The sequence below is a fragment of the Lepidochelys olivacea genome, assembly GCF_965140295.1.
Source record: "Lepidochelys olivacea isolate rLepOli2 genome assembly, chromosome: 1".
NCBI classification, from domain to species: domain Eukaryota; kingdom Metazoa; phylum Chordata; order Testudines; family Cheloniidae; genus Lepidochelys; species Lepidochelys olivacea.
The window spans coordinates 68,134,266-68,206,354 of NC_140411.1; the positions used below are offsets into that span (position 1 = coordinate 68,134,266).

At 41.8% G+C, this 72,089-nt stretch overlaps 1 long non-coding RNA gene across 1 annotated transcript; it reads right to left on the minus strand.

Annotated features, from left to right (window-relative positions):
* Nucleotides 1–20,969: 20,969 nt before the first annotated feature.
* On the minus strand, nucleotides 20,970–51,179 carry LOC311528770. Its single transcript, XR_014713691.1, has 4 exons — nucleotides 50,978–51,179; nucleotides 46,958–47,223; nucleotides 22,548–22,616; nucleotides 20,970–21,401 (listed from the first exon to the last, which is right to left on the minus strand). It is a non-coding gene; the product is annotated as an uncharacterized lncRNA (long non-coding RNA).
* Between the last annotated feature and the right edge of the window lie 20,910 nt (nucleotides 51,180–72,089).

Genomic DNA, 72,089 nt, shown 5'->3' on the forward strand with positions numbered 1-72,089 from the left:
AATTATTTCTTATATTGCTTCTAATTATAAGATCAGGGAAATACAACAATGTTGATAAGCTCTGAAACTTGAGCACTTTCAGAACGTTATATAATAAATTCTCTTCAAAGCTTCTATTATTTCTATGGCTATTGATCCTACTGTATTGACATCATTTACCAGGATGCTTAATGATCATCCTCTAGATGACAAGTGAACCAGTATGCATAGTAATTGAAAGGAAGGACTCTATCTTCATCTTTGAGTAGACACAAAAATAATCAGTTGAGGAAGATGCAATACTTACAAATATGAAGAGACAGAACTTCAGCTGCTGACAGACAATACAGTTCCAATGACTCTTGTCAAAATAGGCCAATTTACACCAGCTGAGGATCTGGCCTTAAGTATTCAGACTTCTGAGAATATAGTAGGATTTGGGAGGATTGTTTTGTTTGTTTGTTTTTACTAATGCACACAGCAGGTAAAACTGTTTTCCATCATTAACAGATGTCCTGCCGCCTAAGTAGTATTTCTGAAAATACCATGACTGTGCTCCAGCCTGTTGATTCAGTGATTCCTTTAGCTTAGTGCCCAAGTATTATCCTTCTGGAGGATACTGAACCACAGAAATGGTATTAAAAAAGTGTTTTATGAGATCCTATGCATTTTTTGCAGCCATAAAAGCAATATTAAAAATGTTCTAGATGCAGAGCCAGGATACAAGGCTCTTTGATGGTTTGGCTGGAAAAAAAAGCAGAGCCCCACAATTTTTAAACTGAATTTAAGAAAATAAAATAATTCCTAACATAAAAAAACCACAATTTTATTCAAACACCCACCTACTCTCCTAATTTGTAGTTTTAATTTCTTTCTAACCAGTTTCAGCATAGCTCCTTCCCTTTGTTATCCATGCAGGTGACAGCCATGCCCCATTGCCATTTTGGCAACCTCTAGTACCTCCCGGCAGAATTTCTTCATCCCATCAGTTGAGATCTTCTTTAGCTTCCAAGGAAATAGTTTGCCTGTAGACTTATCTAACCCACTAGGACAATTTATCCTTTTCTGTCCAGTTCGAAGGCTACTTCCTACTTTGGCTCTGGGTAGAGTGACCAGGAAACAGAGCAGCCCCACACTCCCTGGGAGAACCCAGGGTGGAGCGAGGTCAGGTGAAGAGGGTGCTAAGCCCCTGCCCAGGAGCCTGCAGGGTCGGGGGCCAAATAGATGAAAATGAATACCAGCTTCTCGAAGAAGCTGGAATAAGTCCTAGAATGTATGTCTTAATGAAATTCTAAAGTAACTTCTATGTAACTTGTCATAATCAAGGTGTGTGCAACAGGAAGTTCACTGTAAATGCAGGTTGCTTTAAAAGCAACTGATAGAATAAGAATCCAAGTATGTCCCATGGATGTTGTGCAGCATCAAATTGATGTTTCAGGGATAATACTGACTGTATTTGAGGACAAATGTGGGCTTTAAAAAATGAGGGCTTTAAAAAAAATCTAATCAAGAAAGGATTGGAACCAGCTAGCCTTCACTTATACCCCTGAGGATATCAGTGACATAGACCCAGAAATTGAGAGTTTTCATTGCCAGTTCTTCACTATTTTGGCCTTCACTAGTTCTAACGTGCGGGAGGGGATTTTCTTTGTTGAGATTCCTTTATCTATACTCTTGGTTGGGAAAAAAATCTAGATTCTATAGCACATCAGATATGTGAAAACTGCTCCGCTTTCTTGTGTGCAAAAGAGATTATACTAGCTAATATTCCTAGTTTGGCTGGTAAAGGAAGCTCCACTCAGAAGCCAAGGTGACAGGCAGGATTTCCTCCAGATACATCTAGTGGGTGAAATACAAACATCTGGGACATTCTGAAGCCATCAGAAATACTTTCCTTCTTAATTCTTATCTATTAGCTCACATTCGTTCAAAACCACTCCTTTTCAATGAACCTCACTTGTATTCCTTTCAACTATATCAACTCTCTCTTTTTTTCATCTGTTGCTACCAGGATAAAACCCATTTGTATAACAAAAAAAAACAGTTAGCAATGTTAGACCACTTAGGACTGTACACCTTCCCAAAACCCCTGGCTTTCCTAAAAATGTCATTCAGGAGAAAGAGAGATTTATTAAATGTTTTTATTGGGATGCTCATCTAACCTATATTACTGGGGACAAAGAGATGATGGCAGCAGCAATTAACATGCTGAAAGAACTGTAAAATGAATGTGAAACACCTTCTGCTTCTCTGTATTTATTTTCCATGGGACCAAAATAAATTAGAAGCTAATAGGCAATTTGATGAGTAAAATTCCTATGACAAGGAAGCAGCGATGGCCGAGATTTTAGGAATTAGTGGTAGCGGATTCAGATTACCTGATTTGTAGTTATGTTTTTCTTAGAAAGCATTTGCCTCCAAGAAACTCAGTTTTGAAAGACAATGAAATTTTTTCAGAAGCCATAATGTGTGAATGCAGGATTTTCACTCTATTGAAGGACAACAAATTTTTGTTTATTTTTGCTGCCAAAGAGAACCAAACTTTTTCCACCAATGTGGCAAAAACCAGCCAGATGAGAGCCAGAATCTTTAATGCAGAGGAGCACCTTGTGAAGATAAGCATATTCTATTGTTTATCTGAGTGGAAGGCTGCTTAGATCAAATGGGGCACTGCATATTAAGACCTGTGTTCTCCACAGTTTCTCAGATTGTAACCTCTCAAAACTCCCACAATCCCTCTTGTCCCTTAAAGGAAAAAAGTTTTTAATTAAATTCTTGCATAAATCTCCAGAAAAAAAACATATCATGCAGACTTCAGGCACCAGGCAAATTGCCAATGCAGCAGCCTTCAGCTAGGTAAAGTATGGATGCCCCGAGCTAGGTGAAGTATGGATGACCTGATTTAGGACTTGAATAATGCTATCAGCTAGCATCTGTTGAAAGAGGGTTGTTTATCTGGGATTTGGTTTTTGTTTTTGTTTTTGCTTGGGTTGGATTTTTTTTCCCTTTTTTGGAGAGGGTATATGTGCATGTGTGCACAAATTAGTTTACTAATGAAAGTACTATACATTTTTAGCTCCTCTATATGTAGGCCTTCATAAACTGGAACAACTTGAAAAACTTGTAAAAGGTAGATCTTCTTGTATCTGAGGATATTACAGATTTGTTAGAGACAGTTGTGATTATTCATAGGACTGGAAGAAAAATGAGGGTGACAGATTTGTTTGCAAAATGTTTTAACAGGCACTTTTGGAAGTAAGAGTACAGCATTTCTTTAATTCTGCTGCACTGAATAAAGCATGAAGTAATTCCATTCTAGACAGGTTTGAAAAATTGATTGACTTTTGATTATTCTTATCCAGTTCCCATAAAGTATGCTTGTATTAGATCAACAGTGTATCTAATTACTTTTTGCTATGTGTAGGGGTATTTTGCATCCCCCTTGAGTGTATATACAATCTGGATTAAGCAAGAAATGTGGCCTTGTATGTGCTCAGAAATCCATTGACTTCAATAGGAGTTTTGTGTACATGTGATTGCAAAATACTTCCACAACTCAGGAGTTACTTCAAATTGAGACCATTTCAGGCTCCCACAATATGCAATGTGCAAAGCTCTGTCCTTGCCTCCGTGGGTCCCGCATTTCCTGGCAGATATCGCTAGCCTCAGGGGCTCACTGTGACCCTCCACGTAACCCTTCTTTCTCTAGAGACAAGAGTCACAGTCTACTGAGCCATTTTCATCATAAGCCAGCAAGGGAGGTGAGGAGAAGTTATCCTTCCTTGCACAGTCTCTGTTGTCTCCCAGTCTTAGTGATTAATCAGGGGGCAAAGATGGGGGGGAGGAGGATCCCAGGCTCACCCTCTACTCCAGGCTCCAGCCCAGGGACCCTAATAGTATCAGCTATGGTAGCTGACCTTTGTACAATTCCTTGGGCTACTTCCCCTACAGCAGCCCTCACTTCCTCAAGCTCCACTTCACCCTTACCTCAGGGCCTCCTTCCTTGTGCCTGATATGGTGTGTACTACTCAGCCTCTCCAACAGCACAACTTCCCCCCACAGCTCCTGACATGCACAACCACCTGATTGGCTGGGAGGCTTTTAACAAGTTTCAGCCAGCCCCTGATTGGCTTCAGGTGTCCCAATCAACCTAGCATTCTCCCTGCCTTCTGGAAAGTTCTTATTTGGCCCCAGGTGTCTTAATTAAGCTGGAGCAGCTTCCATTTCACTTAACCTGGTACCAGGGATTTGTTAAGCCTGGAGCTAATATGTCTATCTCCCACTACTTTTCTATAGATTTAGGGGAAGCACGAGAGACCCCAGCCCCAGCCATTGCCGCTGTGGATACCATCATCACTGTCACCTAGGAGGGGTCCTATCACACGTGGGTGTACGTCCCCCCCACCCCTAAACCGCCACCCCGCAGCCGTGCCCATCTTGTCGGGCACTCTCAGGAGAGAAATAATCGGTGACACTGGGCGTGGCACTAGGTAACTCGAGGGGGTGGAAGACCATGAATGTTGAGGAAGCCCCCCCCCCGCTCTAAGCCACCAGGTAACTCAGGAGGGTGGAAGACCACGAGTGTCAAGGAAGCCCCCCGGCTCTGGGCCCAGGCTAGCCTGAACATTTCTCCCTCCTGAAGGCTGCTGTGTTATACCTTGCATTTGCTTTTGTTTTGTTGAATAGTTTTGCTTTATCCTTTTTGGTGATTCTTTGCAAGTGTTACACAAATAAAATTCTTTTCTGCTTCAAAAAAAAAAACAACTACTTTTCTATAGCCATCTGGCCTTGCCTCCTCACAGCAAGTTTATTAGCAAGTGTTTGACTTTACTGGCTTTATGAAGATGTGTATTTCTCTTCAATGTGATTGTCTTTCTAGAGGTTTAAAAGTGGCTGACTCATCTAGATTGGACGTGTCCAAAGAATCCATGCTCAGAGTAAATCTGAAATCCCAGCAATTTGCCATGATTCTGAGTTATGTGAATTGTTGAAGGCATAGTATCAAAGAGTTTAAGATTGTAAGGAACAGGGTATTGCATATCTCCTCTCTCTCTCTCTCTCTCTCTCTCTCTCTCTCTCTCTTTCTTTCTCTCTCTCTCTCTCTCTCTCTCTCTGTCTCTCTGTTAGGGTCTCTGTTTTGGCTGAGATATCCTTTAAGAAGTGTCATGAACCAGTAAACAGTTCACAGGACTGGAAGTCAATAGCTGTGGATAATATTCCTGTCTCTACCACTGATAGACTATGTGACCTTGGGCACATAACTTAAATTCTCTGCTCTGTTTTCTCATCTGTAAAATAGAGATGAATGATGCTTACTCATCTTTGAAAAGTACTTTGAAATCTATGGATATTTCTGCTAATATAAGCAATTAAGAAGTTAATGTTCAGATTTAAAGCGTCTTTAGGTTTCAGAAATATCCCACTGAAATGAATGGGGTAGTATACACCTCTCAGAGCTATTGTTTCATGGAATCTGCAGACTCAGGAAAACACCACTGCATCAATTTATACTCAGCTCATGTTTTCAAAGGTATTTTTTGAACCATAAGGACTAAATTCTGGAACACAGTTGTGCACAGGGGATGAATTCCAAAGTATGCCCCACAGCCAGAGAATCCTGGAATACAGAGGGCCCTAAAATTATTAATTTTCAGCTTAAAGTGGGGATCCTGGGTCACTTGCTAGGGTCCCACTATCCTCTTGTTATGACCACACTTTGGTCACAAGCACATCTGGAAGCATCACCCATCCACCATTCCAACATACGATCACTTAGCCTACTTAGCATCTCAGGTGCTAGTTTAGGAATTGTCATGGGCTGGGTTTAGGAGACACAATCTTTTGATATATAGAGCCCAGGGTAAAGAAACAATGAAGTAAAAGTAATGAAAGGATGAATACGGGAATTCCAGTGATAAAGAGATGCTACTGGCATGTTCCTTTTTTAAAGAAATATCTTTTTGAAACAGATTGCTTTTGGGGTGGGGGGGAGGGGCATGGAAAAGTCCTGCAATGATCACCTACCCAGAGCACTTTATTTAAAAGAAATACAGGATTGTTGTTTCTGAAGATACCTTATTACCCAGTTCTCACACTGGGACTATGTCAAATGTCAACCACTGTGTCAGCTTCTCACAGTAGCTGAAGATACTCTGCAACAACCTACATTGGTGAGGCCTCATCTGGAGTACTGTGTCCAATTTTGGGCCCCACACTTCAAGAAGGATGTGGATAAATTGGAGAGAGTCCAGCGAAGGGCAACAAAAATGATTAGGGGACTGGAACACATGAGTTATGAGGAGAGGCTGAGGGAGCTGGGATTGTTTAGCCTGCAGAAGAGAAGAATGAGGGGGGATTTAATAGCTGTTTTCAACTACCTGAAAGGGGGTTCCAAAGAGGATGGCTCTAGACTGTTCTCAATGGTAGCAGATGACAGAACGAGGAGTAATGGTCTCAAGTTGCAGTGGGGGAGGTTTAGATTGGATATTAGGAAAAACTTTTTCACTAAGAGAGTGGTGAAACACTGGAATGCGTTACCTAGGGAGGTGGTAGAATCTCCTTCCTTAGAGGTTTTTAAGGTCAGGCTTGACAAAGCCCTGGCTGGGATGATTTAACTGGGAATTGGTCCTGCTTTGAGCAGGGGGTTGGACTAGATGACCTTCTGGGGTCCCTTCCAACCCTGATATTCTATGATTCTATGATTCTATGTGCCTTCAGATTCTAGTAGAACTGCTATCAGAGGAGACTCAAATTAGGTAACCATGCAAAGCGTAAATCACTAAACTTTCAGAACCAAGCTAAGTCCCCCTCAAATAAACCAGTCTGCCCTTTGGTAAGTGATGTGTTGCTGACTGCCAAATCTGAAACAGGTAATCATTGTAAGGAAAGATTTCAAAGACCCTTTAACTCGATTCATTTCTAGGCAAATGTAATTATATGCACCTTCGGGTGGACTCAGAGTTCAGCAAGCCTGGGATCAAAAGCAACAGCACATTACTTTATTTAAAATAGAGGAACGACACAAGATTTTTATTGAATAAAGAGAAACCGTAAGAGCTGGGATGTCCTTTTTAGACCAGAGGTAATCTAAAATGCATGTCATTTGCCATTACTGTCATATTATGATACAATCAGTAATTCAATTGGGTGACATTTTATTGTGAGGAACTATTCAGTGACACCTGATGTTTGTACAGTAAATTGTAAATTAAACAGCTGAACATGAGTGCAAATATGGTTTAATATATGTTATAAAAGAAATACTCTTCAGAATGTATTGTGAAGGGGAGGAGGATAGCTCAGTGCTTTGAACATTGGCCTGCTAAACCCAGAGTTATGAGTTCAATCCTTGAGGGCACCATTTAGGGATCTGGGGCAAAAATTTAGGATTGGCCCTGCTTTGAGCAGGGAGTTGAACTAGATGACCTCCTGAGATTCTATGAACATTTCTTAATGGCTTTACATTTTACCCACACCTGTGTTCTCATTTCCATTGTAATACAATATTTTTTTTTTAATTTGGCATGATTATACCTCTGTTATAAAGAAAATCTTTATTAGAAAATCATGACTTTGGAAAAATCAGCAATCATTGGTTTTCCTTTCTATTATCCAGTGATCATAAATATATTTTAAATTACAATCTCTTAAATATTAAAAGGTTTAAAATATATTTTCAGATGTGTTTGCTCCCCAGAAAAAAATCTCATTGTTTTATGTAGTCAAAAAGCTGCAATAAAGGACTGTGTTGGATAATGTAACAGAATGACACTTTGAAAAAGTTACATCCTGAAATATTCTAAATGCACTAACAATTACAGACAGAGTCAACCTGACCCTCAATTTTTCTGACTTAATTGAAATACTGACATGATGTTTAGGATGACAACATGAATTTCCTTTCTTACTCTTGATTCTCACAAGTTGGCCATGACAACTTGGCCTTATTGCATGAAAAGGTAGCAGGAATCTCCAACCTAGAGTTGCCATTTTATAAAGAGAGAAAGCAAACAAAGAATAATATTGGAGCGGCATTTGAATTACACACTGATTATATTTGATCACAGTGCCTGTACTTCTCCAGCATTACTGAATATCAATGCAATGCCACATTAATCACTGATGAAATAAACACTAGGGCTGTCAATTAATCGCAGTTAACTCATGCGATTAACTAAAAAAATTAATTGTGATTAAAAAAATGAATCGTGATTAATCACAGTTTTAATCGCTCTGTTAAACAATAGAATACCAATTGAAATTTATTAAATATTTTGGATGTTTTTCTACATTTTCAAATATATTGATTTACAACAATTACAACACAGAATACAAACTGTACACTACTCACTTTATATTATTATTTTCTTACAAATATTTGCACTGTAAAAATGATAAAAGAAATAGTATTTTTCAATTCACCTCATACAAGAACTGTACTGCAATCTCTTTATCGTGAAAGTGCAGCTTACAAATGTAGAATTTTTTGTTACATAACTTCACTCAAAAATAGAAAACAATGTAAAACTTTAGAGCCTAGAAGTCCACTCAGTCCTACTTCTCATTCAGCCAATTGCTAAGACAAACAAGTTTGTTAACAGGTATAGGAGATAATGCTGCCCGCTTCTTATTTACAAATGTCACCTGAAAGTTAGAACAGGCATTCGCATGGCACTTTTATAGCTGGCATTGCAAGGTATTTATGTGCCAAATATGTTAAACATTCGTATGCCTGTTCATGCTTTGGACTCCATTCTAGAGGACATGCTTCCATGCTGATGACACTCATTAAAACAATAATGCATTAATTAAATTTTGAACTCCTTGGGGGAGAGTTGTATGACTTCTGCTCTGTTTTTTCCCACATTCTGCCATATATTTCATGTTATAGCAGTCTCAGATGATGACCCATCACAGGTTGTTCGTTTTAAGAACACTTTCATTGCAGATTTGACAAAACGCAAAGAAGGTATCAATGTGAGATCTCTAAAGATAGTTACAGCACTGTACCCAAGATTTAAGAAGGCACTCTTTCTATATACAAAGAAATCAGGGGCCATTTCATTTATATTCTACTGCCTATCCTGCAGGGTGCTGGGTGTCTCCTATGAGGCACTGAGAGTTTATGCTCCCAGGCACTCAGGCACTTACAGTATCAGGCCCATATGGCCAAATTCTCAATAGTGGGAATAGCTGGGCTGTATTCTGGGAACACTATATGAGATAAAGTGTGTGAGGCTGTGGAGGTGCTCTGTGGAATGCACCTAACTTCTCTGCTGCAGGAAGCTAGGATGAGAAGAGAGGATACATTCACTGGCAGAGATTTTTGGCCTCCCACAGCTTACTAATGCTGTGTGCCTATCTGCCTCCAGCACACTGCTTCACATGCAGCACCTATGGAACGGTGGTGTGGAATGGACAGGGATTGCAAACCCTCTGCCCCTCCCCTTAAAAACTCAGGCCTGTCTCCTGTGCAATGGAATTGCTTTAGGTTGGTTCAGCCTGCTTACCCATTCAGGCTGGTGAACTCTGTGAGATGGTACAAAACTATGCCCCCAGCTCCTTCCTATCACTCCCTGCCCCCTTTGCCTCAGTGCCAGCCCAAGCTCAGGAACTACAATAGACAGGAACTTACAGAGGCTATGCAAGGAGGAAGGAGTCATGCAATGCTCCCTATGCATCCATATCAGGGCCAGCTCCAGGCCCCAGCGAACCAAGGAGGTGCCTGCGGCAGCAAACATAAAGGGGCGGCAGGATGTCGGGCTCTGGGGTGGCCATCCACCCTCGGTGGTGGCGAGAATTCGGCAGCCGCTCCGTCACTCCTCCTCCGTGTTCGGCGACAAGGTTTTTTGCTTGGGGCGGCAAAAACGCTGGAGCCGGCCCTGACCCATATAAGCACCTGTCATATGTATTCCTTTGCTTTGTATGCTTCTTTTGTTCTTCAGCTGCTGTATGATTGCCAGACTTTATGATCTCTTGAGTTATCCTCTCAACACAGTTGAGATAGTTTAAATCAAAAGTTACCAGCTGTAATGGGGTATACAAACCTCACAGTGTGCTGGAAGGGATTAAAGGACAGAACTGGCCCTTCCAGCCCTGCAGTGATTGCTCCAACTGGAGGAAGATTGAAAAGGGGGCAACACAAATCAGAAAGGAGGAGGAAGATAGACCTACCATGAAGGATCCCCACAAGGGTGCTATTGAAGCCTCCCTGAAGGACTAAGACTGTATGCTGAGCCTGTTTGGGGCTGATGGTTTGATTGTCTTTTCTTTTGCTTTTCACCTGATTTGGATTGGAAGCTGGAGGAGAATAGCAGATGGTAGGAAGGGACTCAGGGAGAGTAACTCAGAGGGCTCCTTTGGGGACTGTAGCCCCTGAATTTGATATTCTTGTGTGTACCTCAGAATTTGACAGTACAGCAGTCAGATATTTTGTGTGTTTAATTACTGCCAGCTGAAACCCAAACATCATGTAGGTAGGGATAATCTTAGGTCCTGAGAGACAAGGATGTGCAGCCACATGTTTGTAGCTCTGCTAGTAGAATGGGAAGATGGAATAAGAAGTGAGAGTATTGTAAGAACAGAAGGAATGTTTGGACAGCTGACCTTGGTCTTGAGCACATTTAATATGTAAATTTTATTGTAGTTATAACTAAAAATGTTTTAATAATAAAACCTAATGAGTAGTTTTGCTAAAATTAGGGGTTACTATGGCGACCCATTAGAAGTCACTATAGGTCATGTGCTTTGTTTAAAGTTAGCTATAAAAAAATTTGTAGGTGAAAAAATTTGCTTTGGAGCAGTCCAAGGAAGTTTTCTTTGGGCAAGGATCTGGTATCACAAGCAGTCAGATGGAAGGAGGGGCTCCTGATACCTCAAAACCATTTCTTAACTTTAGATAAACGTAAATTTTAAAATGCTCTAAACCTACTGCGACTGTGTGTGTGTGTGTGTGTGTGCTGAAAATCTAATAAAAAAGTAGTTTTAAGTGAAAGCACTCTTGCTTGTATCAATCATTTATCAGACATATGAGCTGAGCCCCATTGATTTATTCCTGACATCGCATGGAGAGATACAATAAAGTTACCACTGCTTTGGGTTCTGAAACCTGTTAACCCTCTGGGGGTCTTGGGTTGGAGCCTGGTGCAGTGGATGGGCAGGGGCTCCTCTACCACTGCTCACCTCACCTCAACATGAGTAAAAGTGGATTTAAACTGCAAGACCTGCCCAAAAGGAGGTGGTGCTAGGTGTGCTAACCACTGGGCTACCTAACCTCACCGAGGACTCTCTCACACCAACCTACTGAAATTTGTGTGATACATTAGCTACCTAAAGATTTTACATTTGATACACAGTTTTGGCTTCTATTTCTGGAAGGTCATTTCAACACCTAAGAGTTGCTGAATTGTTTATTGATTTCTTAATTATTCAGTGCTTTGACTTACTTCTCGTGTCTGTGTTTCTGTCTAAAATTTAATAAATCAAAATATCAGAAAAACAAAACAAAACAAAAAACCCCAACACTTTGTCATACCAAGGGCCTGATCTTGATCTCATTTTAGTAAGTTTGCCATAGACTTCAATATGAGCAGTAGGACTGTTCGCCTCAGTTCAGGAAACCATCCCTATTTAGGAAAAGTGCTTTCAGCAACTGTAAGGTCTATAATGATAACTGGGGCCTAGTAGGCCCACCCCAGTTGTGATCTTAACTGTGGGAAAGAGGGAAAAAAATCATAACATGTCACAATAACCTATAACAATGAATGCTGATGGGAAAAGGTGTACAAGGGAGACAGACTGAATTAGTCTAAACAAAAAAGTCTACTGATATAACTTAATAACTGTGTTAAGATGATGACTGGTAAATGAGAGATTTATGGTACCGGAAATAAATGGACCAAAAATGTTGTGTTGGAAATGAGGTCTATTTGGTGGACAAAATAATGAGGGGATAGGTTATTCCACCCACCTCTCCATTTCGATTTCCTTAAAAAAGACTCTGGTGGGAACTACAAGCAGACACAAATGCTGTCTGACTGAAAGATGGGAGAACGGGAAGGAGCTAGTGAGCTTCAGTGTAATGGCTGTCACCTCCACTATCTTCTGGGATCCACTGTGACACTGCTGGACCTGCACTGTCCTTATCCTGAGTCATGTCCTGACCAGACCAGGCCAGGCCAAAGAAAGGGACCCAGGTGACATCATCATCTCCACTGGTTCTGGCTAAATCTTGAACCTATCTGGGATGTGCGACTCTGTCACACACACCCTTGGGTGATCTTTCCCCTCCCCACCTTCTCGCTCTCTCCTTTTTCTTTCTGTTTAAATAAGAGTCTAGTTTAGCTAGCCAAGACTGCATATTTTGCAACATCTGTGACCGGAAAGGCAACTAAAAGCAAGCCATAAATAGCTCGACACCGACGCAAGTTTGCCAGGTCTCAGAGTTGCTGGTAAAACAGCGTGTTATGCCTGTGTTTTTTTCCAGCAGTGAGACTGCGAGACGAAATCAGCCCCAGAGACAGAAGCTGCATTTTCTATCTTTGCTGTTGTCTTCTGACCTCTTTTGCATGTGTTTGCCTTGCGTTGTCTTTTAGTAAATGAATTGGACTTTAACAATAGCAGCTACAACTGCTGAGCCCATTTCAATGGTCTTATCTTTTCCCCACAAAGGACAGTTATTATCATCTTCAATACCATATAAACGACTGTCAGACAAGGTTTTTCTCTATAAAAAGGGAAAGGGAACAAACTATATGGTTAAAATGAAAACTTTATATAATACTTTATATTTCAAATGCTTTAACAGTTTTCCCTCCTTCTCTGTGTTTTCAGTGAAAGGTTAAAATGATTTTTAATGATATGTTTGCCATGGCACTAAGAAGGCTGAAGTCTCTGTATATCAAACCTCAAACTGTTTAATGTTGGACTGTGACATGGTCATGTTAACATCTTTGATTCTTTGGGCCTATATATTCCATCTAAATTAGTAGAACAGGTCTCACTGAAGTCAGTGGTCTGGTAGCCCAGCTGCTCCACCCTTCCTAGCTTGTAGATCTCCAGGTCCCAGGAATCACCCTTTGTAGGTTATGGGAGAGGCAGAAAATACAGCTATGGAAGCAGCTGGTCTCCTTCTTTATGTTGTGAGGGGAGATCTGCACATTCAGGTTTCCACCTATAGATGGGTCCTAAGGGCACAGTCTGGCCCATAATTGTTATTCCTATAGCACCATTGGTGTGTGTCTATAGCAGTGGTATAGCCAAGATGGGACATTAGGGTGGGCGGGGGGGGGGGGGGGAAGAGGAATCGGGGGCCCGCCTCCCCCCTCTCCCCTCCAGCTGGCCTGGTGTGGGGCAATGGATGCTCTGGCCAGAGCCCATCCGGGGACTCCAGGTACACACCCAGCTCCGGGAGGAGATGTCATTTTCTAGCACACGTGGCTCTCCACACCCATCCCTGGCCCAACGCCAGGCCTGGCTCCCTGAAGTGGCATTTTTTGAGGATTTCCTCTGCTGCACTGGGCCACCTGCTTGCTTGCCCGCCCTCCTCCCAGTGGTGGATTAGCCATTGGGCCAACAAGGCTGTGACCGGGGGCCCCAGCCAAATGGGGGGCCTCCGAAAAATGAGCACCTCTGTGCCCCGACCCACTCTGCCCAGCGCTCCAGCTGGGGAGCGGGAGCGGGGCAGGGGGGCTTGCCCCACTCTGGTGTCCACCCGCAAGCCCCCGTGCCCCGATCCCGCTCCCCAGCTGGAGCGCCCGATCCAGGCCCACCCTAATCCTGGCTGGAGTGCCACGAGGGCGAAGCGGGGAAAGGGCTAGGCTCAGAGCGGAGCCGGGGCTTGGGGTGGGCCTGGAGGTTAAGTGGGTGGGCCATGGCCTACCCATGCCCACCTGTGGCTATGCCCCTGGTGCATAGCACTGCAGACATTAGAGAAGGTAGGATCCTGGCCCAGGAGAGGTTATGATTCAAGTATGACCCTGATACTCCTGTTCAGGTACTGATACATTTACATATAAAACAAATCACAGAGACACACTACATATTGATATAATGTCACTGACATAAAGTTATATCATGTCAGTAAACAGATCCTGCAAATACTAAGTAGTATTGGAATACCCAGATGCTTAAAGTTAAGCATGGATGTGAGTTTTTGCAGGTATGGGGATCTTTTTAATGTACTTAAATATATGGCCAAATCTACTGAAGACATTGGGATATCACTGGTACATTGCGGGGCATCTTAGCCCACAGTCTAAAACATGTAAGAAAAAGAATATCGGACATGCATCATAACTGGTATTGAATTATTAGAAGAGCTGGTTGAATTATTGGTTGTGAGTTATTTATCTGACACCTTTTTGCATTTTTTCTTCTATTTGACTTGCTCTATAGCTAGTCAAACAATAATCAGGAAATAATTGCTTTGGGTTTTTTTTCCCATCCCATCAATAGCTGAATAAGTTATTCATAAAAAACTATTGTCCTTATCTGACCATCTCTAATTATTATTAGGCTGTTTGTTTTAACCTCTAAATATAATTACACTTGGAAAAGTCTGAGTTTGTCTTTTTCACTAGATCATCACCAAGACCCTGATCCTACAAACACTCATATGCATGCTTAATTTTACACATGTAAGATGTCCTCTTGTAGCAAGTTGATGGGAGTAAGTACCTGATGGGGATAAGTCATGGTAGGATCAGTGCTTCAGATTGGCATATGTAGTAACAAGTCTTCTAGTGATGCTTTGTTCTCTCAAGATATGAATGACAAACCAATATTTAAACAACTTTTTTTAAATATTCATAAATAAATCTGCTGAATAACAGTTCTTATCCAAGTGGGAAATTTATACCACTGATTAGATACAAATAGCTCTGCCAAAACCACACCACCCTGCAGCCTCCATTATTCAAGCTCTAGGTTCCCCCAGAATGTAGCTTCCCAAATTGCCAAATTATGTACAGTATGGTTTTGTGATATGGACAAATGTCTGCTAAGAACTAATCTGAGACCATTGAACTAATTTTGCTTGTGACCTGAGCCAGATTTAAACCGAAACCTCTGGAAGGTGAAAGGGAAATATATTAACTCATGTTATTATGAAGCTTGCTCCAGGGCAGGAAGATTTCAATAACATTTGAAAAAAACCTTAAAATTGAAATATGAATAATTTACAAAACAAGAAACCTCAACTAATACTCTTCTGTTCAAATTCAAGCCCTACATGACCTGTAGGCGAGGTTACTGTAATGTGCTTTATTTGGGGCTTTCTTAACTTTTACTGTAGATTGCCACTATTAGGGATGCAGCAGCACGACTTCTCATGGATTTTTGCACACAATAGTCAGCAAAACCCATGCTCTTCTAAGTGCAGTGACTGCTTACTATTCAGCGTGGACCTGATCCTGCCAAGAGCCCATGTGCTTATGTTATTCCCAGTGAAATCAAGTACTTGTGCTTAAAGTCAAGTATGTGCTTACATGCTTGGCATTGAAGTAGTATTGTTAGCTTTTGAAGCAGAAGACAAGATACATTGCATAGTTATAGCATAGTTGATGTATTTACAAATATTAATGAGTTCAGCCACACCTCTATGAATGGGAAACTGAAAATGAAAGCCTGACTCTCCACAGGTTTGCACTTGGTGTGGGCATGTACTCCTGAGGTAAGCCAGAGAAGGCCTGTCCAAGGCCACACAGGAAGTCTCTATAAGAGCTGTGGAGAGAACCCAGATCTCCTAATGCTTACCCACAAAACCATCCCGGAGAGGTGCTTAAAAATATCCTGATTGAATGTTTTTTTATTGGAAAATATCATTTCTGCAACATCAAATCTGCCTGCATGTAATGTCTATTTTGACAAAATTTCATTAAGAAAGTGAGGTGTTTAATACCCTAATGTTGTATTTTGCGATTTTCAGACCAGAATGTTGACTTTTCATTTCAAAGTTTAATTGTATATTAAAAAAAATTAAAAATCAAAATCAAAATGAAACATTTCAATGTTATTAAAAAAATACTTCAATTGACCTGACTTTATTTTTTAAAATGGATTTTTTTTTCAAATCTGGAATGAAAACAAATGTCAAAATTATGGAATTTCCAATTAAATGGAAATTTTGTTTCCCATACTGCTGTACCATCCTTCTCCAGAATCATACAGGGCTATCTAAGCACTGCCTGTCATCCTCTCAGTAACTAACTTGTGGTAGGGCTGTGTAATACATGTGTCTTTATCTATTAGTGTCCCCTTGTGGCAGGACAGGGAACTACACCAACCTGGCTCCTTCCCACACACTGAACACTGCATTTGTCAAGTCTTTGTCAAGACCCAGTCCCTCCTGGCCAAATTCTCAATAGTCTCTGTCTCCTATAGGATAATGGGGAAGTGGAAGTTCTGTGGCTTTACTAGGGGCTAATCAGCCCTAGTTCTCCTGGGTATAGGAGCTTCCTCTCTAAAAGGCTCTGGCTGGGGTAGTAGGGGAACCCAGGCCTGCCCATTCCCCTGGCTTTCAGCTCAGGGCCCTTGTTTGGAATAGCCAGCACTAGTCCTTCTCTGTCCCTTGCTGTTGCCTGAGCTATTACCTTGCTACCTCCCAGCTTCTCCCTCTTCGGAGTGTTGCTTTGTCTGGCAGCTTCTCACTGGTCTGCTGAGCGGATCCTTTCTTACTGTTCTCTGTCTCTCTAGCAACTACCCCACCCTCCTGCCTTGCAGTCATTTTCTCCTCACAGCTACTTTGGTGCTGCCAATCAACTCTAGCTGAGCAGACAGGCAATTGCTTCATTAACCTTTTGGCTGCTGAACTAGCATGGGTTTTATAGACCCCCATGACTGGAGGACTGGAACTGCTGACAGTCTCAAAGCTTAATCTAGACCAGATTGGATGAAAACTCCAGCACTCGGGAATGCTCTCTCTCTTGACATGGGGGGAGGGATAGCTCAGGGGTTTGAGCATTGGTCTGCTAAACCCAGGGTTGTGAGTTCAATCCTTGAAGGGGCCATTTAGGGATCTGGGGCAAAAATTGGGGATTGGTCCTGCTTCAAGCAGGGGGTTGGACTAGATGACCTCCTGTGGTCCCTTCCAACCCTGATATTCTATGATATCAGAGGACACTGGCAGTATGCTAGGGTGCATTGGTTTACCTCTGTTTCTTTTCAGCAGTGTTTCATAGAATCATAGAATATCAGGGTTGGAAGGGACCTCAGGAGGTCATCTAGTCCAAGCCCCTGCTCAAAGCAGGACCAATCCCCAACTAAATCACCCCAGCCAGGGCTTTGTCAAACCTGACCTTAAAAACTTCTAAGGAAGGAGATTCCACCACCTCCCTAGGTAACGCATTCCAGTGTTTCACCACCCTCTTAGTGAAAAAGTTTTTTCTACTATTCAACCTAAACCTCCCCCACTGCAACTTGAGACCATTACTCCTTGTTCTGTCATCAGCTACCACTGAGAACAGTCTAGATCCATCCTCTTTAGAAACCCCTTTCAGGTAGTTGAAAGCAGCTATCAAATCCCCCCTCATTCTTCTCTTCCGCAGACTAAACAATCCCAGTTCCCTCTGCCTCTCCTCATAAGTCATGTGTTCCAGTCCCCTAATCATTTTTGTTGCCCTCCGCTGGACTCTTTCCAATTTTTCCACATCTTTCTTGTAGTGTGGAAAACTGTGTCCAAAACTGGACACAGTTCTCCAGATGAGGCCTCACCAATGTCGAATAGAGGGGAACGATTACGTCCCTCAATCTGCTGGCAATGCCCCTACTTATACATCCCAAAATGCCATTGGCCTTCTTGGCAACAAGGGCACACTGTTGACTCATATCCAGCTTCTCATCCACTGTAACCCCAAGGTCCTTTTCTGCAGAACTGCTGCCGAGCCATTCGGTCCCTAGTCTGTAGAGGTGCATGGGATTCTTTCATCCTAAGTGCAGGACTCTGCACTTGTCCTTGTTGAACCTCATCAGATTTCTTTTGGCCCAATCCTCTAATTTGTCTAGGGCCCTCTGTATCCTATCCCTACCCTCCAGCATATCTACCTCTCCTCCCAGTTTAGTGTCATCTGCAAACTTGCTGAGGGTGCAATCCACACCATCCTCCAAGCTTCTTTTTTGTGTTGAAGATCAGCAAGGATTTCACTGTTAAGCCAAGCTGGTCACCTACCATATTTACTATTCTTTCTACACATCGGGATGGTTTGTCCCTGTAACCTCAGTAAGGATTCTTTAAAATACAGCCAACTCATGTTATGTTTAGAAATGAAGCTGAACCATAAAACTGAGGTCTTGATCTGTTTTTTTTTAAATTCACAGGTTCTGGGCATGTGCAGATCTTGGGCTTTGGTTTGGCCTGTAATAGAGGTCACTAGCTGTAAGCTGAGTTCTTGATGTAGGCTGAGATTCTGAATTGCCTGCTCAGTGCTGGGGTGTTGGGATACAGAGACTGAGTCTGAGTCCTTTCTATGCTATATAGGTTGTTATACTGTGTTTATCATACTGCACAATATCTGAGTGCCTTCCAGTACTGCATTAAGCCACTTGGCTAACATCTGTCATGGGGCAGGGGGAGGACCACAAGCAGTGGAGTGTCTTGTTTTGGTAGGTTTTATATTTATACCTGTTCCTTTGTATTTATGCTAGAGAAGGCAAGGTCAAAGAAATGCACCTTGTACTTGGAATAGAATTTGGTGAGTTTTGTGGTGGTCCTTAGTTCCTGGGGGAGTTCATCCCACAGTCTCAAAAAGCTGTGTCTTGCACAGATGAGCTTTACCTTTAGTTTTGAGAGTGCCATTGTGCCAAAGAAGCAAAGTTGCGTAAATAGTTTTGTCAGGTTTCAGAGTAACAGCCATGTTAGTCTGTATTCGCAAAAAGAAAAGGATGCATCCGATGAAGTGAGCTGTAGTTCACGAAAGCTTATGCTCATATAAATTGGTTAGTCTCTAAGGTGCCACAAGTACACCTTTTCTTTTTGCAAATAGTTTTGTATGATCCTTAAAATATCCTGGGCCCAGGCCCTTGAAAATAAGGACTGAAACCTTGAACTTGATTCAAAATTCTATGGGAAGCCAGTGTAGAGAACAGAGAACAGGTAGCCTGTGTTTCTTAAGAGACATATGCAGTAGTCTTCTAGTACCATTAGAAGTACTAATGCAGTAGTATTCTGTACCATTCCCTACCTAGGCTGTTTATTGTTCTGAAGAACCTGCAAAGAGTTTTCCAAGACCAGTGAGATTCATATTTCTAGCTATTTTTTTCTTTAGATTCTAACAGACTCCAGGGTCTGGACATGTAATCAAATAGAGATGAATCCTCAGAGAAAAGTAGACGGATGTGTATTTAACTCAGTAGGCAGTAGAAGGAAAGTGAAAAAATAGGATGACATTGGTTGAAAAGCTTTTTGGTAAGGTTGGATTTCTGTACCAACCCCTCTTTTTTGTCTGTTACCTGGGTGAAGGAATACTGCACCTTGGGATTTTTCCACCTCATTTGTGAAAAATCATTTAGAATAATTTGAGTAATCTCAAAGACTTTGATAAACTCCTAGGTTTAGTTAAGGGCCAATATTTATCCATAAGATTTTATGTAAGATATAATCTGAAGGGTATTTCACATCTATATGTGGTAGTTTTCCTTCTATGTTTTTGTTATATGTCTAAATCTGTACACATCTCCACTTCTGATTCATAATCTTCAGATTATGTATATTCTTAGTTTCCTTCTTTAATGTTAGAACTCAAAGTGAACTTGACAGTTCAATTTTCTCTCTCCCTGTGTCCATGGCTTATAATTAAAAGAATAGCAAATTGAGAAACAAGGGAATCAGCCTAACATGACTACCTACACTCTGTACACAGTCCTATAACAAAATTGTGGGATCTGTGTGACAACTCTTAGCCCTGAGCAATTTATACAAACAAGCCAGGGTTTATTTTGGAGGCAGCATAAATGATTTTTCATCTACATGTAAACCACGAAATTCCCTAGTTACATTTGGGATATTGAGGTTCACAGGAGCCAGCAGTGACAGCCTTTGCTAAGCTTAGGGCAGTGACAGCCAGTGTTGTTCTGCAGGCCAAATGCAGCCACTGGAATGCAAAAATATAGCTCTTGACCCATTTTCTGAGCTGCCTCCCAGATTGGCTTGGTGCATCAACATGGTCTAAGGGTCTGATCTAGCTCACATTAGTGTCAATGAAAAGACCAACATTGACTTCAAAAACAGTTCGATCAAGTGTCAAGAGCATGTCTGATGTGGTCTATTCTGGGTCACAGCTGTTGAATGAGATGGATGAGAGTATGGCTTGCATTACAAGGACTATCACCCCAACATATTCTTTCATTGTTATGATTATGTACCATCTATTTAAACTTAAAAATAACAGTGGAAATAGAGAGGAGGCCAAGTTTTTTAAATGGTGCCCTGATTTTTAGAGGTGCTGGTTGCAAGTAGATTCAATTGAGGTTGATGGCAATGATGAATGTCCAGCACCTGTGAAAAACCAGGCCACAGGAGCATAAAGGTGGGCTCCTCAATACAAATTTTGATGCTGTCTGATGGGCCTCAGCATTCTTGAAAAATCAGGTGCCAAAATAGGGATTTGGGCTCCTTTTTTTGAAAAGTTTGTTTTATGAACAAGTACATATGATATTTATGAATCTTATATAGTATATATTATAATGAATTATAATAACAGCCAGTTGTATTTTATGTTAATGTAAATGTAAATGTTTGGGTGTTTACTAGGACTGTCAAGCAATTAAAAAATTAATTGTGATTAGTTGCACGATTAAAAAATTCATCGTGATTAACTGAGGTGTTAATAATAGAATACCATTTATTTTAATATTCTTAGATGTTTTCTAATTTTCAAATATAATGATTTCAGTTACAACACAGAATAGAAAGTGTACGGTGCATGCTTTTTAGTTATTTTTATTACAAATATTTGCATTGTAAAAAACAAAAGAAATGGTATTTTTCAATTCACCTAATACAAGTACTGTCGTGAAATCTCTTTATCATGAAAATTGAACTTACAAATGTAGAATTATGTACAAAAAAACCTGCATTCAAAAATAAACAATGTAGAACTTTAGACCCTACAAGTCCACTCAGTGCTACTTCTTGTTCAGCCAATCCCTCAGACAAACAAGTTTGTTTACATTTGCAGGAGATAATGATTCCCGCTTCTTGTTTACAATGTCACCTGAAAATGAGAACAGGTGTTCGCATGGTTCTGTTGCACTAAAGATTCATATGTCCCTTCATGCCTCAACCACCATTCCAGAGGACATGTGTTCATGCTGATGACAGGGTCTGCTCAATAATGATCCAAAGCGGTTCAGACCGACATGTTCATTTTCATCATCTGAGTCTGGAGTCACCAGCAGAAGGTTGATTTTCTTTTTTGGTGGTTCAGGTTCTGTAATTTATACATCAGAGTGTTTCTCTTGTAAGACTGCTGAAAGCATGCTCCACACCTCATCCCTCTCAACTTCTGGAAGGCACTTCACATTCATTCTGTGTATGAGCTCTTCAAACGAGGCAGAGTCTCATACACAAAAATAAACTGTCTGTGATGGCGGCAATAGATGTCTCCAAGATAAAGGGTAGCACTGATAATCTGTGTTAACCTTTTGTCTGCCCTCTTCATGCTGGTTGTGTTGATGAAATCTACAAAGCAGCCTGAATTGAAAGTCAGCTTGATAATTTGTATTTTGCTTTCTTACCTATCATTATAGTTCACATTATCTTCTAAAACATTTTTCATTGCTTCTGAAACAAGTGAAGACAGCAATCTCTCCCCTTGGGAACTGATAGAGCTGCCACACACAGCCAATCTACCCACAAAATGCTGTACCCATTCAGGAGTTTTGAGGAAGAACTAAATGGATTTGATCAATTTTAAGTTTATTTTCATGTTAGTTAAAATCATTAAGAACTCAAGCAATAAATGACTAAATGAAAAATATCACTAAAAGTGATGTATGAAATTAATCATGAGAATTATAATCAGAATTTTTGAGGACATTAAGTTCATTTTCAACTTTAGAAATTCTGTAATTATCCATTTTTCCCTGACTCAGTCAAAGATTGTCTATAATATCTCCTGACCCACAATGGAATAAGTGACTCTATGACAGATCTACACTGCTGTAAATTAGAACAGTGTTGGCCCAGGAAGCTTGATCCTAGACTATATTGTGTACCACTAGCTATGAAGAACAACTCAATAGTGATCCCACCGATTACATTTTATTATATATGGACAGTTCTGCTTCAAATCCAAAGGCACAGTATGGACTCCTGCTGGTGCTGAGCACTCACAATTTGCACTGGCCAAATATCAGTATAGGCCACAAGTCAAGGAACCAAAAGAAATCAATAGCGGTTGAAAGTGCTCTATGCATGATAGAGAGCTAAAAACTGTGCAGGACAGAGCCCATATAAAGCTAGGATTAACTTACATAAGGGCTGGGATCACTGGCCTTTTGTAACCAAATATCTAGAAAATCTTACACTTATCCCCACCAAAAGAAAAAAAAAGAACAGAACTGCATCAACATACCAAAATACGTTTATATATGACTGATATCGATTGAGTCATGCGTCAGATACGATAATTGGAGATACATGCCTGTGAAAAGAGGTCAACAGTTATTTCCAACTACTTTTCATGGAACAAAAAATATTCACAGTAGTGCAGATAGATTAGACGTATACTGAGGCAGACAGTTCATAAACAATCTGCTTTGTTGGCAGTATAAATAAGTGTACAACAATTTTTAACAAAAAGCTAGGCTGCAGTGGAAGATGAGCTTCTAATTTACCAGCTTTTGGAAAGAACCATGTAAAACAGAGGAGTGCCACTGACTGCTCTCTGAAATTTCCACCCTCATCCCAGCCTTAAATTTCCACCCTCTGTGCACATAATGAGTATGACTAGAGCAATTGCATTTGACAGCAAATTTTCTCTGACATTGGAAAATGTGAAAGGGGTTATATTCTCCAGCCTGACCCTAGAAATCTTTGATTTTGGGCTTTTGACCTAGAATTTTTGATATCAAGGAGTGATGCATTAGGTATGCTGATGACTATGAAAATAATGCTGTAGCTTAGTACTGCCATTAAGTAAGATACTGGTGTTAAATAGGGCTGTGATGACATTCTCCTTACTGATGTGCACCAACCCCTTGAAACAAATATCCATAGATGTTGTTGGAGCATTCACAATTGATCTACAGTTCTTCCCTTGAGTGCCAAGGTACATGTTTCTAGTGAAGTAACATTCATATGCCCCTGTGAATAGACTGGTTTCAGAGTAGCAGCCGTGTTAGTCTGTATCCGGAAAAAGAAAAGGAGGACTTGTGGCACCTTAGAGACTAACCAATTTATTTGAGCATAAGCTTTCATGAGCTACAGCTCACTTCATCGGATGCATGCTGTGGAAAATACAGTGGGGAGATTTTATATACACAGAGAACATGTGTCCCCAGTTACTGACATTTCTTGACACACTCCTTTCCCAAATGGCCAACCATCCATCTTCCTCACCTTCTTTTTGACTAATCTAAAAAAAAAAGCAGTCAGGCTCAGCCCTATTCTGTCTGTTTCAAGGTCAGACAACTGAAGCTCAGTTCTTCACTGGCCTCCTCTCCCCGCTGGTTTGGATAGCATGCTGATCCTGAATTTCCAATGTTCAGGTTCATTATGGCAGACTGGACTGTGGCAGTCCTCAGATTTCTTTTTGAACAATTCATCCAGCACTAAAATTCCTTTCACTTTAATGTTTTAAACACAAAAAGTGTGATTTGGGAAACATCCAGGCATTGAGTATGTTAACTGACAGGGCTAAATGGTTAGCCCTATCACATATCAAAAAAAAGATGATGATAATGAGGACAAGTTAATTACCCAAACTACATTTTAATTTTCTTTAATATGTTCTTACTGAAGATTGCCTCAACCCTCAGTATTCAAGAACAGGCTTTAAGAAATCTCTAACATCTAATGGTTGATTTGTTTAATGTTTTTTAATAACATTAACAGGGTTGACTCCCACTTCCGATCTGCCCAGGGTGCCTGTCTCTCTCACCCACTTACATTTTGAAACAAGAATGTTCATCCTTTCTCTTACGCTGCCCCACAGCATTTGGGAGTTATTCCCCGTAAACAGCTGCACACCTCATCAATAGACTCCTTCAAAACTATCCTTAAAACTCTCCTTTGCATAAGGCATATAAAGCAGGCCTCTGGCATCCTGAGACCACAGCTTATCATGTTGACCAATATCGTCTCACTGTGTCCTTGTACTCCTTTGCACCAATATTGTCTCATTGTGTCCTTGTGATCGGTCTGTCTGTATCCATCTGTTGTCTCTTGTCTTATATTTAGAAGCTAAGCTCTTCGGGCCAGGGTCTGTCTTTTTGTTCTGTTTGTGCAGCATCTAGCACACTGAGATCCTTGTGATCCATGACTGGGACTCTTGGGTGCTATGATAATACAAATAAAAATATACTTTTAGATAGCGTCATTCATCCTTAAGGATCCCAAAGTGGACAGATAGGGTGGCACAGGTAGGCAGCCAGACAACCTGCACACAGTACACTACACAACAGTGGAGGAAAATGTTTCTCAGAGACACCAGGATACATCCCTGCTGCTGTGAAAAATGTCACGGGATCTCTCTTTAGTATCCAGCAGATAGGACCTTAGTTTTCAGATAAGCCTCATATGGCACACTACACAACTGGGCACTTCATTTACGATCTATCTTGGAAAGATGAATGACTGAGCTGACTAGCTTGGCACTTAAACCTGTAGTCCCAAGGAGTCCAGGTATTCCAGATCCATAGCCTACTCCAGCAAGATGCTCAACATCTCTTTAGAAAATCACTGGATGACTGAAACTTGCAGCTGAAACAGAAATAGTAGTATTTTCATTTGACTCATTATTCATGCTAAACTTGATGAATTTGGGGGGGATTCACAAACATTTTCAGAAACACACTAAAGGCCAAATAAAGTCAAATTCAATGAAAAATATGATTCCACAAATAACAGTGAAACAAACTTACCATGGCTCTTCGTGAATTATGTTTTGTACTATTCAACTAGCTCTAATTAAAATCAACCACGCAACTTGTTTTTGGCAAGCAATAAAAGGTTTAACAAAATATTATGCCACATGTATACAAAGCACATTCGTAGAAACCCTAGTGAGAATAAGGAGGGCCTGGTTGAATGGGGTGAGGTTTACTGATCCATTCCACAAGACTGAAGAATAAAGAAGAGGCAAAAAGTAAATGTACCCAATTTCCATTATCCCATACACATTTAACAAACCTAGCAAATAGCACTTCACAGTCACATCATCTGCTGCTGCACTGAAAGTGGCTCAGAATGCAGCCGTGGGGAAGCATGTTTTGATCAACTCTGCTGCTTTCCCTTTCAAAGTGAACGAGATAATGCAACTGTGGAACAGGACCTTTTAATCACATCAGCAGAATCCCATTGAAAAGTAGTACAATGCAGCTGTAAGTCAGCATTTCCCTAAAACAGGTACTCCTCTCTCCTCTTCTTCCTTTGTAAATGTGAAAACAGCTCACATCCTTATATCACAACCAAGGGTCCATAAAACTGTGCCCAGACTTATCTCCAGTAGTTTGTCACTTTTGTTCACAATGAAAAGTAGGTTTAGGTGGCCAACAAAAATATATCTAACTAGCAGAAGCCAAATTAGATTAGGAAGAGCTGAAGTTTAAATTCTGCCTCACTTGCTTTCAAAGTGAATATTGTCCTTACAATTGGAGTTACAAAAAGGAAACATGGGAATGGGTACAGAATTACATGATATATGCAGGGCAGGCCTCAGAAGAAAATATTTGCCAAAAGAAGTCAAAATATACAGGTAAGGTGCTGTTCAGGGTTCAGTCCCCATTCTGTTGGCAGTAAGCAAATACAGTAGTAGTAGCTCTATTTTCTCCTTTTGTGGAACAGATTAGTTAGCCATAGCTGGTGTGGTTGTGGGGTATGTAATAATCACTGTAGTGTACAGGTTCTGGAACTCTGCTTAGGGAGGAGAAAGTAGGAAATGCAGAGACCATAGAAAGAGTCCAGAGATTATAGCTAGGCTGAACAAAATGGTGTGTGCTACTAGCAAGTGTGAGTGCTGCCAGAACATCAAAAACTTCAAGAAGAATGACAGTCCCTAATAATGTGGCTCTCCTATGTGTGCATCTACAACCAATTAGTCATAATGTGATACCTGTTCCCTACTGGGAGCAGTTCATAGAAGATGTGAGTCTGTTATAGTCTCAGCCACCGAGTTTTGCTATAAAGTTTTGTTCTTTTTCCACCTAAAAGGTCACTGGCTCAAATCCTGGACGAGCCCCTATTTACATGATGACCATAATCTTAGTCAACACCAAGCAATGAATCAGAATTGATAGCATGTGTTTCTATCTCTTAAGCTAGAGAGGCAGGCTCTGTAGTTGGTGGCTGAAGCAGACATCATATCTGCCATGGAACAGGCACAAAGGAGGCCGCTTAACACACACATGTCGTGCCTTACTAAGGAGAAACTAACTCAGAAAATATGTTGTTGTTTTTCCTTCTAGTTAACTAACTGTTTGCTATAGTCTTATTTTGGGGCATCACTGAAGTTCTCACCCATTTGTGGCTCTGCCATGGAGTAATCTATCACAAAGAGTATGGAGGGCTAGGGGTGGGTTTATGAAAGGTTCGGTGGGTGTTATATATTTTAAAATTCCTCACTGAGGCCTAGGGAAAAACAGGAAACTAGAACCTAACTGCAGGGCATACACAGCAGGGATAGGTTCCCCTTTCCTCGTTCTCATTGTCCTTAATTTGAAAGAACAGAGGTTGGGGCACCTTTTCCTTAGGGAAATGTGTTGGAGATGTTTTCTTTGGTGCTCAGAGAGGCTGAGGCTGTGTTGTAGTGCAGTTCCCTAGTGGCCATACTGGGTCAGACCAAAGGTCCATCTAGCCCGGTATCCTGGCTTCCAACAGTGGCCAGTGTCAGATGCTTCAGAGGGAATGGACACAACAGAGCAATTATTGAGTGATCCATCCCCTGTCTTCCAGTCCCAGCTTCTGGCAGTCAGAGGTTTAGAGCAGAGGGTGGCATCCCTGACCATCTTGGCTAATAACGAACTTACCTAGTTCTATTTGGAAGCCAGTTATACTTTTGGCCTTCACATTCCCTGGCAATGAATGCCACAGGTTGCGTGTGCATTGTGTGAAAAAGTAATTCTTTCTCTTTCTTTAGTACAAAAACAACAACACTGCTACCTATTATTAATTTCATTGGGTGATCCCTAGTACTTGTGTTATATGTAGGGCCCTACCAAATGCATAGTCCATTTAGGTCATATTCACAGTCATAGGATTTTAAAAATAGTCAATTCACAGTTTCAGAATTACATCTGAATTTTCAGTGATGTAACCATGGGGATCCCAATCCCAAAGGGGGTCAATGAAGATCCTTACTTCTGCACTGCTGCTGGTGGGGGATCTGCCTTCAGATTTGGGTGGCTGGAGAGCATTGGCTGCTGCCCAGGTACTCAGCCCTAAAGCCAGGGCTGCTGTCAGTAGCAGTGCAGAAATGAGGGTCACAAGGTATGGGCTGTCATCACTTTTTGAGCAGCAGAGCTGGCCTTATGGGTGGGCAACCACCCAGGGCTCCATGTTCTGGGAGGTGTTGTGGTCCCTCTTACAGCAAGCCCAAGGCCCCTTTAACTTTGAAGCCTTGGATTCAGACCTGGGGAGTGGCAGGACTTCCTCTTCCCCTGCATGGGCTGCTCCTGAGGCCAGGTCAGACCCACCTCCAGGAACCTCCCCCATCTGCAGGAAGCTCTGTGGCTGTGCTGCCTCCAGAGCCCAGACCTCTGCGCCACTCTCACTTCTGCACCTGCCTTCATAGTCATCCTGTGATCAACCATTATCTCCAGGGCTTTGTCCTCCTCTGTCACTTCCAACTGATAGATCTCCAGCTTATAGCAAAATTTCTTGGTGTTAGTTCCTAAGTGCATGACCTTGCACTTTACACTGTTAAATTTCAACTCTCCTCATATGGAAGGTGTTCCACATCCCTAATCATTTTATTGCACTTTTCTGACCTTTTTCCAATTCTAATATATCTTGTCTGAGATGGGGTGACCAGAACTGCATGCAGTATTAAGGTGTGGGTGCATCACGGATTTATATAGTGGCATTATGATTTTTCTGTCTTATTATATATCCCTCTGCTAATGATGCCTAACATTCCGTTTGCTTTTTTGACTGCCAGTGCACACTGAGGAGGTTTTTCAGAGAACTATCCACAATGACTCCAAGATCTCTTCCTTGAGTAGTAACCGCTATTTATACCCCCATTGTTTTGTATGTACAGTTAGAATTATGTTTCCCAGTGTGCATTACTTTGCATTTATCAACAGTGTATTTCATCTGCCATTTTGTTGCCCAGTCATCCAGTTTTGTGAGATCCTTCTGTAACTCTTCGCAGTCTGCTTTAGACTTAAATATCTTGGGTAATTTTGTATTGTCTGCAAACTTTGCCACCTCACTGTTTACCCCTTCATTCATTTATGAATATGTTGAACAACACTGGTTCCAAGACAGATCCTTGGGGGACGCCACTTTACCTGTCTGCACTGTGAAAACTGACCATTTATTCCTACCCTTTATTTTCTATCTTTTAATCAGTTTTTGATCCATGAGATGCCCTTTCCTCTCATCCCATGACTGCCTACTTTGCATAAGAGCCTTTGGTCAGGGACCTTGTCAAAGGCTTTCTGAAAGTCCAAGTACTCTTACATCCACTGGATCACCCTTGTCCGTATGCTTGTTGACACCCTTGAGGAATTCTAATAAATGGGCGAGGCATGATTTCTCTTTACAAAAGCCATATTGACTCTTCCCCAACATTTGTGTTCATCTATATGTCTGATAATTCTGTTCTTTACTATAGTTTCAACCAAATTGCCTAGTACTGAAGTTAGGCTGACTGGCCTGTAATTGCCAAGATTGGCTCTGGAGCCTTTTTAAAAAAATGGCATTATATTAGCTATCCCCCAGTCATCTGGTACAGAGGCTGCTTATAGTGATAAGTTACATACCTCAGGTAGTAGTTCTGCAATTTCATATTTGAGTTCCTTCAGAACTCTTGGGTGAACACCATCTAGTCCTTGTGACTTGTTGCTATTTAATTTATTAATTTGTTCCAAACCCTGCTCCATTGACACCTCCATCTGGGACACTTCCTCAGATTTGTCACCTAAAATCTTGTCTATGAGTCAGCTGTTAGCTATTAGTACAACATTGACATTATCTTGTTAAATCATCTAAGACTCAGCTCCTCACATGTATTTAGGCACCTAATTCCCATGGATTTCAATGGAAATTAGGTGCCTTAAATACCATTGTGGAGCCAGGCCTGAGTGACCACCGATCTCACTGAAGTCAATGAAGTTTCAAGTACCCATTACCTCCCAGGCTCAGGATCTTGGTTTAAAAGAGAAAACCAGGTGGGAAATTAACATTGCGCTGTACTGGTGCTCCGTACACAACCCATTCCTGATAAGCCACAATACAAGTGTCTCAGATCAGTAGCTGATGTTAAGTTTTGCCTAGGCCCAAAGGCAGAAGCTGAGTGGAGTATGAGCCTTATGTTTTCCCAGGACTTCGTCAACTTGATTTTAATCTTAACATTGAAAAAAGGTTTGGTTTACTTTGACACATAAAAATAATGGATTTTTTTCCAAACTTTTTTTTTTCAATTATGGATCTAAGCAGCTGTGACTGCACTGGGTGCTTGGAAAAGGGAATGGGTCAGCAAGGAGCCAACTGCAACGTTCTGACTCTCAGACTGGTTTCATGCCTTCATGTCTCCGTAACAGTCTAGAACAGTCTCAAGACTTTACCCACTGTGGAACTCTGCACAGCTGTAGGGATCTGGGTCAGTGGATGCCAATGCAGGATTATTATTTACATTACAGTAGTGCCCAGAGGCCTCCATTGACATTAGACTCCATTGTGGTAAGCACTGTACAAATGCATAGTGATAGTGACGGTTGCCAGGTGTCCAGTTTTCAGCCGAACACCCGGTGAAAAAGGGGCCCTCCCCAGCCAGGTGAAAATGAGCGAGTAAGTGAGGGTGGGGGAGAGCAAGCAACAGAGGGAGAGGGGATGGACTGAGCGGGGCAGGGCCTCAGAAAAGGGGTGTCAAGGTTCCTCCCCCACTCTGAACTCTAGGGTACAGATGTGGGGACCTGCATGAAAAACCTCCTAAGCTTATCTTTACCAGCTTAGGTCAAAACTTCCCCAAGGTACAAAATATTCCACCCGTTGTCCTTAGACTGGCTGCTACCACCACCAAACTAATACTGGTTACTGGGGAAGAGCTGTTTGGACGCGTCCTTCCCCCCAAAATACTTCCCAAAACCTTGCACCCCACTTCCTGGACAAGGTTTGGTAAAAAGCCTCATCAATTTGCCTAGGTGACTACAGACCCAGACCCTTGGATCTTAAGAACAATGAACAATCCTCCCGACACTTGCACCGCCCCTTTCCTGGGAAATGTTGGATAAAAAGCCTCACCAATTTGCATAGGTGACCACAGACCCAAACCCTTGGATCTGAGAACAATGAAAAAGCATTCAGTTTCTTACAAGAAGACTTTTAATAAAAATAGAAGTAAATAGAAAGGAAGAAATCCCCCCTGTAAAATCAGGATGGTAGATATCTTACAGGGTAATTAGATTCAAAAACATAGAGAATCCCTCTAGGCAAAACCTTAAGTTACAAAAAAGATACACAGACAGAAATAGTTATTCTATTCAGCACAATTCTTTTCTCGGCCATTTAAAGAAATCATAATCTAACACATACCTAGCTAGATTACTTACTAAAAGTTCTAAGACTCCATTCCTGGTCTATCCCCGACAAAGAAGACTACAGACAGACACACAGATCCTTTGTTTCTCTCCCTCCTCCCAGCTTTTGAAAGTATCTTGTCTCCTCATTGGTCATTTTGGTCAGGTGCCAGCGAGGTTACCTTTAGCTTCTTAACCCTTTACAGGTGAGAGGAGCTTTCCCCTGGCCAGGAGAGGAGCTTTCCTCTCTATTTCAAAGGGGTTTACCCTTCCCTTTATATTTATGACAAGGGGCGAGACAAGGGTGTTCGGTTTTGTTCGGTCAGAAAGTTGGCAATATATGTGAGACAGTCAAAGGGTGGGAGGGCAAACAGAAACACAGAGGTTAAGTGACTTGCCCAAGTTCACACAGCAGGTCACTGGCAGAGCTGGGAATAGAATCAGGTCTCCCAATTTCTAGTCCAGTATCCTACCCATTAGATCACACTGCCTCTAAGGATCAGGGTCTTAGGGCCTGATCCAAAGCACATTGAAATCCATGAAAAGATTCTCATTGATTTCAATGAGCTCTGGATCAGGTTCTTTGTGAGTTCCATCTTTACACATCGCATTTCACAGACGAGTAAGTTTCACTGTGTAATTAGAAAAATCCTTTATTGTGCTTGTGGAACATTGCACAGTTGGTATCAGAGATTAGAACTGGGGCCTAACAATGTACCCCATTGTTTCAATTTGTCTTTTTCCTTTAAGTTCATTTTTTAAAAAATCCTCACTTTACAGTTTGTCTGATCAAATTCAGTTATATCATATTTCTTTGGCCTACTTTGCGTGCGTTGTTGTTCTGTCACATTGTTTCATTTCAGCTGCTAGTTTCTTTTTGGCTTCATTCGTATCATTTTCATATCATTTTGTCTTTGATTTAGTCTAGTAGTTCCATTTTGACATCATTCACTTAATTCCACTAAGGCATCACTGTCACCTTTCAGAGTGAATATATCCAGTAAACACACACACACACTTTTAATAATATAATTTATGTAGTCTCTTGGTTTTACACTTTTAACATGGCAAAAACAGAATTTTCAAACATATTTAATAGTCACTTCAAGACGGACCCAATATTTCCAAATATCAGAGGGGTAGCCATGTAAATCTGTATCCGATTTACTTCAGATGCATGGATGCATCTGAAGCAGTGGGGTTTTTACCCACAAAAGCTTATGCCCAAATAAATCTGTTAGTCTTTAAGGTGCCACCGGACTCCTTGTTGTTTTTGCCAGTATTTCCAAGTTATCTGTTGTTATTCAATAGCTTTTTGAGGTGCTGAGATCTTTTCGAGCTCAGTTTGTGCAGGACAACACTCCCCGACCCTTTCCCCCCAAAAAAACCCAAAAATCCAAGTTGGCAAAGAAACAATAGAATTTAATTCCCATGTGAGAATCTAAAACACAGACTAACATGTCTATTAGTCACACTACAACAAATCTTCTGTTCACTGAAGTACAGTGAGCAAGCTTTTCAGACACCCACTATTACCTTATATAGTTCTGTAGGATTCCCAGGAAGCAGAAGGAAGTCAGTTTTCTAACCAAAATCCATTTTTCCCCTATGTTTTATGCATGATTTATTTTCATAAAGGAAAAAAAGCTGGCAAACAGGTAATTGCTACAGTATTCTTAAATTACTGGATTTTTTTTTAATAACGGAAAGAGAACAATGCAGATGTTTCCTACACACATCTCTCGAGCACATCAGATACATTAACATATCTAATAAAAATACCATGAGATTGGTCCCAGCACCTTACCACATAAGAAAAACTGCCCAATGCTCCACAATATGCCAAAACTCCAGTTAGTGACAGCAATGTTAGGTGACAGATAACTAGTAAATCAAAATAAAATACTATTTAATAGATAAGGCCCAAGAATGCAGCACTGATGAAGGTGGTGTTTGTTTTTTCCTTTAAGTGAATTTAAGGTGAAAAGGGTGACAAATTGACTGTCGCAGCAAGTGAAGTTCTCCGTTTATCTCCAGAACAGGGACAGGATGAATAGCAATGCATATTTCTCTGTGACCGCCTCCAATGTATTTCAACTCTGTCCTGGAGGGTGTCAGGGATCAGGTATGCAGTAGATTTGGTCTCCTAGCAACTCAACAAGAACAGCTATCCTGCAGCAGGCTACCTGAATGACGGCACCACCTGATTGGTCACGAAGGGCAGCTGGCTGGCTTTTAAGCTCATCAGCAGCAACAGCAGTAGCTTGCTGGTTGCTCAACATGTATCTTGGCTGTTCCTGGGGTACTGATCCTTGGCTTCACCTCAGCTCATGACTCTGGTTGACTTTCTGGCTCTAGCATTTGGCTCCTGTCTCTCTGGTACTGACCCTTGACTTGTTCTAAACCAGGGATCGGCAACCTTTGGCACGTGGCCCCCCAGGGTAAGTCCCCTGGAGGGCCAGGCTGGTTTGTTTACCTGCCACGTCCACAGGTTGGGCTGATCGCAGCTCCCACTGGCCGCGATTCGCCGCTTCAGGCCAATGTGGGCTGTGGGAAGCGGCAGCCAGCACACCTCTCGGCCCATGCCATTTCTGCAGCCCCCCTTGGCTTGGAGCGGTGAATCGCAGCCAGTGGGAGCTGCGATCAGCCGAACCTGTGGACGCAGCAGGTAAACAAACCAGCCTGGCCCTCCAGGGGGCTTACCCTAGCAGGCCTCAGGCAAAGGTTGCCGATCCTTGTTCTGGACTCTGTCCACCCTGGATGCAGCAATAACTGGTAAGCTGAACTCTTGCTTTAGCCACTAGGCAAGACTGCCTGTGGCCTGGTGTCTAGAAGTGGGATCATTATTAGAATTGAGAGAGTAGTTCAACATTTGGGTCTATCCAAACATAAATACTTTTTTGAGATTACCAAGAACTACGTCAACTGACAGCTATAATGTAGATACCTGCCATAAGTCAATAAATGGATATCAACTATCTCATTTCACATAGGTCAAAAGCTAGCAAAATATTTCTAGTTCTCTTCACTATTGGCCTAGGCCTAATCTGAAGCAGTGATCTAGCAAAAAAAAAATTCTTTATGCCACTATTAATTCTCAGACCTATTAGCCACTCAATCAGGTTGCTTGTACTGAAGATTAGACCTAGCCAAAAAAAAACAAAAAACTACCACCACACTTCCTCAGTGAAATAAATAGGCAAAGCATCAAACCTGTGGAATAATGCTCAACAGTGAGAGGAGATTTTCAGGTGAATCACTATGAGAAATGTTTCTTACCCCTTTACTTTGCTGTCCCAAATATACTTCTATATACTCAAGTTTTAGTGGGTGGTGACTAGAGACTGGAAGGGGGGGCTATTTGGTCAAGTGTGTACACTAATATTGCTCTTTTTTTTTTTTTGGACCAACTTCTGTTGGTGAAAGAGACAAGATTTTGAGCTCCACCGAGCTCTTCTTCAGGCCTGTCTCTCTCGCCAATGCAGCATTCAAACAGCAGGTATGGATTCATCAGGTGGGGTCAGTTTTAGAAACTGATATTAGCCTGTAGCTTTCAGTTCTCAGATTTACTTTTTACCATCTCAAGAGTTCAGGAGTATGAAAATCAGTTTGTATAAACCCCAAGAGAACTAATTATGTAATGAGAAGAGTATATACTATTACTGTGTAGGATACCATACAAAAAAATTACCAGTCACTTGAGAGGGAAGAACTTTAGACCAGTAATCGGTAGAGTTGTGTGGGGGTTTATTCTTAAACTCCACTGTGGGCCATCAACACACTACAGCAGGGATCCGCAACCTTTGGCACACGGCCCACCAGGGTAAGCCCCCTGGAGGGACGGCCAGTTTGTTTACCTACCGCATCTGCAGGTTCGGCCGATCGCAGCTCCCACTGGCTGAGGGATGTGCTGGCCAGTGGGAGCTGTGATCGGCCGAACCTGTGGATGTAGCAGGTAAACAAACTGGCCCGGACCTCGAAGGGGCTTACCCTGGCGGTCCGTGTGCCAAAGGTTACCGATCCCTTATGTAGTGTGCTGGGTCGAATTTGGGGTAGTGCGGTCACAATTCAACGGTATTGGCCTCTGGGAGCTATCTCAGAGTGCTCCATTGTGGCTGCTCTGGACAGTGCTCTCAACTCAGTTACACTGGCCAGGTAGACAGGAAAAGGCCCGAGAACTTTTGAATCTGATTTCCTGTTTGGCCAGCATGGCAAGCTGCAGGTGAGTGCAGATCTCATCGGCAGAGGTGACCATGATGGAGTCCCAGAATCGCAAAAGAGCTCCAGCATGGACCGAACAGGAGGTACAGGATCTGATCGCTGTATGGGGAGATGAATCCATGCTATCAGAACTCCGTTCCAAAAGAAGAAATGCCCAAACATTTGAAAAAATCTCCAAGGGCATGAAAGACTGAGGCTATAACAGGGACCTGCAGCAGTGCCGCATGAAACTTAAGGAGTTCAGGCAAGCCTACCAAAAAAACAGAGAGGCAAAAGGCTGTTCGGGGTCACAGCCCCAGACATGATGAGCTGCATGATGAGGTGCATGCCATTCTAGGAGGTGCAGCCACCATTACCCCACCCCTGTGCTTTGACTCCGTCAATGGATTATCACACAACAGGGATGCGCATTTTGGGGACAAGGAAGATGATGATAGCAAACAGCAAGCAAGCGGAGAAACCATTTTCCCTGAGAGCCAGAAACTGTTTCTCACCCTGGACTTGGAGCCAGTACCCCCCGAACCCACCCAATGCGGGCTCCTGGACCCACCAGGCTGAGAAGGGACCTCTAGTGAGTGTACCTTTGTAAATATAATACATGGTTTAAAGTAAGTGTGTTTAATGATTAATTTGCAGCCAGTACAGCTACTGGAAAAGTCTGTTAACGTGTCTGGGGATGGAGCGCAAATCCTCCAAGGACATCTCCAAAAAGCTCTCCTGGATATACTCCCAAAGCCTTTGCAAAAGGTTTCTGGGGAGAGCAGCCTTATTCCGTCCTCCGTGGTAGGACACTTTACCACGCCAGGCCAGTAGCATGTAGTCTGGAGTCATTGCATAACAAAGCATGGCAGCGTATGGTCCCAGTGTTTGCTGGCATTCAAGCAACATCCGTTCTTTATCTCTCTGTGTTATCCTCGGGAGAGTGATATCATTCATAGTCACCTGATTGAAATAGGGTAATTTTATTAAGGGGACATTCAGAGGTGGCCATTCCTGCTGGGCTGTTTGCCTGTGGCTGAACAGAAATCTTCCCCGCTCTTACCCATGTGGTGGTGGGAGGGGTGAAGTGATCATCCCAGAGAATTGGGTGTGGGGGGAGGATGGGAGGTTGTTGGGTTTGTGCTTCATGTTAACCCGAAAACCGCAGCCCCTCTTTTTAAATTGCCAACCCATTTTAAATGGCCAGCCCAATGGCTGTTTGGTATGGGAAATGAGGGTGCTGCTTTTTGAAACCATTCCCACATGTTATGAAGGTTAAAGCCAAAAGACTGTGGCTTATCATGGCTGCCTGCAAGCCGAATTCTGTTGCCCGCCACCAAACCGGCAGACCCTCAATATAAGAGGCAAAATGCGACCTTGTACCGAATGCACCTGTGCTATGTAATGTTAACAGCAAGGTTCTCCCTGAAAGAGTCTATCCATTGTTCTCTAAAAGGTGTCTTTTTAACCACTACTCTCCCTTTTTTTTTCCTCCTGCAGCTGCAAATGTTTCAACACTCCCCCTAGCATCACCGTCCCAGAGGCTAGCGAAGATTAGAAGTCGAAAAAACACACTCGCAATGAAATGTTCTCTGAGCTCATGCAGTCCTCCCACACTGAAAGAGCCCAGCAGACTGGGTAGAGGCAAACAATGTTAGAGTCTAGGGAAGCACAATATGAATGTGAGGACAGGTGGCGGGTTGAAGATAATAAGTGGCGGGTTGAAGATGATAGGTGGTGTCAGCTTGCTGACAGATGGCAGGAGTCAATGGTGAGGCTACTGGAGGATCAAACTGATATGCTCCGGTGTATGGTTAAGCTGCAGGAAAGGCAGCATGAGCACAGACCGCCACAACAGCCCCTGTGTAACCAACCACCTTCCTCCCCAAGTTCCATAGCCTCCTCACCCAGACGCCCAAGAACATGGTGGGGGGGCCTCCAGGCACCCAACCACTCCACCCCAGAGGACTGCCCAAGCAACAGAAAGCTGGCATTCAATAAGTTTTAAAATGCAGTGTGGCCTTGTCCTTCCCTCCTCCCCCACCCCTCCCAGGCTACCTTGGCAGTTATCCCCCTATTTGTGTGATGAATTAATAAAGAATGCATGAATTTGAAGCAACAATGACTTTATTGCCTCTGCAAGCAGTAATCAAAGGGAGGAGGGGAGGGTGGTTAGCTTACAGGGAAGTAGAGTGAACCAAGGGGCGGGGGGTTTCATCAAGGAGAAACAAACAGAACTTTCACACCGTAGCCTGGCCAGTTATGAAACTGGTTTTCAAAGCTTCTCTGATGCGTACCGCGCCTTCCTGTGCTCTTCTAACCGCCCTGGTGCCTGGCTGCGCGTAACCAGCAGCCAGTCAATTTGCCTCAACCTCCCACCCCGCCATAAACGTCTCCCCCTTACTCTCACAGATATTGTGGAGCACACAGCAAGCAGTAATAACAGTGGGAATATTGGTTTCGCTGAGGTCTAAGCAAGTCAGTAAACTGCGCCAGCGCACCTTTAAATGTCCAAATGCACATTCTACCACCATTCTGCTCTTGCTCAGCCTGTAGTTGAACAGCTCCTGACTGCTGTCCAGGCTGCCTGTGTACGGCTTCATGAGCCATGGCATTAAGGGGTAGGCTGGGTCCCCAAGGATACATATAGGCATTTCAACATCCCCAACAGTTATTTTCTGGTCTGGGAATAAAGTCCCTTCCTGCAGCTTTTGAAACAGACCAGAGTTCCTGAAGATGTGAGCGTCATGTACCTTTCCTGGCCATCCCCGTTGATGTTGGTGAAACATCCCTTATGATCCACCGGTGCTTGCAGCACCATTGAAAAGTACCCCTTGCGGTTTATGTACTCGCTGCCTTGGTGCTCTGGTGCCAAGATAGGGTTATGGGTTCCGTCTGTCACCCCACCACAATTAGGGAATCCCATTGCAGCAAAGCCATCCACTATGACCTGCATATTTCCCAGAATCACTACCCTTGATAGCAGCAGCTCAGTGATTGCATTGGCTACTTGGATCACAGCAGCCCCCACAGTAGATTTGCGCACTCCAAATTGACTCCCAACTGACCGGTAGCTGTCTGGCTTTGCAAGCTTCCACAGGGCTATTGCCACTCGCTTCTTAACTGTGAGGGCTGCTCTCATCTTGGTATTCTGGCACTTCAGGGCAGGGGAAAGCAAGTCACAAAGTTCCATGAAAGATCCCTTATGCATGCGAAAGTTTCGCAGCCATTGGAAATCGTCCTATACCTGCAACACTATGTAGTCCCACCAATCTGTGCTTTTTTCCTGGCCCAGAATCGGCGTTCCATGGCATGAGCCTGCCCCATTACCACCATGATGTTCACATTGCCAGGGCCCATACTTTGAGAGAAGTCTGTGTCCATGTCCTCATCACTCTCCTCACCACGCTGCTATCGCCTACTCGCCTGTTTTGCAGGTTCTGGTTCTTCATATACTGCTGGATAATGCGTGTGGTGTTTAGAATGGTCATAACTGCTACGAAGATCTGAGCGGGCTCTATGCTTGCTATAGTATGGGATCCGCAGGAGAGCAGAGTGGCAGCGGAAGCAGCGGGTGGATGACGATGCTGACAGCAATATGGCACCCAAATGGAAAAAGGTGCAAAATGATTGTTGGCTGTTGCTTTCACGGAGGTAGGTGGGAAAAAGGGGTAGGCTGGCAGCAGATGGTGCAGTACGACTGCTAGCCGTCATCATCTCCTGGGTGCTCGCCAGCAGACAGTGCAGTAAGACTGTTAGCTGTCTCCTGGGTGCTCGCGGTGCTGCTGGCTGGGAGAGCAGCCTGAGGCAGAATGGCCCCCTTAAGGATTGAACTCACAACGCTGGGTTTAGCAGGCCAATGCTCAAACCACTGAGCTATCCTTCTGCCAATATTCCAGGCAGGACTGAATCTGCATTAGACAAAACTTAAAGAAGAAAATGACCTGAGTCACTTCCATTTATGTCCAGGCGCCCCTGACAGACCTCACCGAAGTCTGCCAGGAGCACCCATGTCTGCCCAGACACCCCTGATAGACCTCACCGAGATCTGGAAGGAGCACCTATGTCTGCCCAGGTGCCCCGACCGACCTCACCGAGGGCAGCCAAGAGCACGCAGGAGACGACGAGGACGGCTACCAGTCGTAATGCACCATCTGCTGCCACAAGGCAATGAGCTGCTGCTGTGTAGCAATGCAGTCCTGTGTCTGCCAGCACCCAGGAGATGTACGGTGACGGTGAGCTGAGTGGGCTCCATGCTTGCTGTGGTATGGCGTCTGCACGGGTAACCCAGGAAAAAAAGTGCAAAACGATTGTCTGCCGTTGCTTTCAATGGAGGGAAGGAGGAAGGGGTGGCCTGACGACATGTACCCAGAACCAACTGCGACAATGTTTTTTGCCCCATCAGGCATTGGGATCTCAACCCAGAATTCCAATGGGTGGCAGAGACTGTGGGAACTGTGGGATAGCTACCCACAGTTCAACGCTCCAGAAGTTGGTGCTAGCCTCAATACTGTGGACGCAATCCGCTGACTTAATGGTCTTAAGTGGGGACACACACAATCAACTTCTAAAAAATCGACTTCAAGAAATTTGACCTAATTTTGTAGTGTAGACATATCCTAATTTGAAAATGCTGATTCAACAAAACCAAGACTGTCCAAGGAAAGTTATTCAGAGTCATTGTTTCTCAGGATAGAGTCCCCCATCCTTGAAGTGATCACAATCTAAGTACCTATATGGGAAATGGATATTTGATAGTGGGCTCCTTAATCTAGCAGAGAAGGGTATAACAATGGCTGGAAACTGAAGCTAGACCAATTCAGACTGGAAATAAGGCATTCCTATTTAGTACGGTTTATTAATCACCAGAATAAATTACTGAGGTTTATGGTGGATTCTCCATCACTGGCAATTTTTAGATCAAGATTGGAAGTTTTTTGTGGGGACCATGCTCTAGTTCAGTAATTCATTCAGGGAGGTTGCAACCTATGTTATTCAGGGGCATGTCTACACGGCATCTGAGAGCAAGCCTCCCCGCCTGAGTCCACAGATTCATGCCATCACTCTAAAAATGGCTCTGTAGATGATGCAGCTCATTCTGGCATTCAGGCTAAGAAGTGTGAGGGGGGTGAGCTTGAGAGCTTGAACCACGATGTCAAAGCAAAGTCTACACAGCTAGTGAGAGGCCCTCTAGAACATACATGTGCAACTGACACCCTCCATCTGCCAATAGAATCATAGAATACCAGGGTTGGAAGGGACCTCAGGAGGTCATCTAGTCCAACCCCCTGCTCAAAGCAGGGCCAATCCCCATTACCCCAGATCCCAAATGGCCCCCTCAAGGATTGAACTCACAACCCTGGGTTTAGCAGGCCAATGCTCAAAGCACTGAGCTATCCCTCCCCATAGCCCAGCAGCAATGGCATTCATCCAGCATGTGGGAGACTCAAGTTATGAATACCTGTATTGCCAGATTCAGACCAGGCACTTGATTCAGTCAGTCTCTCTTGCTTGCTATAGTCAATGAATATGCAATTACTTAAACAATGTGAAAGCTCTAATGGGAGAGATGTAGAGTGAAACTCTGATTCTATAGCCTGGTGGTTAAGGCACCTGCCAAGGATGCAGGAGACCTAGGTTGAAGTCTCTTCTCTGAATCAGGCAGAGCAGGAACTTCTATGTGGCTGTCCCACATCCTAGGTGACTGCCCTTGCCAGGGGACTGTTCTGGGGTGAGACGTGTCTGTTTTGTGTCTTTTTGCAAAAAATTTCAAAAGGTTTCAGTTTCATCCTCATGTGGAATGGGAAAATGTTTAAAATGTCCAAGCTTTGCAAGACAGGAAAACCATTATCCCCCTTCCCCTCCTCCCCCAGCTCTGAGAGGAACTGAGCACAGTAGGCTGTGGAGAGTGCATGTTGTAAATATTCATGCTACTGCTATGGAGCAGAAATTTGGCTTTTCAGCATGAAGTCAGAGAAGAGAAGGTTGCATTTAAGAATAGACTAATAAAGAGACTTGCCTTAGCGCCAAACTCTGACAACCTTACTTATGCTGAGTAGCACCTTACCCCATGTTCAGCAGGACTACTTCTGCAGTGACACGCCATCCAGTGCAAATTACCGTATCAGAATCTGGCCTTTAAAGGGTGTGAGTGCCGTAAGCAGATTCCTTATGAAGCACCGCCTTAGTCTTTGGGGTATTAGAAAGCCTACTAGAGTGGCAGTTTATTTACATTTAACCCCCATAAGTCATTTTGACCTTTCATGGTGGATTTGTTTAAGTGAGCCTTAGTCATATCTAGAGCTGTTCAACACTCAGCTGTTTCACAGGGCAAGGGTTTATGTGAACCTTTTCTTCACTTTCAACGTACATAGATTGGCATCCACTCTGTTTCACTTTGAGTGTTCGGGGTTGGAACCAAATTGAAAGCTTAAAGCAAAACTCAGCAAAATCCCCAGTTTAACCTGGCTTCACATTTACATCATATGAAACCTTATATTTTGCATGATTTTTTTCTATTCAAAAACCAAAAATTACCTTGCATCATTCACTGTTGTGCCCAGGGTCCTTCAAAAGGTTTGTGAAATTTTGCGAATCATCTGATCAAACTGATTTGAGTTTGGAGTTTTTAATGTCACCCCAAAACCAGATGACTTAAATTACTTCAGGGAGAGATGAGCAAATTGTAGCAAGGCACTGAGTGTGCTGAATTCAGCTCTTTTTCTCTGTTTGTGAATTAGCCATGAGAAGTTTATGGGTTTTCTCCAACTTATTCTTTATACCAAGTTATTTGCTGCACATTGTCTAAAAACAATTACTTTCATGCAGATTGTGCCATTTTTGATTATTTGACATTCAAAATTTGAGCTATGTTGTCACACATCTTTCTTTTGCCTGACTGGAAGAGTAGCATGTCTGAGAGTTCAAAATTCACTTTATATGGTTATTCTTTTCTATTAGCCTTAGTATTTGCTATTTCTGCAAATAGTCCTGCCAAAATGATTTGTTCACTGGAGTATTTGTGGACAGTAAAAACATTTTTCAAAAGGGAGAAGTTTAACACAGCAAAAACCATTCACTGTTATTCAATCAACTATTTGTGAATACCTCTGAAAAAATCTCCCTCTCCCCCAGATCTAGATTCACACAATGCTAGTTATAATCTTCCAATTCCAAAATCACCTGAAAATAAAAAAAGGAAAAAAACAACAACCTGGACTGGAGAATTCTTGGTCTATGTTTTAGTAATATTAGTTCATGCTTGTTAGGTTTTTCTATTGGATTCATTCAAGACTAAGTCTGCACCTTTTACCAAAATTCCTGTTTTGCTTGGTTCTCAATAAACACATCTTTAAACTTCAAGATAGCAGGTGCTCAGCAAACAGAAAGCCTCAGCTGGATGAGCAAGGGCATTAAATTCTTTTTGCCTCTTTCCTGGGATCAAAAGATGGACTTTAGTCATTCTTTTTGTTCAGCTCTGGACTTCTAAATTTGGAAAGGGATCACACATTTTTCTGTAATATGAAGTTGATGACATTCAGACTATAATCCATTAGAAGCTGAGCTGAACCATCAAATTCATTTTGATTGTAATCCCAAGCAGTTCAAATCCAGTTCTTCAGAAGGGAAGTTTTAAATACATTAAGTCAGTCAAGATCTGCACTTCTTCATGTGTTGTGGGATCTCAAGAAAAAATACATAGTTCAGAGAGGGAAGGACCATTTCTTACACTATAGGAGTTCATTTACATAACTGATTGAAGTACATTATAGGCATTTTGTAAGCTTCCTTAGCTCTTCACTTTATAAAACATAAAATAAATCCCCATTACTTAGCTTCTTTTTTATTTGTTGCTCTTATTGATTTTTCAGCAAACACTTAGGCTCTTAGTTAACATTTTACATTAGTATTCCTAATTACACCGTACTGATCAGCATTTAATCATACTGTATATAAATGAAAATACAGTTTTTTGACATTTAACTTTGTGCACTAGTAAAGTCAGTGAAGCTATTTATTTACAATAGTTGTGTGGCACTTATGCCAAGAAACATTTTAACTTGAGAGCATGATTCAGATTAATAACTGATTAGAAAGATTCATTAAATGTGTGGGAATGCAGTACATTTGGGGTGGAACTTGATGCCTGTTCAAATGGAAGCCCTGATTTTTATTCAGTGACTGCCATGAGATTAGACACAACAAAATAAAATGGTTGAACTTAGTTTTGCTATGAATCATAGAATCAGAGAATATCAGGGTTGGAAGGGACCTCAGGAGGCCATCTAGTCCAACACCCTGTTCAAAGCAGGACCAATCCCCAACTAAATCATCCCAGCCAGGGCTTTGTCAAGCCTGACCTTAAAAACCTCAAAGGAAGGAGATTCCACCACCTACCTAGGTCACGCATTCCAGTGCTTCACCACCTTCCTAGTGAAAAAGTTTTTCCTAATATCCAACTTAAACCTCCCCCACTGCAACTTGAGACCATTACTCCTTATGCTGTCATCTGCTACCACTGAGAACAGTCTAGATCCATCCTCTTTAGAAACCCCTTTCAGGTAGTTGAAAGCAGCTATCAAATCCCCCCTCATTCTTCTCTTCTGCAGACTAAACAATCCCAGTTCTCTCAGCCTCTCCTCATAAGTCATGTGTTCCAGTCCCCTAATCATTTTTGTTGCCCTCTGCTGGATGCTTTCCAATTTTTTCAGATCCTTCTTGTAGTGTGGGGCCCAAAACTGGACACAGTACTCCAGATGAGGCCTCACCAATGCTGAATAGAGGAGAACAATCACATCCCTTGATCTGCTGGCAATGCCCCTACTTATACTCCCCAAACTGCTGTTAGCCTTCTTGGCAACAAGGGCACACTGTTGACTCATATCCAGCTTCTCGCCCACTGTAACCCCTAGGTCCTTTTCTGCAGAACTGCTTCCTAGCTATTCGGTCCCTAGTCTGCAATGGTGCATGGGATTCTTCCGTCCTAAATACAGGACTCTGCACTTGTCCTTGTTGAACCTCATCAGATTTCTTTTGGCCCAATCCTCTAATTTGTCTAGGGCCCTCTGTATCCTATCCCTACCCTCCAGTGTATCTACCTCGCCTCCCAGTTCAGTGTCATCTGCAAACTTTCTGAGGGTGCAGTCCACTCCATCCTCCAGATCATTAATGAAGATATTGAACAAAACCAGCCCCAGGACCGACCCTTGGGACATTCCACTTGATACCGGCTGCCAACTAGACATGGAGCCAATGATCACTAACTTTTGAGCCCAATGATCTAGTTAGCTTTCTATCCACCTTATAGTCCATTCATCCAGCCCATACTTCTTTAACTTGCTGGCAAGAATACTGTGGAAGACAGTGTCAAAAGCGTTGCTAAAGTCAAGGAATAATACGACCACTGCTTTCCCCTCACCCACAGAGCCAGTTATCCCGTCATAGAAGGCAGTTAGATTAGTCAGGCATGACTTGCCCTTGGTGAATCCATGCTGACTGTTTCTGATCACTTTCCTCTCCTCTAAGTGCTTCAGAATTGATTCCTTGAGGACCTGCTCCATGATTTTTCCAGAGACTGAGGTGAGGCTCACTGGCCTGTAGTTCCCAGGATCCTCCTTCTTCCCTTTATTAAAGATGGGCACTACACTAGCCTTTTTCCAGTCGTCCGGGACCTCCCCCGATCACCATGAGTTTTCGAAGATAATGGCCAATGGCTCTGCAATCACATCCGCCAACTCCTTTAGCACTCTCGGATGCAGCACATCCAGCCCCATGGACTTGTGCTCGTCCAACTTTTCTAAATAGTCCCAGACCACTTCTTTCTCCACAGAGGGCTGGTCACCTCCTCCCCATGCTGTGCTGCCCAGTGCAGTAGTCTGGGAGCTGATCTTGTTCATGAAGACAGAGGCAAAAAAAGCATTGAGTATATTAGCTTTTTCCACATCCTCTGTCACTAGGTTGCCTCCTTCATTCAGTAAGGGGCCCACACTTTCCTTGACTTTCTTCTTGTTGCTAACATACCTGAAGAACCCTTCTTGTTACTCTTAATGTCTCTTGCTAGCTGCAACTCCAAGTGTGATTTGGCCTTCCTGATTTCACTCCTGCATGCCTGAGCAATATTTTTATACTCTTCCCTGGTCATTTGTCCAATCTTCCACTTCTTGGAAGCTTCTTTTTTGTGTTTAAGATCAGCAAGGATTTCACTGTTAAGCCAAGCTGGTCGTCTGCCATATGTACTATTCTTTCTACACATCGGGATGGTTTGTCCCTGTAACCTCAATAACAATTCTTTAAAATACAGCCAGCTCTCCTGGACTCCTTTCCTCCTCATGTTATTCTCCCAGGGGATCCTGCCCACCAGTTCCCTGAGGGAGTCAAAGTCTGCTTTTCTGAAATCCAGGGTCCATATTCTGCTGCTCTCCTTTCTTCCTTTTGTCAGGATCCTGAACTCGACCATTTCATGGTTACTGCCTCCCAGGTTCCCATCCACTTTTGCTTCCCCTACTAATTCTTCCCGGTTTGTGAGCAGCAGGTCAAGAAGAGCTCTGCCCCAGTTGGTTCTTCCAGCACTTGCACCAGGAAATTGTCCCCTACACTTTCCAAAAACTTCCTGGATTGTCTGTGCACCGCTGTATTGCTCTCCCAGCACATATCAGGGTGATTGAAGTCTCCCATGAGAACCAGGGCCTGTGATCTAGTAACTTCTGTTAGTTGCCGGAAGAAAGCCCCGTTCACTCATCTCCCTGGTCCAGTGGTCTATAGCAGACTCCCACCATGACATCACCCTTGTTGCTTGCACTTCTAAACTTAATCCAGAGGCTCTCAGGTTTTTCTGCAGTTTCGTACCAGAGCTCTGAGCAGTCATACTGCTCTCTTACATACAATGCAACTCCCCCACCTTTTCTGCCCTGCCTGTCCTTCCTGAACAGTTTATATCCATCCATGACAGTACTCCAGTCATGTGAGTTATCCCACCAAGTCTCTGTTATTCCAATCACATCATAATTCCTTGACTTTGCCAGGACTTCCAGTTCTCCCCGCTTGTTTCCCAGGCTTCTTGCATTTGTGTATAGGCAATTAAGATAACTTGCTGATCGTCCCTCTTTCTCAGTATGAGGCAGGAGCCCTTCACTCTCGCGCTCTCCTGCTCGTGCTTCCTCCCAGTATCCCACTTCCCCACTTACCTCAGGGTTTTGGTCTCCTTCCCAGGTGAACCTAGTTTAAAGTCCTCCTCACTAGGTTAGCCAGCCTGCTTGCGAAGATGCTCTTCCCTCTCTTCGTTAGGTGGAGCCTGTCTCTGCCTAGCACTCCTCCTTCTTGAAACACCATCCCATGGTCAAAGAATCCAAAGCCTTCTCTCCAACACCACCTGCATAGTCATTCATTGACTTCCACAATTTGATGGTCTCTACCCGGGCCTTTTCCTTCCACAGGGAGGATGGACGAGAACACCACTTGTGCCTCAAACTCCTTTATCCTTCTTCCCAGAGCCACGTAGTCTGCAGTGATCCACTCAAGGTCATTCTTGGCAGTATCAATCGTGCCCACATGGAGAAGCAGGAAGGGGTAGCGATCTGAGGGCTTGATGAGTCTCGGTAGTCTCTTCATCACATCGTGAATCTTAGCTCCTGGCAAGCAGCAGACTTCTTGGTTTTTCTGGTCAGGGTGGCAGATAGATGACTCAGTCCCCATGAGGAGGGAGTCCTCAACCACTGCCACCTGCCTCCTTCTCTTGGGAGCGGTGGTCGTTGAACCCCCATCCCTAGGACAGTGCATCTCATGCCTTCCAATCGGCAGAGTCTCCTTCTGCTCCTTTCCCTCAGATGTATCATCTAATCCTCTCTGCATTAGTACCTGTGGAGAGAACATGAAAACGGTTGCTTACCTGTATCTGCATTGCTGGTACATGGACTTTCTTCTTTTGGAGGTCACATGCTGCCAAATTTCTTCACTATCCTTCTGCCCCCACTGCGCAGCCTGCTCTGAATCTTCAGAATGTTGTATCCATAGAAGCATATCCTGATATCTGTCCAGGAAATCTTCAGTTTCTGTTATGCAACGCATGGTCAATACTTGTTTCTCCAGTCCTTGAACCTTCTCTTCCAATATGAAGACCAGCTTGCACTTTGTACAGACAAAGTCGCTTCTGTCCTGTGGAAGAAAGACAAACATGGCACATCCTGTGCAGGTCACAACAGCTGAACGCTCCCCATCCATATTACCTTCCTTCTAAGAGCTTCCTCAGGAGCGGTAGTAACTACTCAGAGAAGCCTGCAAGACGAAAACCTCAGTGGGCTCTCCACAGGCAAACTCCCAGGCAAACTCCCTCTATTAGCCTCTCCGCTGTTTGCCACTCAGCCGGTTCGCAGCTGACTCGCTTTTTATAACAGTCAGGCCCACTCAAGGCTCACCTGGAACAAAGCACTCCCAATTCACACTTCCAACAATCAAGCACACGGTGAAACTGACAAACTGTCCTCGCACCAGAATTGGAATGATTATTAAGGTATGACCATTAAAAGCCTATAATTATACATTAGATGAACATTTGGCGCATGTAGATGCACTTAAATTCTAAACTAGTGGTGGTGGTTAAAATAGTTTTGTCTCACTACGTTCTCATATTGTATTTAAGAGCATTATGTTATCCCACTTCCAAATCTCTCCCAATACCAGACTTCTGCTGTGGAAGTTCCAGGCTTCATATAAATCACCTACAATAAAGAAAAGGTTTTAACCATAAATCTTCTGTAAATCTCTTGTCTGGTTGATCAAAGAGATTTTTTTATTGTCACTGTTTTCCTGGATTACTGCTGGGCAGAGAAAATGGTTTCATAAAGAAATAGTTTTTTATTTCACTACTTGTCAGTCTAACTTGTTTTAGGCCGAATCCCACATCCCTGAGTCTTACAACTCCTGCTGAAATCAATGGGCATCATCCTACTTTCAAAATGTATAACTAGAGCTACACTGTCCCTGTGTTCACTGGAGTTTTTGGAGCCATTATGTGAAGGCAATGAGACTTTGCACAAGCACAATGGTCCACCCACACAGTATAGGATCGGGGTCCTTAAATTATAAACTCCATGAACGCTTCCCACCCCCATTTACCCCATGCAAAGTTCTGGCATTATAGGTCTTACTAATGCTTCTTATGGACACCACTCTTTTGTTTTTGGTTTACATTCAAAGAGGAAAACCATTCTAACTAGTGATATTAATTTCAGTATTAGCTGACTCCCTCTTACATTCTTGTAACTGTCCTTTCAATGATAGAACTAAATTTAAGTATTTTATTACTTTAATATTTCTGACTTAGCATACTGTGCTGACTCACCAGCTAGGGAAGAAAAAATAGAGTCCCAACTAAGATCGCGATACGGCCCTTTCTTCAGATCTGGAGTTATCATGCCCGTATGAATTTATACTTGGCAGAGCAGGGCCAAATAGACTGTAGTGACTCCTTCTGAAATATTATAGGCAATCATGTAAAATTATAAGTTTTAAAATGTGTAATGTTTTGTGGAAGGAATAAATATGTAATTAGGGTGTTATTAAAATGCAGGTTTTTCTTTATTTTAGCACTATTATGGCCTATCTAGTCATGCTTTACTTACAGATCTTTCAGTTCACAGATCATTGACCTTTGCTTGTAACAACTGCTCTGAAATAATTCTGTTCTTTTATGTCAATCTGGCTGCCATGTAAGCACACTAAACCACACTTGGAGATTGAATAGGTCCAGCTAAGGGCAACAAAGATGGTTCAGATGCATGGTAGGGCTTGTATATGATGATAATATGTAAAAACTAGGATTATTTAGTCAAGACAGGAGAAATATTGGATGGGGAACTGAATGAGGTTATAGACCTTATGAAGGGCACAGCAAAACAATGATTATTTGTCCTTGTCCACCCTGCCCCATAGTATTAAAATGCACATTAAATGAAATAAAAGAAAGGAAATGTACAGCCTGTTAAAGAATATACTTTTATAACAGGTTCTGTGTCAGCCTGTAGAATCACTACTGCAGGAGGCCATGAGAAAAATACTGTGGCTAATTTTTTTTTAAAGGTGCTGGATAATTTTATAACCACAAATAATATTTGTAACTATGCTAGCTAAAATAATAAGGCTAATCAAATATTTTGCTGTAGGGCATAATCTGATCACATGCTGCAGTCAGGAAGTAATTTGTTTTCCATGCACAGTATAGTATTGTACAATTGGCAAGGTGCACTATAAAATAAGTTTCTTTAGAAGCATCACATGCAAGTCAATGGGTCAGGCCATTTACAGACTAGCTGGACAACAAGCTTTGATCCAGTATAGCAAATCCCAGGATGCTGTGCCCAAAATTATTTTCTAGTTACCTTATTGAAAAAATTAGTACACCGGCCCATTATTTCATTGCTCCTAAAATCATAAAAAGGCATTGGCCTACTTTTTGTCTTGCTTGACTTGTATACTTCCATTCAGTTTTTATATAAAATGTGTAAAAAACAATAAAATGCTAAGTAGCTGTGCTGTGACCCTATCGAATACAGAAACCTTTAGGCCTAAGCACATTTTTACAACAAACCCAATGTAACACCCTAATTTTCTAGGATTTACCTTAGAAATGGTGACCGCAAAATGTGTTAGTAACTTAACAAGTATTCAAAAACTGAACTGACACTGAAAGGTCAGACTTCTACACACATTTTCCCCTGATTAAATTATACTGTGAATTAGAGTTTATAAATCCAGTTAATTTATCCTTTTAAGTGAAGTATTATTTCAAGTTATCAAACTATCTGGCCATTTTTGCTAGTTAGGTTTTTATTCCTCCTGCTACCCCCAAGAAAATATACATTTTCCTTCAAGTAATTGTCCCTAACTTTACCCAAAATTTAGATTTTGGTGCACTCCTAGAATAATCTGCCTATCGCCCCCTTAATCTGCTTTTTCTGGGGTATGGGTCTCCAGGGTAGCCAAGGAAACATTTGAAGGACACTGGTATTATCTTTGGATCAAGTGATTGACACAGACAGTACTCTTACCAAAATATCTTTTATTGATGTAACTAACAATCCCTACTACAATATAATTTAACATACAAAGCCCTTATTGCAAGTTAAAAAGCATTTAAACTAGAATAGCATACTGTTCAAATGATTCTAAATCAGTGGTTCTCAAACTTATTTGATTGCACCCCCCTTCTTTGTGTCTGTAGTAGTTTATGCCCCACCCCCTTCCTGTCACACAAGTACACATACCACTAAAAAAATCAACACGCAACTCTCACTAAATATTAAAAACAGGTAAGGCATTGATTCAGACAGAGCCAATGATCCATTGTAATAAGAGCAAAAGCAAAACAGTGATTGTGATTGATGCTTACAATTAAATGTGTACACCGCTTTGCAGCAAGTGCATTAACATACAGATAGCAACGATTTTGCATAATGCTATGAAAGCTGAACAGAAATCCATCAAAATTCATAGCGCCATCTAGAGTCTAATACACAGCACCATCTGAGGACCTGATATCAGCTTTGATAGCTATTCATTGCTGTAGGTAAAATGTGCTCAGTAAGGTGTGTTGTTTTTTTGTTGTTTTTTTTTTGGGGGGGTGGGGAGAAGCTCCTCATGCCCCCTCCCAGAATACATTCTGTGCCCCCGCCCCCGAGAAATCCTTACCCCTGGTTTGACAGCCTCTGTTCTAAGTGATGTGCTCTATTACTGATGATCAGTCTGCAATCCATCGCTGACAGCAATTCTTAGTTTATGTTTTGAGTTTTACATAAAAAAATGACAACAATCATTCATTCATACACTCAATCACACTAAGACTACACTTATGCTAAACTATAGTTAAAATAACAAGCTTACTATCCCTTGATTCCACTGCATTGTTACAAACCTTGTTGCTACTTGTTGCTTTTCTCAGCAGTGTTCGCCACAATTTTAAAGTGTCTTTCCAGCAGGTTTTCCATTCTTTTGATCTGCCCTCTGATCTTCTGCAGTTAGGGCTCGCAGCGTCTTTCCAGCAGCTCTTCTCACTGTATCCCAACTGATTTCCTTACTTGCTCTTTGATCTCTCTCTCCCACCTCTACCTGTCTTAACTGCCTGCCTTATATGCTGTTTTACTGGCTATCAGGTCTTTGCCTGGGCATGTTTGCTGCTAAACGTTACCTCATTCTTGGACGTATGCCAACACTTCCAGTGTGCTTATTGTCAACATTACCTTGGGCATGCCTGGACTTGTTCAATACTATTAACCTTGCACATGCTCACTGCTGTTATTTCATCTCAGAGCCATAATTACCTCATCTGACCCTACTGCCCATGTTCCTGGCCATTTATTTTGTGGCCATACTATACTATACTATATTAACTGGGCATGCTCCAGATTTGATCTACTTAGTTGATTTTTATACTGAGTATGCTCATGATCTGCAGCTTCCATTTTAAGGTGGACTGAGTCCTGCTTATTTGGCATAGAGATTAGGCACACAAAATGGAGACTAGAGAATTTCTCAAGTAAAACCTATGGGAGCTCCACTTCAGCTGGGCACATGCCCATTTGCCCCTGAGTGGAGATTTTTTTTGGTAGCCCACGCTCTGTACACCTTCATGATCCAATCTGAGGCAGGGCAGATCCACCACTGCTCCAGTTCCTTCTTGACCACCTACAGCTAGAGAGGGAGCTGTGTCATGTCCACAAGTTAGCATACCCCTAGTCTTTGCTAGGTTTCCATGCCTTATTCTTGATTTCTATCTTTATTTTACTTTTTAACTTGCCTTGCATACTTTTTTCTTTTTTTTCTCCTACATGAGTTCCACCCTCCCTTTCTTTTTTGTGGTCCCCCTCCCTCTTCCCTTTGAGCATCTCCCTTTGTTTGAAGCTTCTTTTTCTCTTTTTGTTATGGATATTCCCCAAACCTTGGGGTTTAAAACCTGCCCAATCTGTAGAAGATCCTTTCCCCTCAGCAACAGCAAATCCAGCTGTCTAACATGAGCACACCTTTGACTTCCACAGTTCTGACTTCCTTGGGTAAGAAGCCTGCGGAAACTCTAGAAATTAGCTCAAAGCCCTCAAAAAAGAGATTTAAATCCCCTGAAAGAGACTCACTGAAGAAAAGGCTTAAATAACCTTGGAAATTTCTCAGCAAGAAGACCTCATGTCCCAGAAGCAGTACAGTCAAGGCAACTAGACCCTCTGGTACCAAGCTTCCTGCACTGACTAAAAAGAATTCTTCTGCTATCCACCAAGAGACTGAAAAATCTTTGGCAGGCAGCCCCATGTGGTACCAATTGTGGTGCCTGTCTCAGAATGGACCAGGCAAAAGTACTCCACCCCTTGAAGAATTCAGTACTGGCATCAGTTTCACTGGTACCTGCCCCTCCAGTGGGGCACAAAGACAAGGGGCATTCTGATCACAACCCTTTGCCATCTTTGGTACTGACGGCTTCAACTACATCAAACTCAGCTCTCCAACATGCCTTCCAAGTACCAAGAAGATGCCTGTTGTTGCCTAGTCTCTATGGAGCTTGACTTCCCCTCTTCTCCCCTCTCCACCACCCCTCCTGCTGATGGAACTTTTATTTTGTATGTAATAGAGACAGGTGCACAAACTAATGTAATTTCAGAAGAAATTTAAAAATGTCTAAAAGTAAAAACTGTAATCAGAGAACTATATATATTAATTTACAGCCTTAAGTGTTGAGAATTCCTGTTAGGAGAATCTGTGAATTACAAGTCATATCTAAATATTATTTAGAAAACCTAAGATTGGTAGTAGTTAAGGGGCAAGGTATTTCTATTTTAGGTTTAAAAACATGTTTAGCACTAAATCTAATTGGTAGAATTCAGACTATTCAGGATTCTGAAACATTGGAAATAGAACATCATCTTACAGAGTTATTCACCAGCACTGATAAATTGAATACAGTGTACAAGATACAGTTAAATGAAATAAAGAAACCAGTTATACATGAAATTAGAAAAATACCTTTAGGTTGGAGAAATAGGGTACAAAAGGAATTGGAAAGGTTTAGTTAATTTATAACTTATGAAATTAAGAGTGGAAGAGCTGACTGAGTGGGTGAATTCTTAGTAATAAAAAATAAATATGGATCTTTATGTTTATGTTTAGATCCAAAAGACTTAAGTATGTTAAAAGAAACATTTTTAAAATACCTGCCAGGAAGAAATATTTGGACAAAAGTCAGGAGCAAAATATTTTGCTTCTTTAGATGCTTCAAATGGATTTCGGTCAAAACCATTGGAGCAAAAAAGTCAATTTCTATCTATGTTTAACACACCTTATTGACATTGCTATTTCCTCAAAGATTACCTTTTGGATTGTGTTCAGCTCCAGCTCATAGAATAATGCAAAAGATTTTTGTAAATATAGATGGCACACTAGTGTACATAGATGATAGAACAATATGGGGAAGAACGTTAGAAGAGCCTGATATAAGGTTAAGTAAAGCATTATCTAGAGCAAAAGAAGCAGGATTGAAATTTTGCAAAGTAAATATAAATTTAGAGTGCCATAATTAACACATCTAGGAGAAAAAGCTTACCAATCAGGGATTACAGATTGAGCCACAACAAATAGAAGTCATTGATAATATTGCTTACCCAAAAGATAAAGGAGTCATTACAGAAATTTTGGGGTATGGTTATCTTTTTAGGAAAATACATATCTAATTTTCAGGGGGAAAAACTTTACAAACGTAAGGGCTTTACTTTATAAAAATAATTGATGGAAATGGGACAGTAAGCATCAGCAAAAACTTTAAAAGCTTAAGCAACCAATAAAAACAGCTCCAGTATTAAAACTATTTCATAGTAACAGACTTAGAAAATTTGTCTTCAGAGGCAGCCAAAACAAGGCCTAGGAGCAACACTATTACCAAAGTGTGGTGATCTATGGAAACCAATTGCTTATTTATCCAGAGCTATGTCAAAAACAGAATGTTACCTTACTCCAATAGAAAGAGGTTTTGACGTTGGTTTTTATACACAGTTTTTTTCCCCACATTTATATGGTAAATCTGTACTGGCAAAAACAAATCATATACAAGTAATTAATATTTCAAAAAGGACATACCACCTAGGTTACAAAGATTACTTTTTCAATTGCATTTAGATGATAGAATATGTATCTATAATGGTAGAAATTGGGCTCAGAAAGCCACTATAACGAGGTAGTACCTTAGCCTTATGAAGTCATGACTATGGTCAAGTGTAGAGATGAAGTCAGACACTTGCAATTGTAAAACCAGACTCAGCTGAAAGAAATGATTTAGTGCAGCAACAAGAATAGCAAAAAATGAAAATGACATAATTCCTCTAAGTAATAAACTTCAATAATAAAGGAAATATAGAAGCTAGATGGTCATTGAGACAAAGAAGACCAGTTATAAGACTTATCAGAAGCTGTTAAAATAATTCTGAGATACATTTACACAAATGGGGGGGGTATTCCTTTTTTTTTTTTTAAAGCACTATGGTGTTATTGGGGCTTTATGAGAATGAATAGAATCTTCAGGGTGCAGGAACTGACAATGGGAAGAGGCTGTTTGGTTTTAGGTTAGACTGCTAGATTGACCTAAATTAAGACGCTGTCTGCATATATTAACTATGTATCTAATAAAGACTTTCATTAAGTTACTAACAATGAATTATTATTAAGATTAGAGGATTACTCATCACAATGTCCAGCCTCATCTCCCAGCTTCAGTTAAAGCCTCAAACTGTGAGAACCTGCCTGCAACTATTAGATCACATGACAGCTTGCTCATTCATAACACCTCATGCCAGATTATGCTTCTGATGCCTTCAGGCCTGCTTTAGGACTGTGTGAGAGCCCTACAAGCACAACCTAAACAAACTAACATCTATTCCCCAAAAAGTACTGTTAGGATATAGATATTCAGGCCTGTCGGTAAAGGCCTGTACTTTAGGTGTATTCTTATCACTTAGCTAGTTATAGAGGTATAAGAGAAAGAATCAAAATCACTGTCTGCCAGTGTAAGGGCCTTCTCTTACTGTGACAGACTGAGGCCCTGATCTTAGGCTAAGGCCTTTGGCTAAGCAGCAGAGGCAGCCATAAGCTGGGAAGCGACCAGTCACCTCCTCACATTCCAAACGAGTCACATTGAAAGAAGGTGCTATAGGGCTGTTAGGAATACAATCCTGTCCTGATAATGCCTATCACCTCCAGAGAAAGGGAAGTGCCTAGAAAATGTAAAAGGAAACTTAGTTTGATAGCATCCTGTCTGGCAAGAACTCACTTATCAATAGCTGGGATGTGAAATCCTCACTTCTGTATTGTTTTGTCATTATAGTTCCCACTTTGCTATTGTTTGTCTGTATAATCTCTGTCTGGTTCTGTGATTGTTCCTGTCTGCTGTATAATTAATTTTGCTGGGTGTAAACTAATTAAGGTGATGGGATATAATTGGTTACATAATCATGTTACAATACGTTAGGATTGGTTAGTTAAATTTCAGGAAAATGATTGGTTAAGGTATAGCTAAGCAGAACTCAAGTTTTACTATATAATCTGTAGTCAACCAGGAAGTGAGAGGGTGGGTGTGTGGGTGGGGGAGATGGGAACAGGGAATGGGGGTGGAGAAATTGGAATCATGTTTTGCTAAAGGGGGAAATGGGAACAGGGAATGGGGGTAAGGAAATTGGAATCATGTTTTGCTAAAAGGGGAAATGGGAACAGGGAATGGGGCTGGGGAAATTGGAATCATGTTTTGCTAAAGGGGGAAATGGGAACAGGGAATGGGGGTAAGGAAATTGGAATCATGTTTTGCTAAAAGGGGAAATGGGAACAGAGAATGGGGCTGGGGAAATTGGAATCATGTTTGGCTAAGGGCAGGAATGGGAACAGGGACACAGGTGTAAGGCTCTGTGGTGTCAGAGCTGGGAAGGAGGATACTAAGGAAGGAAACTGGAATCATGCTTGTTGGATGTTCACCCCAATAAACATCTAATTGTTTGCACCTTTGGACTTCGGGTATTGTTGCTCTCTGTTCATGCAAGAAGGACCAGGGAAGTAAGTGGGTGAAGGAATAAGCCCCCTAACAAGTACTCATGTCCTTTGATTGGTCAAAGGATCCCCACAAGGCTTGTGTGGAGTCCCATTCACTCAGCCATCCCCCACAGAAATCATAACTACAGATGCCTTGATAGCCTGGGGTGCCCATCTTCAAAACTTTATGGTACAGAGCAAATAGACACCTCGAATCTGGCCTTCGTATCAAACTCAGAGCATTTTCTACCCATAATCAGAGGTCCTCACTTAGGGTCATGCTGGACAGCAGAGCAACCATGTATTACATAAACCACCAAGGAGGAGCAAGTTCCTTATAACCGTGAACCACAGCAGTAAAGCTTTGGAATTGGAGCATGGCCATCAAGACTGATATCTCAGCTGCATACTTACCCAGCCTGCAGAACACCATAGCCAACACGCTGAGCAGATTTTTTTTTCCAAGATCACAAATGGAAATTGAGCAATCTGATCCTATAGGACATATTCTTCATCTGGTGCTTCCCAGAGATAGACCTCTTTGTGACAGCATCCAACAAGAAGTGCAACAAGCTCTGCTGAAGGAGAGGACATGGCAACAATTCTCTAGGGGACGCATTCCTCATTCCATAGCCAGGATCCCTGCTGTATGGCTATCCCCCATCTCTGTTGCTTCTCAAATTCCTGAAAAAGATAGAACAAAGGCATGCTGGTTCTGATAGATATGGGTTTTGGGCCTGATTTACCTGTCACTTTGACCACCTCTTCACCTGCCATTGACAACAGAATTGCTGACTCAAGACTCAGGAGGGAGGGGAAACTATTCAACCCAGTCTTCCCATACTACATCTCAAGACCTGGCTCTTGAATGGCTCTTGATTATAGATAGACTGTTCATTTGAAGTGCAGAAGATGCTGCTGAACAGCAGGAAACCATTCATAAGGAAGATTTAGCCTCATAAATGGAAGTAATTCTATTCCTGGTGCATCCAGTATGGTTAGTCTTCCTCCATTCTCAAAGTGCATGTTTTTAGACTACCTGAAGTTTAAAGACCTTGGGTTTGTCATTCAGTTCTGTCAAAGTCCATCTTTCAGCTATTGTAGCCTTCCACTTGCCTCTTGATGTGTTCTTAATTTTTACACATTCTACAACTGCTAGCTTTGTTAAAGGATTGGCCAACCTCTTTCTATATGTTAGATAACCTACTTCATCTTGGAAAGTTTAATGTCATCCTCAATGACCTAATAACAGCACCCTTTGAGCCTCTGGTAGATTGCTTTCTTCTGCACTTATCCATGGAAACCTCTTTAATAATAGCTATTATGTCAGCTAGAAGCGAAAGGGAACTGGGTGCCATTATGGCAGATCCACACTACACTTTTTTTATTGGGACAAAGTGGCTCTTTACTCCATCCTCACTTTTTCCCAAGAGCTCTTCAGACTTCCACATTAACCAGGTCAGATGATTACTCATTTTCTACCCTAACCTGCATAACTCTAGGGAAGAAGCTAATCTACACATTTTGTATGCTAGTGCCCTTCTAACATTCAATTTAGAAAGAACTAGAGCTTCCCGAGCCTCTCATAGATTTTTCATGTCTTTTTGCATACAGAATGAAGGGAACCCCTATTTCTACACAAAGACTCATGCTCATAGACTTTAAGGCCAGAAGGGACCATTGTGATCATCTAGTCTGACCTGCACATTACAGGCCACAGAACCTCACTCACCAACTCCTGATATAGACCCCCTTATCTCTGGCTGAGACACTGAAGTCTTCAAATCATGGTTTAAAGGCTTCAAGTTACAGAGAATTCACCATTTACACTAGTTTAAACCTGCAAGTGACCAATATCCCATGCAGCAGAGTAAAAAATGCAAAAAATCCCCGGATCTCTGCCAATCTGACCTGGGGGCAAATTCCTTCTGACACCAAATATGATGATCAGGTAGACTCTGAGCATTTGGGCAAGACTGACCAGGCAGACACCTGGGTAAGAATTCTCTGTAGTAACTCAGAGCCCTCCCCATCTAGTGTCCTGTTTCCAACCTTTGAGTATTTTTGCTACTGGCAGTCGCCGATGACCACATGCCATCATAGGCAGTCCCATCATATCAACCCCTCCATAAATTTATCAAGCTCAGTCTTGAAGTCAGTTCAATTTTTTTCCCACTCTGCTTCCCTTGGAAGGCTGTTCCAGAACTTCACTCTTCTGATGGTTAGAAACCTTTGCCTAACGTTCAATCTAAACTTGTTGTTGATGGTCGGTTTATATCTATTTGTTCTTGTGTCCACACTGATGCTTAACTCCTCTCCAACCCTGGTATTTATCCTTCTGATGTGTTTGTAGAGAGCAATCATAACGCCCCTCAGCCTTCTTTTGGTTAGGCTAAACAAGTCAAGCTCTTTGAGTCTTCTCTCACAAGGTAGGTTTTCCATTCCTCTGATTATCCTAGTAACCCCTCTCTGCACCTGTTCCGGTTTGAGTTAATCTTTCTTAATGTGGGAGACCAAACAGCTCATAGTCATCCTGTGATCAACCAACACACCAAGGTCTTTCTCCTCCTCTTTCTCTTCCAACTGATATGTCCCCAGCTTATAGCAAAAATTCTTCTTGTTAGTCGCTAAATACATGACTTTGCACTATTAAAGTTAATCCTATTTCTATTACTCCAGTTTACAAGGTTACCCAGATCTTCTTGTATGATATTCCGGTCCTCCTCCATATTGTCTATACCTCCCAACTTTGTGTCATCTGCACATTTTATTAGCATACTCTCTCTCTTTTTGTGCCAAGATCAGTAATAAAGCTGTTAAATAAGATTGGTCCCAAAATTGATCCCTGAGGAATTCCACTAGTAACCAACCTCTAGCCTGACAGGTCATCTTTCAGTATAACCTGTTGTAGTCTCCTCTTTAACCAGTTCCTTATCCACCTCAATTCTCATATTAATCCCCATCTTCTCCTATTTAACTAATAATTTCCCATGTGGAACTATATCAGATGCCTTACTGAAATCCAGGTAGATCAGATCTACTGCATTTCCTTTGTCTAAAATAACAGTTATCTTCTCAAAGAAGGAGATCAGGTTGGTTTGGCATGATCTACCTTATGTAAAACCATGTTTTATTTTCTCCTGATTACCATTAATCTTGATGTCCTTAACTACTTTCTCTTTCAAAATTTGTTCGAAGATCCTGTATACAATTCAGGTCAAACTAACAGGCCTGTAATTTCCTGGATCACTTCCCCCCAGTTTCTTAAAAAATAGGAACTATATTAGCAATTCTCCAGTTATAGGGTATGATCCCAGAGTTCACAGATTCATTAAAAATCCTTGTTCTTGGGCTTGAAATTTCATGTGCTAGTCCCTTTAATATTCTTGGATGGAGATTATTCAGGCTCCCTGATTTAGTCCCATTAAGATGCGTGAGTTGGACATCCACTTTGGATATGGTAATTTCTACCTCCATATCCTCGTTGCCATTAGCTACCCTGCTGTTACCCCTGAGCTCTTCATTAGCTTCCTTAAAAACTGAGGCAAAGTATTTATTTAGGTGTTAGGCCAGGCCTAGATAATTTTTCATCTCCACTCCCATTTTCAGTCCTTAGTAGTCTCACTTCTTGTTTCCTGGTTTTATTCTTGTTTATGTGGCTGTACTATTGGTTTTAATTACTATTGGTTTTAATTCCCTTTGCAAGGTCCCACTCTGCTTGGCTTTTGGCAGTTCTCTCTTTATTCCTACACTTTCTGACCTCCAAGAGGTAGCTTTCCTTGATGATCCCTTCATTCCTTATAGGCTTTCTGCTTTCTATTAATGACCTGTTTGGAATGCTTGCTCATCCAGGTTGGTCTGCAACCCCACCCTACAATTTTTTCCCCCTTGCTTGAGATGGCTTCTGTAACTTTGACTTAAAGTAATTCCGAGCCTCCTTCACATTTAGACCATTGAGTTCTTCAGTCCAACCAACTTCCCTAACTAATTCCCTAATTTTTTTTAAGTTAGCTCTTTTGAAATCAAGGACTTTTTTTGCAGATCTATTTTTGTTTATCCTTTCATTTAGTTTAAACTGAATTGGCTCATGATCACTTGAGCCAAGGTTTTCCTCTACAACCAGTTCTTCTCTGAGGTCCTCACTACTCACCAATACCAAGTCTAAAATGGCATCACCTTTTGTTGGTTCAGCTACTATTTGGTGAAGTAATCTGTCAGCTATATCCAGGAAAATCTGGGCCTTACTATTATTAGTAGCACTTCTCCTCCAATTAATATTCGGGAAGTTAATCTCTCATAATCACACTAATAATTCCTAATAGTATTTATTTCATTAAAAATATTAGAGATCTCTATCCATAGCCAAACTGGATCCTGGTGGTCTGTAGCACACCCCAAGCATGATATCAGGGGAACCTGTAGTAGCTTTCTTTCCCAAAGTGATTCTGGACCAGACAGACTGCGTTATCCATTCCATTACTTCTAATTTCTTGACAGTCTACTTCCTCATTAAAGTACAATGCTGCTTTTCCACCTTTTTGCCTTTATTTCTGTCTTTCCTGAACAGTACATACCCTTCCATGCTTGTACTCCAGTCATGACTACTATTCCACCATGTTTCTGTTATCCCCATAATATCTGGTTTCACTTCCTGCACTAGTAGTTCTAGTTCCTCCATTTTGTTACCCAGGCCACTTACATTGGTGTACAAACATCTTAACTGTTGCTGCTTGGCTTTGCCCACATTCCTCTCCCAACTGGGTACACTGCCGGTATCACCTATCTGATTGGTATCAGCATTATCCTTCCTCTGAATGTCCATTATCCTACCTGTAGTTGGCCTATATTTTGCTTTTGCAGCATAGCCACTTTTATAGCTACATCTGTACTGGCTATCTGTAAAAAGAGAGGGTTTTCTGTAGTATTGGTGAGGTGCCCTAAATTGTGCAGGCAACATACAGCAGTGAGTATCCTTTCTTACTTGATTTTCCTCCTCCTAAATGTTAAAATCAGGCATGGAGATTACATGAGTATCTCCAAATGGTCTTCCTGAGTTCCTAGTTTAAAGCTTTTTTAATGATTTCTGCCAACCTCCATCCCAGAAGTCTATTTCCCTCCCTACTTAGGTGGAGTCCATCCCATGAGAACTGTCCTCTGTCCATGAATGCCTCCCAGTGGTCACACATCCCAAAACCCTCCTTATAGCACCACTGCCTGAGCCATCTGTTGATCATTGTAATCTTGTTTGCCTTTGTTCTCCTCCTCTAGGGACAGGCAGAATCCCATCTGAAGATCACCTGAGCCTCCATTTCCTTAAGTATCTTCCCCAGCATGGAGTAGTCTCCCTTCATATGGTCCAGCGAGAATAAAACTGTCATTTGTTCCTACATGAAGGACAATCTGTGGATTTTTTTTCCTGCTCCCATTAGGATACTCTTCAGCCTCAGGTCTACATCCTGTATCTTAGCTCCCTGGCAGACAGCACACCTTTCTGTTCTCTACATCAGCTCTGATGGCAGGCCTGTCCTTTCTTCTTTGGATGAAATTCCCAATCGCATAGACCTGCCTTTTCCTGATGATAGGGTGATTCTCCGATCTTCCTCCTGTTCTTTCTGGTTGTGAGTCCTCTTCTGTTATTCTCCCTTGCAATCGTCTTCAGTCCAGCTTGCATCTGCATGTCTTGACTTTTCCCTTCATCTGCTCAAACCCCCTTCAAAACTTAACCATAGTTTCCACCTGCATTTCCAAGCCTGGCTCTTCTTTTCTTCCATCAGCTCTATCAAGCCACACTTCATATATACTAAATTATCTTCAGGTACCTGCCCATGTATATCCTGCAGCTTCAACCACTGGTCATCTTCATTGCCTTGGGTCATTACTACTGCTGCCTCTTGGTTCCAGCTGATAAGCGATCAACAAACAAATGACAAGACTACATACCCAGACAGAAACTGCCACCCACACCCCAGGGAGATTTGAGCTTGCACCCCCTTGTTTACAAGACTGATGCACTATCCTCTGAGCTATGGAGCCAGATCAATAGGTCTTCTTGCCTAAATTCCTGTCAAGGACAAAGGGGGGGGGGGATGAACAACCAAAGCCCCCAAGAAACTCAAAAACCAAAACCACAATACCACACACCCCTACCCTCAACCCCCCCTGTTTACACTCTGTTTGCTGCTCCTACGCCACCGCACCTGGACTATCCAAATGGGTCTCAGGATACATTTTGTCCTACTACAAACTCTCTGTAGCAACTGCCCATTCCACTAGGGAACAGTCTGCCTGCATTGCTTTGCTTGAGAATATCCCCATCAAAAAGATCTTTGAAGCTGATCCCTACTTATGTGTTTACATCTTTCCCCAGCATTAAGCCACAGTGTATGCTTCTAAGTCTGTTGCAAACTTTTAGAAAGCTGTTCTCCAGATAGAAATCTTCTGCGCCCACCCTCTTATTCTGGACACTGCTTGGTATTCACCTGAAGTGGAGCACCCATAGAGACAGTTACTCAAAGAACAAGAAGCAGTTACTTGTACAGTAACTTGAGTTCTTCAAGATGTTTTGTCCCTATGGGTGCTCCATTACCCACCCTTCTTCCTGTCCACTTTGAAGTCCCACCATAAGGTTGGTTCTCACAGTGGAAAAGGAACTGTAGTGGCAACTGCTTCACCTTGCCTTATGTGCTCTCAGGAGTAGACCATGCAGACATTGCCACTAAACAGGTGGTTGCACACCCGTGCACCTCTGAAGTCCCATAGGGATAAAACATCTTAAACTTGCTACTTAACAAGTAACCTTTATTTCCTTGTTTTTTCTTTCTACTTTACAATCTGCTATTTACCCCATGTACAATTCATGGAGAACCCATAGCTACCTGTCATTTTAAATGTTTTTTTTTAATTCTATAACATAGTTCATATGCAAATGATCATTCTGAATATATTTTGTAGCACCACTATTCACGATTAACTGGAAACTTTCCCAGGTAGACAGTTTGCCCCACTGCCAGAAACATCTGGTGATGGCCAGTTTCAGTGACAGACTTCTGGGCTAGATAAAACATCAGTGCTTCCTTTGTAGATCTCAAAGTATTTTACAAAGGAAACCAGTGTCATTAATCACATTTTACAGATGAGGAAACTGAGGCACAGAGACTTGCCAACAGTTACTCATCAGGCAAGTGGCAAAGCTGCGACTAGAACCCAGCCCTCCGGAATTGTAGTCCACTGTTCTAACCACTAAGCCACACCCCCCACTCTGAAAAGAAACTCCAGAGACAATTAGTTTGGTCCATTATGGCAAGTAAAAGCAACATTAAAATATGTGTTAAGAAACCATACATTCGTTACTATCTTGTACTTTAATAACAGGCATTTGTACAGTAGTATTAATAGACACAATAATCAGACATGGGTGCCGAAAGCTACGCACTGAAATGCTGATTTACTCATCTACATCACCACATAGGTGCCAGACATTGGTACTTAGGTGCCTATCTTTAGATCCTTTGCTTTGAAAAGTAAACCAATATATACTAAATTTTAAAAGATCCAGGGACTCCTCCTAGACATATTTGGAAAACATTGAGCCAGACTGTGACTTGCCCTTCTGAGGTCCAGTGGGGATGTGTGTGAGGAATATGGAGGGGCAGTTTCCTCTTTGATACATGCGTCTCCTCCTGGTGGCTGGGGAGGAGGCAGAGCTTTGGCCTAGCCCTTCCGCACTGCAACCAACTGCAGCCCACATACACCCTGTGCACTGGGAACCTTGGGGAGGATTGTTTCTGTGTGAGGTACGATCCCTGTGTGAGATAGAATCCTGCCCCCTGAGGGCAGCAAGGCACTCCATCTCTCTCACTATAAGGTTGTGTCTAACTAGCAGTGGGTAGCCCTCTCTTTGGGGACAATTATGTTTCTCTCCCTTTCACATTCACTTTCTTTAGTAGTAGACTAGTTCATGTGCAAAACGGATTTTTGCTCCCCAGGACTTAATCTATTTCTGCTACTGCACTCATTCTTTGTATGATATCAGACCATGGAATCCTCCAATTGTGACACTATGATTGTCCCACAGCAACCCAATGTTACATCACAAACAGAGAATCATCACTCTAGGCTGGAAAGAAGCAGCAGGTTCATGTAAACATTTAAAAATCTAAAACCTATTTCTAGGTAAAGTGAAAATGAGCACTGAGAAATAAAGAGGAAATATGTATGGCCTAACACTCTGGAGATGCAAGGATTTTATAGTTCTCTGGAAGGAATAACTGTCTTTTTAAGGAATAGCGTATCATTTAAAATTGTTGCCGAGTATGGCTTGGACTAAGCTTCTCTTTACTTGATACTGAAAACTTGTGACAACTTGAATAGTCTGTTCATAACCCAGACAGACTTTTGAGGAAACTGCATAGAAAAGGTGAGCGGCAAGCCTTGCCTGTGCGTAACATGTATGAAATTGGCATTCATTACCAGAACTGCTTGCCTCACAAGAGGACACTGATCTAATATGTGTCAGGTCATAATATGGAGAATGAAATAGTGTGTGTGTGTGCATGTGCATATGTCCTTTCTCTGTTAGAGTAGGCTTTTTGGGTTGCAATCAAAGCAACTGTGAAAAATTATGTCACCTTTGTTTTCAGGTTGTTAGAATAGCAGATTAGGCTTTCATACTTTATCACATTCAGCAGCCAAAGTTGACCGAATGAGTGAATAACAAGTTGTGTGAGAAAATTGCAAGATTTGAGAGCATTAGGGAAAATAAAACATAAAAAACTCACATTAGTTAAATACTTTTAATTAGCCAATTAACCATAGCATGTTTATAATTAATTAATTAATTTCAGGTGCTTTTAGCTAAAGCACAAACTTGAGAATTCTTATCAAAATACAGTTTAAAGATAAATAAGAAATTACAGAAAGTAAACCAAGCATAATTATATGAGAGTATCTAAATGCATGAATTTAATTTATGATGTTAAAACTTATCAAGAAGTAATAAATCTAATCATAATAAATCAGTCTTCTTACCAAATAGTAAATGTATTCTAATTCTTTATTCTGTGGAGGTGATCTTGTGTAGCAAAATGGAACTATGGTTCCTTAATTCAAGTCTTTATCAATTTGTCAAACTTTATATCAATCAAAAGTAACAGAACTGTCAGTTCTACCAGCAGTAATTCTAAAGTTAGATGTTTGAACAATTATTGAATTACTGAAATGTCAATTAAACAAAAAATTGCCACCCCTAATGTTTTTGCTTTCCAGCCAAACCTTTTTCTTATTACATGCACAAGCCCCCAAAATACACTTTTAACAACTCACTTGTTTCTAATTTCAATGGAAATTCCCCAACATGTGTAAACACAGGTAACCTGTAACCTTCATCTTGATTTGTAACTCTTACCTATCCAAATGCTAAAACAATAAGCTTTGTAGCTTGTATTTCATGTGCTACTACAAATCAAGGGTTATCGGAAAAATCTTTTGCTCAGCTTCTATGCTTTTTTAAGCTACTTTCCAATATAGTGAAAACAATTTGTTAGAACTAGTACTATGCTGAAATAATGTAATGAATTTGCCCATCGCAGCACCAGTGCTGACCATCGGATGACAATTCCATTTGACAACAACTTTCAATGTTATGAAATTTTGTTTGTTGTTCCTCACTGGAATGAAAACAAAACCTTTCAAATGCTTTTGTGAAACAGAATTGTGTCAGAGAAAAAAGAACTAGCTTTAGATTTTTTCTTTCTAGCCTCCATCACCCTGGGTCAGCAGTGACCAGATAGCAGTGGAACTCAGAAAGCTTTCTATGCAAACAACTGAAACCAATATATCTTCATAAAACATTTTGGCTCTGACAAAACATCAGATTTTGATGAAGATAGATTTAATTGAAAAGGTTCCACCAGCTCTAACCTACACGCCTTGTCAAGGTTCCTCCCCCACTCTGAACTCTAGGGTACAGATGTGGGGACCTGCATGAAAAACCTCCTAAGTTTATCTTCACCAGCTTAGGTCAAAACTTCCCCAAGGTACAAAATATTCCCCCCGTTTTCCTTGGACTGGCCGCTACCACCACCAAACTAATACTGGTTACTGGGGAAGAGCTGTTTGGATGCGTCCTTCCCCCCAAAATACTTCCCAAAACCTTGCACCCCACTTCCTGGACAAGGTTTGGTAAAAAGCCTCACCAATTTGCCTAGGTGACTACAGACCCAGACCCTTGGATCTTAAGAACAATGAACAATCCTCCCAACACTTGCACCCCCCCTTTCCTGGGAAATGTTGGATAAAAAACCTCACCAATTTGCATAGGTGACCACAGACCCAAACCCTTGGATCTGAGAACAATGAAAAAGCATTCAGTTTTCTTACAAGAGGACTTTTAATAAAAATAGAAGTAAATAGAAATAAAGAAATCCCCCCTGTAAAATCAGGATGGTAGATATCTTACAGGGTAATTAGATTCAAAAACATAGAGAACCCCTCTAGGCAAAACCTTAAGTTACAAAAAAGATACACAGACAGAATTAGTTATTCTATTCCGCACAATTCTTTTCTCAGCCATTTAAAGAAATCATAATCTAACACATGCCTAGCTAGTTTACTTACTAAAAGTCCTAAGACTCCATTCCTGGTCTATCCCTGGCAAAGACAGAATATAGACAGACCCACAGACCCTTTGTTTCTCTCCCTCCTCCCAGCTTTTGAAAGTATCTTGTCTCCTCATTGGTCATTTTGGTCAGGTGCCAGCGAGGTTACCTTTAGCTTCTTAACCCTTTACAGGTGAGAGGAGCTTTCCCCTGGCCAGGAGGGATTTCAAAGGGGTTTACCCTTCCCTTTATATTTATGCCACACCTAACCTCTGTTTTGTTTGTTTTTTTTTTAAATGGGCATATAGTGGAAATTTTTGGATGAGACACCTTAAGTCATTACAGAAATTTTAACTCAGATACATACATGGAAAGTAGTTATTATTGAATAACTACAAAATCACTTGGATACAAGAAAAAGAGTCTTTTTTATTTATTTATTTAACCAGTGGAGTGGGTGGTTAGATTAATTCTCCAGCTCCTTTTGACAGTTCACCATGGCTGGTCTCTCAGGATATATAAAACCTTCAATTCAATTCAAGGTGATATTGCAGGTCTTAATCTGGTATGATAGCTCTAAACCCTTAGGATTTTTGTGTAAAGAGATCTAATGAGGTCTTTGACTATGAAAATTCTTAAATGTTATAATAAGGGAAACCAATAGTGACCTGAAGCTGGTCCATTTCTCAGTATCTCTCCAGGTGTTGCTGGCTTGGCTTTAGCAATTTGCTTCTGACATCTTTAGGCTTTTCATCTAGTCCTAGCATGCAGCCCTCCCACGTAAGTTTGCTTCTGAGATATGATCTTGAATGAACTGGTGAGGAACACATGCCTATGGCCTCACTTTCCATGATTCAAATCAGAGGAGGTGGCATTTGAACTTACATTTAGATACACGTTAGCGTAAGTTTGATATTTCGCATTGGTTGTGAGGATTCTCTTCCATCAGAAATTAACCACTGGAACAAACTATCAAAAGGAGTGTTGCATTATCCATCTTCTCATGTCTTCAAATCAAGACTGGATGCCTTTCTGAAAGGTATACGTTAGTCAGCCAAACACAAGTTATTGGGCTCAAAACATGGCTAACTGGGTACAATTTAATAACTTCTGACATTCAGGTCAGACTAGATGATCTAATGGTCCCTTCTGGCCTTAAACTCCCTGAATCTATCAAATACTTTTCTGAATTATTTATTCACAGATTGTTCATAACAATCAGTTTTCTCCTTATCAAAATTATGGAACATGTGTATTTATCAGCATGACTCAGCTTTTCCTTTGAAATGATGGAAGCTTGGTGTTTTTATCTACATAACAAAGTCCCTATAGCAGTTTGTCTTCCAGTTTGTTTAGAAGATGTTGTATTATCTGCAGATTGACTACCACCAGTTGTTTGCTTGTTTACTTGTATTTCTTCTTCAGATGAATATGGCATGAAACCAGGGGTTGCCACCTCTGAGGGACAAAAAAAAAAAAAAAAGACATCCAGGATGATCTTGAGCTCCTATAAAACTTGATAGCTGGTAGCATGTACTGAGCATCCTTACAGAGGGGTTAAAAGGGGACAGCCCAGCTCAATTATGACTTGACTAAAGGAGACCAGATCTTCGACTTGTACTCTGAGAAGGAGAGAGGCCTGGCTGGGGCTAGGAATTGTTTGAAAGATGGCTGCCTACCAGGGCCAATTTGAGGTAAAATAAGCACCTGATGCAGGACTATTGTGTGGACTAGAGTCTGCTGCCTGCTGGAGCCTCCCTGAGGGAAGATAAGTCTGATGTGCAACTATTTGATTTGTCTCCAGTGACCTTCCTGCTTGTGCTCAGTGAATCTGCTGCAGGTGGTGTCCTGCCTGAAGGACTGACGTGGAACAAAAGGTCTTTTATTTTTGCTTACACCTGACTGGGGATCTAGTGGTGTCTTGTCCTGAGCCTAAAAGGGAGCAGGTCATACACCAGGCAGATCCTTTTTATTAAAATTGGCATTTCTGTCCAGGTTCCTCCTTTTTCTTTGTTCTATAGAAGGTTAATTTAAAATCTGTATAAGTTTCAAAATTTCTCTAATGTTATGGATGCAATATTTCTTATAAGCTTGTAAGTCTATAACATTGCTACAAATACTCTAACATGTTAGATATTTGTTCTAACATTTCTTCCATGAAATAGCAAAATTTCATATTTTATTTTTAAAACATATTGGCATTCTGTTCTTAGAAATATTAGTAATCAAATTTGGATTTATTTGTATGAAATCCCGGAAACAACACATCATCCTCACTTGAGGCTTCATTTAGGCCCAACATTTTCTGCTATTTGTTTCCATAGCCAGGCATCAAATTGGAAAAGAAAGTAGTGATACTCTCCCATGCGCTGCCCATAAACAAGCCCTGCTTACTTGAGAAACCATGACACATAGTAGATTCTGCAGCTCTTGAAACTGTGATTAGGATTATTCCTCTGGTTTCTAACAGGCTTTGATCAGGGGTAAAATTGTTGACACTTGACATTTTAAATTACCACTATTAGGGCTCTGTGATAACACTGTAACTAAAATGGAGTTGTGTCACAGGTCCAGTTGAGCATCGCTTCTTCACCACTTGCCTGACTGCTGTGAGGGACCTAGTTGCTGGATCCCACATGTATTTTAAGCCTCTGGAGTTTGAACAGAGCCCAGGCTTTGTCTCTATTTTGGGGTCCCAGGCACATTCTCAGGGAACAGATGTGCTATCAAGCACCCCCTTCTGAGAGTTTAGACTAGATGGCCCAGTGCCCAGTCCTTGGAACCAACATTGAACCCTCAGATTTCCGTCCATAGCTTAAACACACTCTCTCCCAGGATGCCACCCAAAGTTGTGAGCCTTCTGGTTGTTTGCCCCTTCAAGAGGCACATAGGGCATAGCACATAACACATACAGACACTTCACATGGGGTTCTACAACTTTTTCTTTAATAGCATGAGAAATATACTGACTTATACAAAAGTAATAAACCGATATGCATTTCCATTCCCTGCCTCAATTCTTCACCACTCCATAGCATTCTTTAGTCTGGGATCAAGGTTATTTGGGGCCATCCAAAATTCTTCTGTTACAATATATGGTTTTCTTTCTCCAAGTTTACCTATTCTTATGTTGGTTGATCAATCCTCTTCTCTTCTCCTGCTAAAATTTCTTGTATGGTTCTGTTTTTCCCTGACCCACCTGACCTCTGAGTTTTAAAGGCTCTAATTGGTTGTCTTTGTTCTGGTAACTTTCCACTCCCTCAGCCTCCTGTAGAGGGAAGTTGGAGAAAACTAATTACCTGACTTAAGCATCCTCTTTAGCATATCTATAAACCAATCAAAGTGCAGTCATTAAAGTTAAGTAGTGTGTACCTGTTGCAGGTCCCAACAGCAATCGTACAGAGACAGAGGTATTTATGGCACAGAAATTTTCACAGCAACAACTGCTTACTGAATGAAGATAGAAGATTAAGCCAAGAAAACACAAGCAAAAGATGACTACAAAGTTACTTTTATCTTGCAAAAGGGTAAACCTGGGGGTGTGGGTGGGGGCTACAGGTATAGAAAGGAAAAGAGAAGGTGGGAAAGGAACTGAACACATCTAAGCTTAAATTTAAAAAAGCCAAGGAGGGCAAAAGTTTATCTTCTATCTCATGGCTTCCTGTTTGAACCCCTGATGGTCCACTATGTGGCTTCTCCCGTCCAATGGGTTTGCAGATATATCAGGGATTTCTTGGAAACAGACTATGAAAACAAGGTAAGTCCACTGCTTGTAATGGTGACAGGCATGTTTGTGGACATGGCAGGTTGTGGGTAGGTTGCAATTTTATAAGAACAGGCAAGTGGGGGTTGGGGTACCACCATCAATCTATGATGGAGACTTGCAGACTCATTATGATTGAGTGACCTCATAAGTAGAATGAGCACATCTGGGTTCTGGGTAACCAGCTGTCTGACTCTAATGTTAAGGAAATCAGTTCTCTTGCAGACTTACTCAAAGAATCAGTTCCAATACACAGATAGCTGTCCAATACACTCTGATGCTCTGCACTCAAAAAGCCAAATTCATTATTTCCCTGGTAAATGCCAGCTACTCTTTGGCCCAGTTTTCATGTTCCCATCTCATTCTTTGTTGTTCTTGAAGGACCTCCTGATTGCAGGACACCTTCACTGCCTCAGTATATGTCAATTCTCCCAGGGCCTCCCACAGCATCTACCCTGTCAAACTTGTCTATTCAAAGTCTCTCATTCTGGATGACCTTCAGTTTGCATGACAGGGTCCCAAAGAGGAAGACAAAGGGACACTTTTGCTACAGGTGTAAAATTAACACACATCCATATGTACTCCCCCACCTCCCTGGATCAGCTAGGATTGGTGGATATCTTGCACAAGCTCATAATGGAGCACCCGAAGTGGCCATTTTGGATGATGTGTCTGTCTACTACATGTAGATGCTTAGAAGAGTATTTTAAAATTACCACTGTTTGGGACCCATTATTTATCTTATATCCAGGAGCAGTGTATTCTCCACAAGACCACCTTGTGGTTTTTGAGGCTGTCACAGCCTATTTCTACTCTCTTGAGCATCATCTATCTCTAAAGCAAGATAAGATCCTTTCAGAGTCAGTAGCTTCACAGCCTGTCTCTTACGAGTAGCACTGAATTTGGATTTATCAGCTCAGGAACGTAGGCTTGCTGAGCTGAGCCTGTGCCAGGAGTTATCCTGACTGTGTACCAGATAAGATAGTTACAGACAAACCAACTGCGATTGTAAATGTGTGGTCCTTAACTTGTTCATCCAGCATGTTGCTGTATGCAGAGTTTACACCTAATCTGGTTTGTAAATTTAGACACAGATTTCTCCTACAATTTGACCCTTTTCGGGACACTTTTTCTTCAGCAGATCTAGGGGAGCCTTCCCCTAGCCATCAGCCCATGTTCCCAGACAGACGTGATGGGATCTTCAATGTACTGTTCCACAAAGGCACTTTAGATTTTTATTGGACGGATATATTATAATATTTGTCTCAACAAGTTTAGTGCAAGCAGTTGTGTAAAGCAGTTCCAGCCACTTACACCAGTGAATTCTCAATTTTACATGCCACCTTGGAAAAAGAATGGATGCCTGAAAGAGAGATGAGGAGGTGGAAAGTAGCTCAGCAGTGGAGTGGACCTCTTTTCTTGTGGTGTATCTATCTCAAATAGCCATTGATCTTAATTTTGATTTTTTTTCTCTACCTAGAGAATCATTTTTTTCCATGGAACAATACTCCTGAGGAGTGCTATCCCTCCCTGGTAGTGACTGTCTTCCCCATCCCTCAACCCCCACCCCCTGCCTTATGACACTTTCTTTTTTCAGCTGGTGATAACATCTGGGGTCA